General features: G+C 33.5%; 3 protein-coding genes across 3 annotated transcripts in view; 2 read left to right on the plus strand and 1 right to left on the minus strand.

The window, feature by feature from the left end:
* Positions 1-12,575: 12,575 nt before the first annotated feature.
* LOC132735888 (structural maintenance of chromosomes protein 4-like) lies at positions 12,576-42,796 on the plus strand. Its single transcript, XM_060722916.1, has 26 exons — positions 12,576-12,775; positions 14,893-15,035; positions 15,158-15,352; positions 16,117-16,296; positions 18,813-18,977; positions 19,400-19,527; positions 20,150-20,290; positions 20,797-20,947; positions 21,748-21,891; positions 24,126-24,203; positions 24,497-24,618; positions 25,208-25,316; positions 25,860-25,991; positions 27,128-27,330; positions 27,706-27,890; positions 28,989-29,098; positions 29,726-29,848; positions 30,661-30,787; positions 32,085-32,136; positions 32,671-32,808; positions 33,327-33,471; positions 33,653-33,826; positions 34,278-34,457; positions 35,013-35,245; positions 35,922-36,105; positions 40,639-42,796. Exons 1-26 carry the CDS (start codon positions 12,640-12,642, stop codon positions 40,807-40,809), a joined length of 3,849 nt encoding a protein of 1,282 aa, XP_060578899.1. The 5' UTR covers positions 12,576-12,639; the 3' UTR covers positions 40,810-42,796.
* Positions 42,797-49,073: 6,277 nt separating this feature from the next.
* LOC132735872 (NFX1-type zinc finger-containing protein 1-like) lies at positions 49,074-59,137 on the plus strand. Its single transcript, XM_060722890.1, has 3 exons — positions 49,074-49,130; positions 52,416-58,417; positions 58,923-59,137. Exons 2-3 carry the CDS (start codon positions 52,528-52,530, stop codon positions 59,120-59,122), a joined length of 6,090 nt encoding a protein of 2,029 aa, XP_060578873.1. The 5' UTR covers positions 49,074-49,130; positions 52,416-52,527; the 3' UTR covers positions 59,123-59,137.
* Positions 59,138-65,929: 6,792 nt separating this feature from the next.
* Positions 65,930-72,089, minus strand: part of LOC132735884 (NFX1-type zinc finger-containing protein 1-like) — a 9,001-nt gene continuing 2,841 nt past the window's right edge. The window contains 3 exon segments of the mRNA XM_060722902.1: positions 65,930-68,175; positions 68,335-68,563; positions 68,596-72,089. The exon segment at positions 68,596-72,089 is cut by the window's right edge and continues 2,841 nt beyond it. Of these exon segments, the coding sequence (XP_060578885.1) occupies positions 67,976-68,175; positions 68,335-68,563; positions 68,596-72,089 (3,923 nt within the window). The 3' untranslated portion in view covers positions 65,930-67,975.

Consider the following 72,089-nt stretch of genomic DNA (forward strand, 5'->3'; position numbering starts at 1 on the left):
TTTTCACTCCCACAATGCATTGTTTTGCCAGAATAGTCTATTACTATACAAAGTCATTATACAAAATTTGTATGTTTCAGACTTGAAAAGACGTACTAAGTACATGGCTTTAGCCGAAATCCTTTATTTGAAAAATTCACACCAGTCTCTGAAAACCAATCTTATATTTACTTTCAAGTCCATTTTAGATTTCTAAATCAAAGAAAACTGTCAATACAACCATTATATATACATGATAAATCAGCAATACGGTCAATTTTCCCAGTGACTTATGACCGTTTAACTTTAATTCTGTTATACTCCTGGCTTCAGACTTCGCAAAGATCTGAAGATATACCACGGCAAACTGACGATTTTCAATAAGTTTTGATAACTAGACTGTGCATTGATTTTTGATCATGATAAGATGAATAAAATAATTATGACAGCTCAGGTCACCCAACAATAAATCTACCCAAACAATGACCCCTATGGGAGGTCTTATATTAGAACTCTGGTCAGACTTTGTATACCAATCTGACTCGCTTAACTAAATGTATTATACCATTTTAACTATTATTTATAATTCCATGTTGAGATTTATTTGTATATCATTATATATCATGTCGACCTTCATGTCCCCAGGGTCACAACCATGATCTAACCCAAGTTAGGGAATACTTTGACATTCAATTTTAAAAATGCTCAGGTCAAGGCCCAATTTATTTATGGCAGATGAGTCTATACAGAAACAATCTAAGAGTTTATAAGGTCACAGTATAAAATTTTGTTTGACTTACAATTCAATATTAGGTGACAGAAAAAACTTATAATGCATTTTTTTCAAACAAAAACTGAAAATATATGGCAAATGAATGTAGTATCTATGCAGTTTCAAACAATGTCTGACATCAAATCAATTCTAATAATAAATGATTTTGAAAATTGATTAAAAAAAATCAAGTTTCATTTGTAAACCTACTCATATATTCATGCAATTTTACATCTAAAAACATCATTTTAATATTATATGTGCTATTACAGGACAGGCAATCAATTATATGAGTGAAATTTAAAGAAGACCATTAAATATTTAAAGTCCAATCATTGGTCTCTGCAAGTTTCATGAAGTGTATGTACATGTACCGGTATATATAAATAGTAGCCAATCAGAGGAACTTAAGACAATTCCTGAAAAAAGCTTGTTATATAGGAGGCTGTTACAGTATACTATTCATTTATATGGAAGAAAATGTGTAAGTGGTCAGGTACACTGTAGCTCAATCCAAAGAACTGTGGGCAGCATCTCATGGCAGTGGTTTTTCTCACTGAATTGGGAAAGGGCCTTAGTTTCTTGATTTCAGAAAATAACTATCACTGTAATTCCCTGCGGGCCGGAGCCCGCAGGGTATTGGTACGCGTTTAATTTTTGAGGCATGGAGGAGCACGTGACCTGTTTTTGGTACATGGAGGAGCATGTGATCTGTAAACCGTACATGATTGGTTAATTGACATATTCGAAAACCTAGCTAAATACAGTTTCCCGGTACGTTACAGATTTATCTCAAGGGAATCATTGTATACACACCGGTCTCACAAATGAACGGTGTACACAATGCTAGGGAATTAGTCCGAATTAGACGTAATTAAAAACATAACACTTTTGCGTGATATTTCTAATTTTCTATTATTATTTAACCGTTTAAGGTGGAAAAACTTGCATGATGTGTTTGAAAATTATCAATGTTTTTTTAATATCTATCTGAAATTTTACAAACAATAAATTGTTTATAGTGAAAATCCACAGAATTAAAACATTCGTTTGTTGCTAATTTTGGAAGTGAAAAGGTTGGTGTGACTAATTTGTTTGTAAACATGCATGGCCTCCTCATCAGAATGCTGGAAGTTGCATGCAATGCTGCTAAAAAACTGATTTGGTACTATACAAGGTCAATGTGTCCTTGATTTTTGAGTTCTTAGCCCAAAATCAAAGGGGTCATTTAATGCCCAAGACCTAATACTTCTATGAAGTTGTCAAATTATTGGTCCGAAAGTGTTTTGTTATACAAGGCCATTAAAGGATGTTAGAACCAAATGAGAGCAAGCTGAAAATGAATCATTGCACATCATAGTCAATGTTATCTAGAACTTTAACCATGCAACCCCAAAATCAGGGTCATGTACTGGCTATGACCAATGGAGTTTGAGTAAAAAGGGCCCACTGACTGCTGAGTTATTGGTCGGAACTGATTTTTAATGGCATACAAAGTAAATGTGATTGTTACCTTTGATCTTGACCCCAAATTCAATAGGGGTCATCTAGAGGCCAAGACAAATGCATCTATGGGTTGTCAAGTTATTGGCTGGAAATCATTTTTGTGTTCAAGGTCAATGCAACCTTGACCTTTGAGCCTGCTACCCCAAAAGAAGTCATCTACTGCCAAAGACCTATGCTCATATAAATTTTGATGGCTAATGGGTTGTGGCTTAATTGGTCGAAAACTGTTCTGGCATAAAAGGTCAATATTACCTTGACCTTTGAGACGCAACCCCAATATAAAAAGTGGTCATCATGATCTACTGCCCATGACCAAAGCTCCAATTAAGTTTGATAGTCATGGGTCCATGAGTTTTCGAGTTATAAGTTATGGCATAAAAGGTCAAATAATGTGATCTTGACCTTTGAACAGCAACTCCAAAATCAAAATTAAGAGGTCATCTACTGCCCTGGACTACTAGACCAATGCTCCAATGAAGTTTGAACACCAAGGGCCTATTGGTTGTCAAGTTATTGGTCAAAAAAGTTTTGATATTCAAGGTCAATGAGACATTGAACTTTGACCCTGCAATCCACAAAATCAATAGTGGTCATCTACTGGCCAAGACCAATGCATCTGTGAAATTTGAGGGGTTATCAAGTTATTGGTCAGAAACTGTTCTGATATAAAAGGTCAATATGACTTCAACCTTTGAGTCGGAGAGCCGAAGCCACATCAACACTGTTAAGATCAATTGAGACTTTTCATGCATTATTTCAGAGACCAGTAGGCACCTGATTGAGGAGAACCACCAACCTTCAGTCAGCTTTAAAAGACACATGAAAGAATTTATATTCCCTGGTAGGTTACTAACCTACGCAATGCGAGACAAGTTATTTTAAGTCAGCAACCTTAACTACTCAGCCATAGTGTGATTAAAAGCAGAGGAATAATGTTGTTACAATCATGTAATAATTTCAATGTAAACTTCTCATAAATAAAATATTAATACAGTTTACAATTTTCTTTCTTTTTGGTTCTTTTACAACTTACTATATAAGTGACATACAAACACCATTATTTATTATTTTAAATAATTTTACTGTCAAAAACTAGAACTGCCACTATCTTGGCGTGAATACCCCCGCATACCACTTTGTCAGAATCAACAGTGGCCATTTAGAGCTCAAGGACAACCTCCCTGCCAAATCTGAGGTTACTAAGCCAGTGCATTGCTAAGTTATGTATTCTAAAAGCTTCAAATGTGAAAATGTCAAAATCAATACATTGCAGACAGGACATTCTTTAGCAATTGAGAAGAAAAGCTTTTTTTTGTCAAGGTCCCTGTGACCTTGACCTTTGACCCAGTGACCTCAAAGTCAATAGGGGTCACCTTATAGTCATGATCAACATCCATGCCAAATATGAAGACTGTGGGTCAAAGGAATCTGAAGTAAATGGGTGGACAAACTTTTTGAAGTCAAAGTCCCTATGACCTTGACCTTTGATCCAGTGACCTCAAAATCACAAGGGGTCATCTACCTATCATGATCAACATCCATGCCAAATATGAAGACTGTGGGTCAAAGGAATCTAAAGTTATTGGGCAGACAAACTTTTTGAAGTCAAAGTCCCTGTGACCTTGACCTTTGACCTGGTGACCTCAAAATCAATAGGGGTCATCTACTAATCATGACTAACCTCCATTCCAAACATGAAGACTGTGGGTCAAAGGAATTTTAAGTTATTTGGCGGACAAGCTTTTTGAAGTCAAGGCCCCTGTGACCTTTGACCTGGTGACCTCAAAGTCAATAGGGGTCATCTAATAATCATGACTAACCTCAATGCCAAATATGAAGACTGTGGGTCAAAGGAATCTTAAGTTATTGGGCGGACAAGCTTTTTGAAGTCAAGGCCCCTGTGACCTGATGACCTCAAAATCAATATGGGTCATCCACAAATCATGACTAACCTCCATGCCAAATATGAAGACTATGGGTCATAGGAATCTTAAGTTTTTGGGCGGACAAGCTTTTTGAAGTCAATGCCCCTGTGACCTTGACCTTTAACCTGGTGACCTCAAAATCAATAGGGGTCATCTACTAATCATGACTAACCTCCATGCCAAATATGACGACTGTAGGTCAAAGGAATCTTAAGTTATTGGGCGGACAAGCTTTTTGAAGTCAAGGCCCCTGTGACCTTGACCTTTGACCTGGTGACCTCAAAATCAATAGGGGTCATCTAATAATCATGACTAACCTCCATGTCAAATATGACGACTGTAGGTCAAAGGAATCTTAAGTTATTGGGCGGACAAGCTTTTTGAAGTCAAGGCCCCTGTGACCTTGACCTTTGACCTAGTGACCTCAAAATCAATAGGGGTCATCTACTAATCATGACTAACCTCCATGCCAAATATGAAGACTAAGGGTCAAAGATATCTTAAGTTATTGGGCGGACAAGAAAAAACCGACGGACGGCCGGACAGCCGGACGGACAAGCTGATTCCAGTATACCCCCCTTACAACTTTGTTGTGCGGGGGTATAATGATAAGGTCATCATGTTTGGTATATGGGTCAGGTAGACATTAAAATTCTACCCAACAACATTACAATCTATTCATAAGATGAGCATTATATATCACTACACATGTACATGTTTATGAAAACCATGTTTATATCGCGGTTTGAGACCTAGAACCATAACTTGAACATTATAAGAAGGAGCCAGTATACTTATACTCTAAGCCAAAAGAAGATTTAAATGTGTTTTCATCAGACTTGAAACATTAATAAAATTTTAGAAGATCATCCCTGTGAAGTTTGGTAAAAATCTAGCATATGGTTTAAGAAATGTAGTTTGAAGATATCACAGCATGATGGACAATAGTAGGGGTGGCATGGTTAGAAAAAATTGTTAAAACGTTTCAATGGTGATGTTAACCGTGTTCAAAGTTTACTGACCATACTAATAAAATCCTTAAATTTTCAACATTAACTTTGATTTAAATGACAAGATACGCCAATTTGTTAATATTTTGTTATACTCAAAACGATTACAATACATATCTGAATATGGAGTAACTATTTTCCGCTAAGGTCGTACCGTATTCAATCAGATCGGAAAAAATTATTATTGTTGAGTACAACTAAAATACAAACAATTGTCATATCATGTCCTAAAAAAACTTATCAGTTTTCGGCTCCTTTCTCAACTGCTAACCTTGGTTACTCCAGGTTATTGAATTTTCTAACCGGTTTTTACTTAAAAACCTGCCATACCCGTTTAAACCCCTAGACAATACACTACATCACTATCACACATTTGTGCTCAGATGAGCTAAAATAAAAATGCAGACCAAAGTATCTAAAAAATATAAATTATTCATTTTAACATTTGTCACTAAAGACGAAATTTGTTACAATAAAAAAAATAACCATGAAAAGATGATTAAAGAATACTGAGAACAGGGTCTTTCAAATAGAATTTGAAAGACCCTGCTGAGAATAAAAGAAGAAAATTTAAAAATGTTAAAAAACGGTGGCTGTTCAATGTGAGACATTTTGGATGCTAGCTATGACTGCTTTGAACTGCTCTGGGGTAGGGAGCAGGGCAACTGCAAGGGGTAGTGGTTCCATTAATAATCAGTCCTACTCATAGGAAAGAAGGATATATAATATGGGGAAGTCAAAGACAGGGTCCGCAAAGCGGTCTGAGACTTTGACGTCTCCAGCTATAGACTACATATGTATATTTAAAAGGAAATCAAATAAAAACAATTAAAAATATATACAGATCTCTATACATATCAGTGAAATTTTTGGTGTCATATCTAGTTGGGTGCTGTTTTTTTTAATGTAACTCAATGGTTATTGGCAGGGTATTTCAATAACAGAACAATCACAACTTTTTAGATTAAGAATAATCATCAATGTGTTTTGAGTGGAAATGGAAGCATTCATGAAAAACTGAATGACACATTTAAAACGAAAAATGTAAAATAAAGAATGAATCATTGTTGAGGTGTTCCATCTGAAAATGGAAGCAGTGCATGAAATACCAAATGACACATTTAAAACGGAAAAATGTTAAATAAAATGAATGGATATTTTTTTTATCAGTCTTCCCCATTCATTAGTCCAACTAATTAGACTTGTCAAAGAGACATTGACATTATTTTAGACAGTTTGACAATATTAAAAAAGTCTGTAAAAGGGGTCAAACCAGTGTTTTTTTTCACTTTTTGGGGAAGGGGGTTGGTGCCGTTTGGAGGGGGAATTTTATTTCTTCACAAATGAAGAAACAAAAACGAATCCTATGCATATTTTAGTACATCACTAACCACTGTAAACTTTTGTTTGACATTGTTTTCTTTCCAGTGAGTAGAAAAGGGGAGCAACTCTTGCAACAGTTTAAAATACGTCGCTTTTTCTTAATATACGGATCTAAAATATTGACAGCAAAATTTAAAGAGTCGCATGTTAAACTTGTTTGGACGCCAGGAGTAGCTCCCCTTACATACCCGGGAACAATTTGTAAACAACTTTGCTTAACAGTAAGTCTTACAGGCTTAATATAAAACAGTTTTCAGCAGTTATATGCAAAATAAATGGTATCCATTGCAGGCAAATTTTGGCTGCCATATGAGGGGAAAATTTCGACTTTCAGAGGGGAAAAAAACATACTATTTTGAGGGGGAATGGGGCTGAATTTCGCCGAATATTTTGGTGAAAAAAACACTGCAAACCATTCATGGTGAATTAATTAGGCTACCCTGTCCATAGCCTTGTCTATTTTCATATTAGTCTAAAGATGCCGCGAATAACCTACATGTATAACACTGTCACTTATGGCCATGGCGTGATGTTTGAGGGTGGCGTCACATTTTCTTCTATGGCATAGCAAAGTTGAATCTAGACAAGGGGTAAATCATAGGCATTTCAAATAGCCTTTTACATCTGGCCCTTTTCAAATCCAAGCTCTATGCAAAGTTGTCAAATCTAGTATTTGTCAACTGTAAAATCTGTTGTTATTTCTAAATTAATTTTGCAGGAGACTGGACTTTTGGAGAGCTAGATAAATTATGACAGAATTTTGATGAGACAAGTAAATGTTTGAATTAAAGTGCATGATCAATAATGTGCTCCTTGTAGCTAACCTTTAAAGACAGGGCTTTCTCAATAGGTGATGACTGACATATTTCAAACATTTGATCGATCCGCTCAATCACTTGACATGTTTAGACATAAACAAACTTTGAAGTTACCGCTTCCGTTCATGCGCACTAACGACGAAGGTAGGGCTAAATCCCGTTCTACAAAACGGGCTATTGTGTGCAGAGTCTTACTTTCCGATATCTGTAGGCATTTCAAAACAACTATTATAGCTCAAACTAATTTGATGACGTAAACTGTAGCCATAAGATAATGATAACGAAAATCCGAATGAATATATGATATGAAAAACTCTGGAATAAGATTAAATTTGCTCTGGCTTTTAGCTCTTTATGCAGATTCATGCTAATTTTCATGAAAATTTTGATATTCAGTATTTGAATACTAGTGAAGTTATCTAAAGGAAGCAATTTATGCAATATCAATGGCACTTACAAACTACGTAAATTACCAAAAAGTGGTCAAAATATGCATAAATGGCCTTTACTGCATTAGTACTTAACGCAGTAGCTACATGTAGTAATATAGTTGTAAATATTGAACAATCTGTCATTAATCGCACATAATATGTAAAATATTACTTGAAACATGAAACCATTTACTTTCCCTTACATCGTTGTACATTTTTCTCAAGTTGATTTTATTGAAATATTATTTTGACTCATCTGGAGGCATAAATTAAGCTTTGAACAGTAATTTCAGAATTAAAAATTATTAACTTCATTATCTATTTCTTCATGTGATATTTCTAAATTTTCAGCAATATTGTCACCCACTTCATAGGCATTAAGCAGACCCTTTAAAATGTTCAAGCAATTAATTCTTGGGTGGGATATTATAAATTACTGTCAACTTTTTGGATTATGCACTTCTAACGACATGCTTATGTTTGAATATTGCATTTATTCTTTTTTACTTCATTCTTAAAGATATCTTTACAAATTTACATCCAGGACCTACAACATCTTTATTGTCTTGAAAGCTTATAATACGTCGATTTTTTTTTTTAAATTTAAAACTTGTCTTTCTGAGAAAATGTTTACCATCCCGATTATTAGACATGTACTAAAATTTAAAACTATGTAATCGATGCATTTGGTATCCTCAATATATAGATTTGCATAAGTTCAAGATTTCATCTTTCAGTGAACATTTCACTTACTTAATTTCTCTTTGTTAAACAGGATCGTCATTATATAGTTTCCGTAAAAGACATAGTTGTTTTTCTTTTGGTCATTAGAATTATTATTTGGATTATAATATGTATTTTAGTCTCAAATTAAATTATAAGTTATCATTTAAAAGAAAACACAAGAGAAATTTTGATCTTGATATCATATTATTAGGTAATTCGAGATCACATGTTTCACATTCATATTAAATGATTATATTATTCAATACAAATAGAAATTGTTTCATCATGAAACTCAATCAAAATGTCTTTGTCTATCCACATGACAATCCATTAATCATTACAGAAGTAATATTCATAATCCAGCAACTCTTCAAATATAACTTCTACAAAATACAATATTGTACAATAAAATATACAAATAACACACAATAAGGGCGGGCGTGGAGGGTAAAATAGAATTTTCAACATGTGATCTTCTTGTCAAACGAATACAGAATGAACCAAAAAGGCAGAAGCGCAAGAGACAAAAAAGTTTACCGCCAAAAATATAGGCGACCAATAGAAAGTTGTTTACTGCCTACGTAATGCATAAATTAAAATCCACCAATGAAAAAGAGTTTTTAAAAAGGTCAAATTCATTCAACCTTATAATTAAGTTATTTTAGTTCAAAATAAACAAAATTATAAGTTATCATTTAAAAGAAAACACAAGAGAAATTTTGATCTTGATATCATATTATTAGGTAATTCGAGATCACATGTTTCACATTCATATTAAATGATTATATTATTCAATACAAATAGAAATTGTTTCATCATGAAACTCAATCAAAATGTCTTTGTCTATCCACATGACAATCCATTAATCATTACAGAAGTAATATTCATAATCCAGCCACACCCAAAATAGAATTTTCAACATGTGATCTTCTTGTCAAACGAATACAGAATGAACCAAAAAGGCAGAAGCGCAAGAGACAAAAAAGTTTACCGCCAAAAATAGAATGACAGACTATTCTCCGCCTTACCAGTTCCTCTCCCTGACGGTTCTCTCCCTAACCGTTTCCTCCCCTGACGGTTCTCTCCCAAATTTGAAATATGCAGACAGTTCTCCCCCAATTTTATTTTTATAAGTTATCATTTTAGTTTGTCAAGATTATTAAAAGAATGTGTTTGATATTAACTGCATTTTATGTTTATCAGCTGAAAAGTGTTTGTAAATTTAACACCTTTTTTCAGTATTTTAATCCTATCAACACCTTTATCGTGAGAGATATAGATCATTGGACAGTGATTGATATACATCTGTAATTATGTTAAGGTCTAGCTTGTGATGTTCATTCATTTGTTAAATAGTGAATACGGTTGAAACAAGTTTGTTCTACAAAATAAATAAACAACAACTGGTATGCAAACACATTCCACATTTACTTTTTTACAAAATTGATCTAGTCATTAACTTGAAACAATATATAATACCAAATAACTAATATATATTTACTTATTCATCAACACCTTTTCACAGCTATTTTAATCTAATCAACACCTTGATTGTTGAGTAATGAATTAATAAACTCCTCAAGTATCACTGACAGCAAACTTAACGCATACATGTGTGTATTGAACTCCTTTTTTCATTACACAAAAGTTAAGCAATTAAAATTTATTAATCATTTTTTGCCTATAAATTTCATTTTTATTTATTAAAAAAGAAATTTAGAAAATAATAACTTATGATTACTGTACCCTAATCAAGTAAATTATCCAGTAATTATTTTCAATGACTAAACACGTTAAAAAGTATACATTACATCCAATTAAAAAATCAGAATAATTAACTAATATCATCATTGATCATTATTATTATCATATGTTAAAAAAAAGTTTTTCTAATTCAATTTATATCAATTGATAATAAAGTTACAAATTTATTAAACATCTAAATACTTCAATAAAAGTTTTTTTTCTCTAATTTATATTAATTTTTGATAATAAACTTACCGATTTATTGTTTCTGATGATGCTAACAAAATTGAAACTTGAATTAAACATCTGAATACTTCATTAAAGTATTTTTCTCTCTAATTAATATCAATTTATAATAAACCTACCCATTTATTTAACATCTAAACACTTCAATAATTTGAATAAAATCTATTTTTTTCTGATTTATATCAATTGAAAATAAACTTACCCATTTATTTATCAGCTAAATACTTTAATAATAATGTAATTATAAAAATAAGAATGGGGAGGAAATGTCTTCTAATTTGCAAATATGCAGACAGTTCTCCCCCAAAATAGGGAGAGAACCGTCAGGGAGGAAACGTCAGGGGAGGAACTGGTAAGGGAGAGAAAAGTCTGACTACCCCAAAAATATAGGCGACCAATAGAAAGTTGTTTACTGCCTACGTAATGCATAAATAAAATCCACCAATGAAAAAGAGTTTTTAAAAAGGTCAAATTCATTCAACCTTATAATTAAGTTATTTTAGTTCAAAATAAACAAAATTGACAAAGCTTTGAGTCATCCCTGTATTGATATATATATTTAATGCGCAATGAATATCATAGTATTTCAATTATGTTGGCAAATAATCGAGTGATCATGATTTTTTTTTCAAAGAATAAACATATATGTGCGACCGATTGCAAGAATAAAAGTTCAAAACACAAAAATACTAACTTCATCGAGGAAACGAATCACCTGCGGAAACAAGACCCTTTTCCCCAGACACTTAATTCACCCCTCACATTTTGAAGACACTTCACCGCATAAGACAATTCATCCCCCAAAATCAGTAAGGCACTTCACCCCTCGTCCAATTTTTTATTAAGTAGTTATTGCTTTTAGAATATGAAATATGCTTCACAAACGAAAACTTAATGGTGTGTGTCTCTATGGGCTTTGCGGTGTGCAATTTTTGTTATACAATTGAAATTATATTTAAAACACAACATTTGTTAATTCATGGTATACAGTTTATAAATTTCAATACCTTAATATTTATACCATGCTTACAATTTTTAAGGACATTCTGACTTTTCATTTATGAATTTACATCTTTAAAGAATATAATATTAACATATAATCCATTTCTCATTTATCCTTATTAGTTTAAAGCTAAATATAAGGTTTATTGATTTTATTGCCATTGTAAAAAAAAATAATAATAAAAAACACTTTCATCCATTATGTGTTTATTGCGTGCAGGGTCTTTCAAATGGAATTTGAAAGACCCTGTTGCGTGTCACCTTGTTTATTCAACATGTTTATTTGTTGTTTATTCAACAGTTATCTCATAATTGATTAGTTAATTGGATTAAAGTGGTATGAATGAATCACATAAGAATTAGTTGTGTTTCTATTATATAACACCAAGATCTTTAAACTAACAGGATTGGATTTAATACAAAGATCACCCACACGACCATAATATAATAAAACAATAAAGCAAGAAATATCACGAGTTACGTAAATTAATCATAAATTTAAAGCACTAATTAATCTGTCATTAAATGAATGAACCTGATTATTGAAATATTATTCTACTATCGGTTAAATCACTATAACTGAAATCTACATAAGATATACTGAGTATATTTTTAATAGGAATTTATTATTTAAAAAATTCTGTGATATGGGCCTTTTTTATAGGGCAAAACAACAATTTATCCATTACTTTGGTCAATAACATGAGGAAAAAATAACAAATTATGTTAAAACAATAAATAGACTCAATCACTATTGTTGAATACATTTAACGTTTTACACATTATTTATTGTTGAACACAAAATAAAAAATAGGGGGGGGAAGGTGAAGTGTCTAAAAAGAAGGTTGAATTGTCTGAGAGGTGAGGTGTCAGTTAATCCTTCAATATTTACAGTTAATAATAAGGTACATATATTTGAAGTATGAAGTTGATCCGTCTTTTGAAACCCTTTTGAAGCGAAAAGGAGTACGGTATGTACCGTGAAAAGGTTTTAGCAATTAAAAAATAAGCCAATCACATTTCTCAATTTTCATAATTTCCGGTTTCATTTTTAAGCGCCAGTTTTTAACAACAACTAATTCAAATCAAAACAAAATGCCACCAAGAAAAAAGATCAGAGAAAGTCCTAAGCAAAATCCAACTCCAATGGAAGTTGAGAATGATAATGAAGAGAACGCAAATGTTGAACAAGCCCAGGTGTCGGTGGCAAGTCGTGGTTTTCATGCGGAAGGTGCGAAAAATAATGTTTTTAGTATGTGGAAGTGGGTGGGGATATGTAATATATAATTTTTTTTGAAATACAAAATGTCACAAGCATTTTAGATACTTTAGAAATTATAGGAAATTCTTCCAAAGCGAATAATTGTTTACAGTGCGTGTGTTATTGATGATTCTTCTTCTTCCAGTATACCGCTGCTGCAGCATTTTCTCACTTTCACGCCTGATCTATGATTGACATACTGTAAAATCTAGGGGTGTAACAATACAGCAAAAACCGTATTGCAATATATTGCCATTTTGCTGAAGCGTATTGCGATATATTGCAATACGTATTGTCGTGTATATGTTTTGATGTAAAGATGGAGTAACATTTATATATTATCATTATATGTATATATTTTTAGTAGAAACTTGATAAAAATGTAAGGAATAAATAGAAAGTAGTGTCACACAATTTGATAAACAAAACTAGTCGCGTGTGACCTTTCACATATGGGCCGCTTATGTAAATTATGCGGCCGCTTATTGACTTTTAAGTGTACTAGTTGTCGGATACTTTTATCTTACGTTGGCGCCAACAAACTTTGCCAATTAAAGATTTTATGTGAAATTTGTACAAAATTAGAAGGCAATTAATTGAAAATGATGATTTTTATAAAATACCGGTTTTCCAAAAATCGTACCGCGGTTCGAAATTTATTTTTTCATATTGCAATATATCGGTATACCGGTAAACCGTTACACCCTTAGTAAAATCCTCTTCTTCCAGTACTGTACATAATCCACTCTTCTTCTTCCAGTATAACATCTGGGGCATTAACATACAAGGTGTGGTTACAAAGTGTTTGTGGCGAATAAGTGCACTTTTTTTAGTTTAAAAGAAGGAAGTGGCTTAGTAGCCGTACGGCTAGCCAAAAGTTATAGCCGTACGTGAGTCACGTACGACTAGCCGTACGGCACTTTTCAACAATATATGGAAGGCGAAAGTGCATATGTTAATTATGACTTTAAGCGAGGATTTTAGTCAAGAATGTTTACTTTTTAGAGATTAATCGACGTGTTGGCTACAGTAAAGAATTTACTTAACATCTTAAGACGTCAAGAAAAAATAGCGTTTGGTTGCAGTTAAATAACATCAATTGAAATAGTTTACAAAATTTTGATAATAATCCTTTTTTGTTTCATTTTTAAATTGAAAAAAAAAACAAAAGCCAAAAAAACATCGAAAATAATTGTTGTTGGGCTCTGATAATTGCGTCAATTACCGACAGTATAGAGGTTTGTCCATCGTCCATCATTAAGAAAAGTTTGCATTATTAAATTATTTTTCCTTTTCAACGTTTTTTTTTTTTTTTTAATATTCTTTTTTTTATTTATTTATTTATTCCCCTCCGATCATTATTTATTCAATCCATGTGCTTAATTAACAGATTTAACAATTCATCTTTCATACAAATCATAAGCATGAAAATTAAGGACGTTATAACATGCAACTTTGACACTTAATTTTATTAAGATAGACATGGGTCTTGTAGGGCTTTGATATCTTGTGGGCAGCTTGTGATAACTTCTTATGAATGAAGAGTTAATTGGTGGACCTTGTAGGCATGACTGATGGGGTTTCTTTTCTTGGTGATGTGTATTATTTCACATTTGCTGGGATTGAAGGACATCATCCACTTGCGCTTTCATTCCTGGAGTCAATCGAGGTCTTCTTGGAGAGCTAATGTGTCGACTTTTGATCAGGCTGTCATCAGCAAATAGGCAGCTGGTGGAAGTCACGCACCTTGGTAGGTCGTTGATGTTCTAAATTGCTACTGGTTGCAATACTAGACAAACGATTTTACAAACTGATATTACACAGATGTCAGAAGCAGGTCATTTAACCAGTACCATTAGTAAATCACATCATGATTCAAAGTGCCACAAGCTATTAAACTCCAGATAGATTGTCTCTTAACAATTTTGAGTGGAACAGAAGACTGATGTAACAACATGGTATAGTTAGGTTTGAGAGCCCTAGCATGTCAAAAAATTGCTCATTTAGGAAATTCAGCCCGTTAAGTGTTATTAAAACACCTGTAATAATTCATGAACATGTTATAAAGATTTGTTTGTCTATTTCAGATTATGGTGAAATAGAGGTACCTCCAGCACCAGAAACTGTGGCTTCCTATGATATCAATGGACCAAGGTTAATGATTTCCAAGATTGTCAATGAAAATTTCAAGTCTTATGCAGGAATTCGAGCTCTTGGTCCATTCCACAAGGTATATATTGATATTATATGTTTTTTTTTTGTTTTTTTTTTTTCAAATATTCTAACATTCTTTTCATTCATTCTTTTGTAGGCTATTATTAATGGCATTATATTGACTTAAAATATTTTCAGAGTTTCACCTCAATTGTTGGACCAAATGGTAGTGGAAAGTCTAATGTCATTGACTCCATGTTGTTTGTATTTGGATACCGTGCTGCAAAAGTACGTTTGAAGAAACTGAGTGGACTTATACACAACAGTGAGAATCATCTTAACATTGGCAGCTGTACTGTGACAGTGTACTTTCAGAAAATCATTGATACTGGGGTAAGACAAATTTCTTTATTTGCTTTTATTGTCTGGTAATTGATTTCTCAGATGTTTTAAGATTGTTATATATAGATAACCATGTACCTGTGGTTGGTCCATAGAACGAAAGCAAGAATGTTTTTTGTTAGTTTTAAAGCTAAAAGTCAATGACATTATATAAATAACACATGGGTTTGTGGGCTACGTGGTACACTTGCATTAACAGTAAAAATAACTCCCAGAGGCCTATGGAAAATTAGCATTACGAAAAAAGTGAGGGGTAATAATCCCCAATGTATTCAAAATATATGTACTAACTTTTTATCCCTACTCTGAAAGTAAAATATTCATTTTGAAAAAAAATAAAAAGATAAGGCCTATTCTTATATCAGAGAGGCAAGTTTTATCAAAACAAACCTACCATATATATGCTTATGATTATGTAAATGAAAATATATTAGAGTTGATCATTGCAAAATTGTAAACTTTATTTATATTTTTAGTATTTTGTATGGAAGAATGAAATACTATTTATTATAATTTACATTTTTCTACTTTTATTGCAATTTATTCCACATTCAGTGCTGTTTTTGTTCATGTGATAAAATTTAATGTCAATCATGCTCTAAATCCACGAATAAAACATTATGAGATATAGGTTTGCTTTGTCTTCAGAGGAAAAATCATATTCATTTGGAGGCTTTATTTGCCTTTTACTGAAGAGTTATGTTTAGTTAAAGAAAGAATTTGATATTATTTATTGTAATTTCATTCAAACACAGGCAGGGGAAGATGATTACACAGTTGTGCCAAATTCAGAATTCAATGTTGCTCGAACAGCATTTAAGGACAATTCTTCTGTGTACAGTATCAATGGAAAGAGATCTACATACAAGGAAGTGGGAGTTCTGTTAAGAGCCAGTGGCATAGATCTGGATCATAACAGATTTTTGATTCTGCAGGTAAAATGCTTTTAGAGTACTTTGATTTAAAGTATACTTAAGGTGTTATGGATTCCCAATTCTGCATCTGGAGGGCCTTGATTTATAATAAACAGATTATACTTGAAGCTTTGAAACTTTTTTTCATGAAAAAGAAATGTGTTACACTGGATGTGAAATAAACAAGGCAGTATTGGTGATGGAATTGCCAAGTGGTTAATGCATCAGACAAGTTATTTAGGGATTGCTGGCCGTATGGGTTTGAACCCCATCAGGGGCAAGTCATTGTTATCTTAAGCAAGAAACTTTACACTTGTTGCTTAGTACTTGTTCGTTCCAGGAATGAATTCAAGTGTGTCAATTAGCTTACAGCTTCCAACACAGTAAAACTGAAATAAATTCTGTATAAACTTAGGCAGTATTACTATAAACAATTTCCTATGTCATAAGTATACAGGCACCACAAGTTTTACTTTGGTGTCTTGTGAGCAATCGTCAAGGCTCGATTGTGAGCACGGCATTTATTTAATTGTAGTGCTTGTTAATATGAGTGTATTTGAGTGTTTTAAATGGTTATAGGGTGGGGTTAATTAACAGATACATGATGATGCTATTTAATGGTAATGAGATGAGGTGAAGGTATTGTCATGGTTACAGGATGACAGTAAGTTGTTGATATGGTAACAGGGTGGAGTTAACTTGTTTGATATGGTTATATGGAGTTGCGTTGCTGATATGGCTTAAGGATATAGTTAAACTATGTAAGCAGTAATAGGGCGGAGCTATGTTGTTATACCCCCAAAAACAAAGTTTGGGGGGGGGGGTATATAGGAGTCACCCGGTGGTTGGTCGGTCGGTCGGTCCAGACGTCCGTTGCATTTTCCTTGTCCGGAGCATAACTTGAAGACTAATGGTTGGAATTCAATATAACTACATACAATGGTCAAGCACATTGAGAGGAAGTGCAGTGCACAAGAACCATAACTCTATCTTGACTAATTACAGAGTTATTGCCCTTTGTTACTTTTCTTTGTCCAGGGCATAACTTGAAAACTACTGGTTGGAATTCAAAACAACTTCATACAAATGTCAAACACAATAAGAGGAAGTGCAGTGCACAAGAACCATAACTCTATCTAAAGTAATTACAGAGTTATTGCCCTTTGTTACTTTCCATTGCTTTCTTTTGTCTGGAGCATAACTTGAAGACTAATTGTTGGAATTCATTATAACTTCATGCAATGATCAAGCACATTGAGAGGAAGTGCAGTGCACAAGAACCATAACTCCAACTTGACTTATTACAGAGTTACTGCCCTTTGTTACTTTTCCTTGTCCAGAGCATGACTTGAAAACTACTGGTTGAAATTCAAAACAACTTCATACAATGGTCATGCACAATAAGGGGAAGTGCAGTGCACAAGAACCATAACTCCATCTTGACTAATTACAGAGTTATTGCCCTTTGTTACTTTTCCATTGCTTTTTTTGTCCGGAGCACAACTTGAAGACTAATGGTTGGAGTTCATTATAACTTCATACAATGGTCAAGCACATTGAGAGGAAGTGCAGTGCACAAGAACCATAACTCCATCTTGACTTATTACAGAGTTATTGCCCTTTGTTACTTTTCCTTGTCCAGAGCATGATTTGAAAACTACTGTTTGGAATTCAAAACAACTTCATACAGTTGTCAAGGACATTAAAAGGAAGTGCAGTGAACAAGAGCCATAACTCCATTTTGACAAAATACAGAGTTACTGCCCTTTGATACTTTTCCTTGTCCGGAGCATAACTTAAAGCGTACTGGTTGGAATTCAAAACAACTTCAGACAATGGTCAAGCACAATAAGAGGAAGTGCAGTGCATAAGAACTATAACTTCATCTTCAGTATTTATAGAGTTATTGCCCTTTGTTCCTTTTCTTTGTCTTTCTGGACTTATTACAGAGTAATTCAATAAAACTTCATCAATGGCCAACCACATTGAAAGGAAATGCAACATTCAAGAACCACTACTATCTTTAATTGCCCACAACCATAACTCTATATTTCAATTCTTTTTCAAGGTATTCTGTTACTAGTAACATCCTCATTTCTGAAGCAGTCTTGTGGGGGTATAAATCACATTTAGTGATAGTTCTAGTTATTATTGTTATAAGATGGAGGTAAACTATTTATATGGTGTTTGGGTGGCATCATGGGGTTGATATGGTTATAGTGTTATGTTGTTGATGTGGTTATAGGGTGGAGTAAAGTTATTGTTTATAAAGCAATGGGGTGGAGTTAAGTTATTGATATGGTTATAGGGTTGTGTTATGTTGTTGATATTCTTAGAAATGTGGAGTTAAGTTGTTAATACAAAAATAAGGTGGAGTTATGTTATTGGTATGGTTAGGGGCTGGTGTTATTTATAAACTGTAGCTAATGGTTATTTACACAATAAAAGGTGGAGTTATGTTATTGGTTTTATTAAAGAGTATGATTATGTTGTTGATATGGCTATAATTTATGCTGGAAATATTTAAATGGTTATAGGGTGAAGTTGAACAAATTGCTATGATGAAGCCAAAAGGTCAGTCAGAACATGATGATGGTATGCTGGAGTTTCTAGAAGACATTATTGGTAGTAACAGATTCAAGGAACCAATAGAAATACTCGCCAAACGTGTGGAAACACTTAATGAGCTGAGAGGCGAAAAGGTAAGAGGCACTCTGGCAGGGACAGGATCTGGGGATTTTTATTATATTTTTGTACTAAATATAAATTTTATTTTGGAACTATAACAGTTTGAAGATCAAAACATTCCTTTTGAAATATTGATTTTGGTTGACTTAATGATGTTTTATAGAATAAGAAATTTCTGTTGTATTGGTTCTACCATTATATGTAATATGACATTACTCTTTGCACTACCTGTATTATTTGTTTGAGTATCATACGACATTTCTCAATGCACTACCTGTATTGCTTGTTTCTTTTCCATAAGAAATTTCTATATGCACTACCTGTATTATTTGTTTTAATATCATGACATTTCTTTATATAGTACCTGTATTGCTTGTTTCTCTTCCATAAAACATTTCTTTATGCACTACCTATATTGTTTGTTTTACTATCTCAGATGAACAGAGTAAAAGCTGTAGAAAAAGACAAAGATGAGCTGGAAGAGGCTAAGAATGAGGCAGTGGAGTTCCTGACAATAGAAAATAACATTGCTAAAATGCAAAACACAATCTACCAGAAACACATGTATGTAAATGTTGATAATCTTATCATATAAATTAAAGAAAAATAAATCAAATAATGAGCTATGACTATTTATAGCATGTACATGCCTAGTTGGCTTAAAATGTGTGCAGTCAGTTTTAAAGAGGAATGCTAATTTTATCATTTTGATGAAAATATTTCTTCTTCTTTGTTAACTTTGTTTTCATCTTGAAAGCAGTATTTTAAATAATGCACCATTCACTTCTTGCCTCCTTTTCCGCACACACATGGGGAATAATTGGCAATTCATCTTGGAGAAAGCAAATTACCAATAGCCCTGTCAAAATTTAACTATGCTAAATATTCAGGCACTATAAGTTAGAAATATTCCACGCTGTTTAGCACCAAATTAAAAGCTCCGCACTGACCACTGTGACCAGACACAGCTGTGATGGACAGATTAGCTTGTTCTTCCTTCTAACCACAGCACTGCTCTGTGGTTGTGGGATTGGTACATTCAAGCCGTGCATTATGGTGATAAGTTTGTTGAAATTGGAATACACAGAATTAATCTTTTAAAGGAAAAAATAACCAACAAAATAACAACTAATGTTGAACTTGAATTTTATACATGTATTGCACATAAAATTTATTTATGTTTCAGATCGGAATGTATAAAAGGTGGGGAGAAATTTAAGGCAGAGTTTGACAAGATCAATTCAGGTATGGAAGAGTTTAACACAAAAATGAAGGAAATATCTGATGCAAGACAAGAGAAAGCGAAGAAACAGAAAAAAATCTACAAGTAAATTTTGTTTTTATCTGTGGAATACTTTTAATTGGATTTATAATTGAGATGATATTTCTCTGAAACCCTTTGTGTTGTATATCTAAGGTGTAAATACCTACTAGCAAATCTTACTCCTTAGGTAATAAAACCAGGTAGGTTTGCTCTGATGTGATCAGTTATTTTACACAAAATTAGCTATAAAACAGGGGTATGTTTAAAGGAACTCCACTGAGGTCCAAAAGACAAAAAGCATAACATTTAAATTTCCTGCATAGATCAACTGGGGTACTTTAATTAGATAAATATGCAAAAGATAACAAAGTTATATCCTCAGAAATAATTTCACTTTTCACCATTAGAATAAATAGTCAGGAAAAATAGAGTGAGCAGATGATCTATAATTTTGCATTGGTCTTGACCTACATCAACTGGAATATTTCTCTTGAAATAGTATTTTATGTCCAATCATGTTAAAAACCCACAGTGAAGTCCCTTTAAAGTTATTCTAAATTTGATTCCAGGGTAAATGATGACTTGAAGAAACAATGTGAGGAAAATAAAGAAAAATTCTCAGACTTTGAAAAAGCAGATGTTAAGCTGCGAGAGGATCTGAAACATGCAAAAGCCAAAGGAAAGAAATTGGAGAAAAGTACTGAACAGGAAATGAAAAAGGTAATGATTGAAATATAGATAAAAATTGTCATTTGGTGGAAGTATACGGCTATATAAAGAGGTTTACGGGATTTAAAGAAAATGTCATACTTATTATTGATATATCATGTTTAGTTGGGTTTGAAGTAATGTGGCAAGTCTATAACTTAATTGGACAAGAAAGACCTCAGGTACTCAACATTATCTAAGGTAAGAAGTCATTCTGTGATGCGACATAGTGACATTAACTCGCTAAAGCAGAAACGTTTTTCAACTGTGGTCAATCCAGATATCCTTCCAGGTTAGTTATAAATCGGGACCTTCTCCACATCGTTGGACCAGTGTTTGATTTTCAAACAATTTGAAATTATCATCTGCCTCCGACATTTTCCCGAAATGACGAGAAACAATTATGCAGCGGTAATGTAAAATCATAATTAATTAAATACAGTGCTTGAATATTTTATATATATAACAGAAGAGTCGTTTTCGACATTAGTCGATCAACGCTATGTTAGTCAACTTATAAAGACGGCTTGACTTTTTACAAACATAATCATTCCTTATGTCACACGCTTTTGAGCGATAGCTGCCTGCTTTGTGTTTTTCACACCTAGCGATAGTTGTCTGTAATAAAAAAGTAAAAGTTTGTATTATAGGGTTGGGTATAAGTTCCAATATGCTTAATTATAATATAAATGAAATGTTTCATATGAAATGTCCTTAGTAAACTTTTTGAACTTTGTAATAAAAGAAACCTTCTGTGCAATAGAAGTATATTTGAAGCTACTTCATTTTGCAATTTTTAACTTGTATTTCAGATAGAGGAGTTGAAAGAGGTACCAGAACAAGCTCAGAAGACTATAGATGATTTAAACAAGAAACAAGAGAAGTTAGAAAAGGAGAAGCAGAAAGAAGAAGTCAAACTGAAGGAAGTTATGGACAGCTTGAAGACGGAAACACAAGTAAGTGTAACTAAAAGAGGTAATGAATAGCTTAAAGACTGAAACACAGGTTAAGTCAAACTAACAGAGGTTATGGACAGCTTGAATACTGCAACTCAATTAAGTCAAAGAGTTAATTCATGAGTTTTGAATTACAATTCACTGTCACTTTGGAAGACCCATAACTCTAGCATAGATTTTTAGCTCACCTGTCACAAAGTGACAGGGTGAGCTTATGTGATCGCTTTTCGTCTGGCGTCCGTCCGTCCGGCGTCCGTCAGTCTGTCCGTCCGTAAACTTTTACTTTAAATGACATCTCCTCATAAACCACTAAGCCAATTTCATTCAAACTTCAGAGGAATGTTCCTTTTGTGGTCACCTTTAAAAATTGTTCAAAGAATTTAATTCCATGCAGAACTCTGGTTGCCATGGCAACCGTTAGAAAAAACTTAAAATATCTTCTTTTAAAAAACCCAAAGAGGTAGAGCTTAGCTATTTGGCATGAAACATCTTCTAGTGAGTGTCTATCAAATTTGTTCAAATAAAAGCCCTGGGGTCAAAATTGGCCCCGCCCCAGGGGGTCATTGATTTTCCCTATATGCATATAGTAAAAGCTTAAAAAAATCTTCTTTTAATGAACCCAAAGAGCTAGAGCTAAGATACTTAGCATGAAACATTTTCTAATGGGTGTTTACCAAGCCTGTTCAAATAAAAACCGTAGGGTCAAAATTGGGCCCGCCCCAGGGGTCATTGATTTTCCCTATATGCATATAGTAAAAACTTAAAAAATCTTGTTGTAAAGAACCCAAAAAGCTAGAGCTACGATATTTAGCATATAACATGTTCTAATGTGTGTCTACCAGATTTGTTCAAATAAGAGCCCTGGGGTCAAAATTGGCCCCGTCACAAGTGTCATTGATTCTCCTTATATGTGTATAGCAAAAACTTAAAAATTCTTCTTTGAAAAACCCAAATAGCTAGAGTTTAGATATTTAGCATGAAACATTTTCTAGTGAGTGTCTACAAAGTTTGTTCAGATAAAAGCCCTGGGGTCAAAATTGGCCCCGTCACAAGTGTCGTTGATTCTCCTTATATGTGTATAGCAAAAACTTAAAAATTCTTCTTTGAAAAAACCCAAATAGCTAGAGTTTAGATATTTAGCATGAAACATCTTCTAGTGAGTGTCTACAAAGTTTGTTCAGATAAAAGCCCTGGGGTCAAAATTGGCCCCACCCAAGGGGTCATTGATTCTCCTTATATGTGTATAGCAAAAACTTAAAAATTCTTCTTTGAAAAAACCCAAATAGCTAGAGTTTAGATATTTAGCATGAAACATCTTCTAGTGAGTGTCTACAAAGTTTGTTCAGATAAAAGCCCTGGGGTCAAAATTGGCCCCGCCCAAGGGGTCATTGATTTTCCTTATATGTGTATAGCAAAAACTTAAAAATTCTTTTTTGAAAAAAACCCAAATAGCTAGAGTTTAGATATTAAGCATGAAAAATTTTCTATTGAGTGTCTACAAAGATTGTTCAGATAAAAGCCCTGGGGTTAAGATTGGCCCCGCCACAAGTGTCATTGATTCTCCTTATATGTGTAAAGCAAAAACTTAAAAATTCTTCTTTGAAAAAACCCAAATAGTTAGAGTATGAAACATCTTCTAGTGAGTGTCTACAATGTTTGTTCAAATAAAAGCCCTGGGGTCAAAACTGGCTCCGCCCCAGGGGTGTCATTGCTTTTAAATATAGGTGTAAAGTATAAAATTAAAAATCATTTTTTAAAAAACTCAACGAGCTAGACCTTAGATATTTAGCATGAAACATCTTCTAATGGGTGTCTACCAAGTTTGTTCAAATAAAAGCCCTTGGGTTTAAACTGGCCCCGCTCTGGGGGCCTATATATACAGGTGAGCGACTTCAGGGCCATCATGGCCCTCTTGTTAATAAAATAAGGCCCTAACTCTAGCACAGATTTTGAGTTAAATAAGGCCCATTAAAAAACTTAAAATTCTTTGGTCAATATCCCAGACCCATAACTATGTCATGTACATAAATTGTAATTTTGTGAATGAAATCTTCCTTCTTGTAAATTCTAACATTATCCAGGCTCTGATTTTACTATCAACAGTTGACAATAGTTGAGCATGCTGTCCTGAGGACACTCTTGTTTTATATACTAATGAGAACAATTTATAAATTTTCATAAGAATAGTCAGTTAAGATTTACATAGCTACATGTTATAACTTGTGGTGTTTCAGGGTCTACAAGTGGAGAAAGACAAGAAAGAGGAGAAGTTGTTAGGACTTCAGAAATCTGTCAATGAAAGTAAATCTAAAGTATGAATCCTATTGTGTTATAGATATATTTTTTTGTGTGTGTGTTTTTTTTTTTAAACACTTGTCCTTTATATTGATATAAAATTGAACTTTCTATGATACAAAAGAATTGGGAAAATTTTCAGATCATACCTGTACACTATTGAAAGAGAATATTTAGTTTGTTTTCCTCTTTTATATTGTGAACAAAAAAATCCCATCATCCAGCTAAGACCGGTGTCCTCCCTGCTTTTATATTGTTTATGTGGCTTAAAAAAAATAGAATAACAATCTGTGTTTTCAATAATTTACAGTTGGAGGTATCTCAGTCTGAGTTGGACTTGTATCTTAGCAACCAGAAACAGGAGACAAACAAGCTGAATGATATGACCCGTAAACTCGAGAAACTGAAAGAAACTGTTGAAGAAAAGACAAAGTAATACTTGATGACATTTCTTATTATTGTAAAATAGAACTATATTTTTGGACCTTGGTGATCAGGTTGTTAAGGTTGCTCACGTTGCTCACTTCTAATCACTGGTCTGTTGTTGGTATGAATCCTGTCCAAGAAGTTGTATTCTTACATGTTTGGAAGCTATCTGGCTGGACTATGGAAGGTCAGTGATTAGCCTCTGGGTACTGTGGCTGAAATAAAGCATAGAAGGGCATCGGGGGTTTTCTTAATAGTGAAACTGGAAAGTCAACACACCATGCTTGCAATGTCAGTGTGATTTGTATTTCAGCACAAAAAAGTTATATGAAATAGTCTTTTATGATTTAAGTTGAAGTCATTGACGATCAAATATATTCATATATATATAGATTTGTTTTGGTCACTTACATTACGCTGTTTATGATTGTAACAATAATAAGAGCAAGCAGCTTATTCAAAGAGAAATCCTCAAGACTAAAACATGTAATAGGAAATTTGTTTTGCAACATAAATTATATTTGTGTGAAGCAAATATTTAATTTTTATTTTATTTTTAATTTTATTTTATTTTTTATTTTTTTTTTTTTAATAGATCAGCTGCAGAGATGGAGAGTAAGCTTCCAGACTTAGAGAATTCTTTGGAGAAATCCAATACAGACCTACAAAACACGTGTAAACGTGAAGCTGAATTAGTTGAGGAGGTGGGTACTTTAACTTATTATTAATTCAGTACTCATTGATATGTTTTTGTTCACAAGAGATGAAATTTGTTGAAAATTCCCAATTTTATCTTGAAAATTTTCAATTTTATCTTGAAAATTACTAATTTTATCTTGAAAATTCCAAAACATTTTGGACTTTTCCCAACTAGCATTATCATTTTAGATACATATATATCCTTCTGAATATGAGATAGATGACACTAATGACAATCAACCTTGAAACTTTTATTTTTACTGGAGAAAAGTACAAATTCTGTTCAAAGCCTTGTGACTTTCAAGCTTTTTTTTCTTTAAAATTATCCATTGTACAAGGCAAGGCCTTTTGTGAAATAGAAGAGAACAATTTTCTCCATATCATTTGGTATAGAAATTAAGGTTACAGTTATAACTAATATGTTAGTAAATGTATTAATATCAAGAAATACAAGTTCAAAATTCTTTATAAGGAACATTTTCAGTACATAATTGTTTTATCCAAATGTTTCACTTCAGATGAAATTATTCTGTGATTTATTGTTTTAGATTCGTGGAGTAAGGAGAAAAGTGGAAGAAGCTCGTAGTGCTTTAGAGGCAAATAAAAGCCGCGGAAAAGTAATCGATTTTGTGATGAACCTGAAAAATGCTGGAACTTTGCCAGGAGTACATGGCCGACTTGTATGCTTTTTGTTTAGTTTCCTTGTTTGTTTCCTTTATGAAGATTCCATTACAAATAGACATTCCTAATATGCTGAAAATAAAAAAAACATACATCTTATGTTTCATCCTTGCTAAAAAAAATACTTTAACTGTCCTCGATTTTATCCCTTTATAACCTTTTCAATTTCTTAGATTTGTCCAACTTGATTTTCAGAACTGTCCATTATCAATGTTGTAGTGCTGTCATTGATTGGGACAATATTGATGTATTCTTGATATAATCAATACACATTTTAAAGTCATTTATTTTGATACATTATTTAAATGACTATAGAGTATATGAAAAAGCATAAATAAACAACAAAAAAACCAATAAAACAAAGCAGATGGCCATGTCTAACACTAGTCTGGTGTTATGTAATGGGCACGTTTCATGGCAGTGATGACAAAATATGGTCAGAAAAAAAATCATGCAAAGGTCATTTAGAAACGGGCCACAACATATTTGCATGAACAGAACATTTATTTTTTCTTAAATTATTTAAAACAGTATATCGTCAATATGCTTTGCTTTGAATCAATGACAGCTCTACAATTTTAGAGCGACTAAGATGAAAATTTAAATTAAACCAGCCAACAAAATAGAGCCGGGTCAGTCTGCAAAGATATACTGGTAGCATAAGGATTATTACAGTTTGGAAGTTATATGGAAGTTATATTGAAAGAAGACACCTCACAGAGGTGCCCATCCATGTAATGTTTCACACACTAGCAAAACTGTCAACAAATTTGTAAATGAATACAATTGTTCTTTTTCCATATGAGACTTAAATTTTGCAGTATCAGTGGACATACAGTAGTTACAATCTCTTAAAAGTTTATTTATTACACTCTGAATTTATTTGGGAGATATTTTATATCTTCAGTTCAAGCACTGATAATGACATGTCTATGCCCATGTTACAGTCAGACCTCCTATGCATCCAGTCTGACCTAAACAATCTGCTTAGTTTAATAAATTAATGTTATTTTTCCAAAAATGGCAATACACATGTATGTAATGTCCATACTTGAGTAAAAACTGGACTATTTTACTTTATACAAAATCAAAAGTGTAAATATCGTAAAAAAAAGAATAACCTCTTTATGTGTAGGGAGATCTTGGCGGCATAGATGAGAAGTTTGATGTTGCCATATCAACAGCCTGTGGTGCCCTTGACAACATAGTTGTAGACACTATGGAAACAGCCCAGAAATGTGTAGAGTTCTTGAAGAAGAACAATGTTGGAAGTGCTACTTTTATTGGTCTTGACAAAATGGCTCGATGGAAGGACCATGCCTCTAGAAAAATAAATACGTAAGTGAAAAGTTAGGTTATTATTAACTTACGGCAGTGTTATTGCAAAGAGAAATATTGTGTTATGGTGTATGTTTTTTACAAATGGCTACTTGCTTAGTTTGGAGAATCGTAGATAACAGTGAATACCAATTAATGTACAAGAATATACCTATTATAGGATTACGGGCATGACACATGTCTTGATAGATTTATTCTTAAAAAAGCATAGGGTCGTCTTTATATTTTACTAATATTTGTTTAATTTTAAATGAAATATTATTATATTTCAAATGTACCAAAACTGTATGAAACAACTTGGAAGAAAGTTTTTGTGACAGCTGATATTCTGATCTAGTGACATCAAATGATAAAAACATCACTGATAAATTTCAGACCAGAAAAAGTCCACCGTTTATTTGACCTCGTGCAAGTGAAGAATCCGGCAATCAAGCCAGCATTTTATTTTGCTCTTCGTGACACGTTAGTTGCTGATAATCTAGATCAGGCTACAAGGATAGCATATGGTGCTAACAGATTCCGGGTAGTTACCCTACAAGGACAGCTCATAGATACATCAGGTTTGTCATTGATATTTTTATTATCATTCATCTTATATTTTGTTAGGAACCTCTTGAAGGTATTGTAAATAGTGTAAATAGTAAATAAGTAACATAACTCATGTTTGAGGGAGTTGTTCTCCTGCCCCATTTTACTTATGTCTTTATTTATTAAATCAGTGCAAAAAAGCGAACAAACAAAATGAAATAATGCCCATATGAGAAAGCTATTCACCCAGTGAAAGGCTGTATACAAGTGCTTGCTTACCATATGATTAATTGAAAGGTCAGCTACTCTGTGTCTTCCTCCACTAATAGGCTTAGAATTTGCCATTAGACCTCTACAGAACATATACCTGAAGTTACAGTTTCTTTTCCCATTGAGCTTTCACTTTTTCCAAATACATAGGTGCTCATATTTAAAACTGCTTCTGAAATGATAACACTGGGAAATAATATTTCTAATTCTAGACGGAAAAAAAGTGGTTACTTAATGCTTACAAAATTTAGACATTTTGTTTTATTTATTAAGAAAAATTATTCTTTGAGATTGAAAGTCAAATTTTATTCAGGCAGTTTAAAGACATGGGTACAAGTTTTCAGGCATTTGCATGAAGTTCAGGTTTTTTATATCCCTGAAAGCACTCTTTTTCTATATAAAATAAAACCAATTAGAATAATGCTTAATTCATGGTTTTCAAGTTTTCTGATATTTTTAACTGGCACCCATGTAAACATAGGCACTCTAAAATTAGCCAAAATTTCTTGTCTGAATCTTTTGCATGTTGCAATACAAAGTTTGTTTTTCATCATAATTAGTTGATTTTGACGTTGACCTGTGAACAATGATTTCAGGGGGCGTCTGTGGCCTCAAACCACTTGCCCCTCACCGCTGTGGGTTCGAACCCCAACAGGGACTTTGGATTCTTTCATGTGAGGAAGCTATCCAGCTAGCCTACGGAACGCCGGTGGTTCTACTCAGGTGCCCGTTCGTGCCTGAAATAATGCACAGAAGGGCACCTGAGGTCTTCCTCCACCAGTAAAGCTGGAACGTCGCCAAATGACCTATACTGTGTCGGTGTGACGTAAAACCCAATCAAACAACAACAATTATTTCAGGAACAATGTCCGGTGGAGGTAAAAGTGTATGTAAGGGAAGGATGGGATCAAGTGTCGTCTCTGATGTTGATACCAAAGATCTTGCTAACAATGAAACTAAAATGAAAAAGGTAAACAGAGCAGAGTTGATAAAATATATAATAACGCTAGAAAAGATTTGGTTATGAAAACTTGCATTTTTAGCTCACCTGAGCTCAAAGTGGTGATGATGATATGAGTTTTGGTGATATAAACTTGAGATAGGAAGAATTACATATAGATTTTGGTTATACAAATGTTTGTAATTAAAACATTGGTGATTATTAAAACTGTTTAATTATGAAATTTAACAAGGTATATCATTCCTTCCATTGTTTTTTTTTATTCGTGACATTTTTAGAAAAATATTTTCAAAGATGTGATATATCTCAAATTAGACACTTGTCTTAGTTAACACCAAGACAAAATTCTTTTGTGCATTAGTTTTAAGTTACATATTTTTATGAAAATAACTCACACAGTTTACAACAGCAATAACCACCATTGACATTTGTATGGATTGGGATATTTGGAATAAGGTACTTTCTAAAGTTAGTAATATGACCAAATTTGGGTTATAAATGCATCTTTTGTATTTGTTAGTTCACAGGACTAGAGACAAAATAAAGGAAGAAACACTTTTTTGTCTTGCTCATTGCTTCAAGTTATTGATCAGAACACCAACAGAGATATATAGATGTATGATTTTATGTTTGTAGTTGGCAGAGGAGGGCCAGCAGTGTAGAGCTAATAAAGAAAGACTTGAAGACTTTGTTAAACAACAAAAGAAGGATATTACACATGTTAAACATTCACTACAGAAGCTGGGGATTGAGATCAAAGTATGAACTTTTTTTCTTTGTGCATTTTTAGATCAACTATTGAAGAATAGGGATAGCTGTTTTACTCACCCAGGCTTTGGTTACGCCCCTTGGTTAAGTTTTTTTTTGTGTGCAAGTTGGTATCTCTAAAACTACAGGGAGAATGGGATGAGAGTTCGCAAACATATTTCAGAGCATGATAGGAAGTCACTTAAAAGCCTATAATTTTAACATGAGTTTTTGACAGAATTATGAAGTTAAAACATTCTATATAATTGAGGCTCTTCAAGCACTGAGAATAGTCGAGCATTCTGTCCTAATGACAGCTCCTCTTACTTTCCTCTGCACAACAACCTGATGAGCTATCTACTCTGAGTTTAAGGATCAGTTGATATTAAACATATTTTTTTTTCATCGCTTTTCATTGTACAGCCATCAGTTATTTTGCCTTGAGTTTAAGGAGTTTGGATTAGTGATGTGGTACCATGTTCTTATCTAGGAGCTACATTTTCCCAAGTTATAACAGCTGCTGAATGTTGCTTTGGTTATTAGTTGTGTGAGGAAGCTATCCAGCTAGCTTACAGAACATCAGTGGTTTTACACAGGTACCCGTTTGTGCCTTAAATAATGCAGGGAGGTGCACCAGAGGTCTTCCTCTACAAGTAAAGCTAAAACATCATTGTATGACCTATACTGTGTCAATGTGACGTAAAACTCAATCAAACAAACAAATACAGAGTTTCATTGTGCTGATTTCTGTAAGATTTATTGACTAAATACTAATTGTTAATTGATTATACTTTCAAATAATTGACCCACCACTGTAATTACAGGCGTTGACAGAACAGGCACAGGCATTAGAGTCACAGATAGTTGAACAGAAGGAGAAAGTGAAAGCTGCAGCACCAGATGAGAAACAGTTAAAACAACTTGAAAAAATGGTCGAGGAATATCGTAAAGGTCAGACTCTCACTGGTGTTTAAAAAACACCTATTTCATGTGTTGAGAAGAAAGTAAACACTTGCTTTGCTGAATTTGTTAAAATGAAGTTGTATCGTTAAATTTGGATGTGTCCATTAGAAGAAGGGGTGCAATATTAAAAAAAAATGAAAATATTCAAGTAACCAACAGAATTGAGCTTGATCAGACTGCCAGGAGGTAAATTGTTATTAAATGGTTAGTCTGTGCCACCGTTATGGAACCAGTCTGACTCGGGTCTTTACTATTGGTTGACCAATTTCAAATTTTTATATGGATATCCCCAAAATTGGTAATGGACAATTCCAAAAAATGGAAGCTTAACAAGTCCATTTCAGAAATGTGGCAGGTTAGGGGTTAATGTTGAATTCTTATGTTATACCATAGACATTATTTTGCTAAGTTACCTGAAAATAATTTGTGTGCCCGTTGATAATTATATATTGTAAGAAAATATTCAATGTTATTAAGTTGATTATTGAAAGTTTGTCAAAAGGTATAAATATTAGGTGAAATCTTATAAGAATGAAATCTTCAGTCCATGAAGACTGAAATACATACATAGAGGATAATCAAGTTTTTTCTATAAATACATGATTTATTTTCATAGAGTGGTATGAAAATAAATATTTCATGAGTGGCGGTAGCCACGAGTGAAATATGATAATTTTCATGCCACAAGATGAAAATAAATCGTGTATTTATAGAAAAAACTTGAATTTTCTGTTTATTATATACATTTTTCTCTTTCTGGACATAAAAATTTGAAAGACTTTCCCTTAAATTTTGAGTACTGGCAGAATTTAAAAGAAAGTAGTCCGGCAAGACACCAGTGAAAATACGGAAAATATGTTTCACTGCAGTGAAAAATAAATTTTTACAGTGAAAATACGGAAAATGAATATACGCATTTTATTTCATCAATATTTCTTAATATTTCATTTAAAAGTATAAAATAAATATGTATATACATTTGCTGATTATATGCTGATGCTGATTCTGGTTGAGATGTTTATTTTTACGAGGATCAAATATATAATTAGTTATAACATTTATATCACACTAAGTCAAAGCATCATTGAGTAGAAGTAAAAGAAACGTCAGTGGTTCTACTCAGTTGCCTGTTCATGCCTGAAATAATGCACGGAAAGGCACCTGAGGACTTCCTTGACCAGTAAAGCTGGAACGTCGCCATATGACCTATAACATGCCGGTGTGACATAAAAACCCAATTAAACAAACAAGTAAGTTAAAGAAATGATATTTTTAACTATGACAGATTACCAAAAAGTAGCCGATGTTGCTAACAAGCTTGAAGCAGAAGTTCAGGAGTAAGTTATTTTGAAATTTAATATTCAGTAATTATAAGCATTTGTGAAAATTGTCAATAAATAGTTGGTTCATTTATTTTCCTTAAATGGGGAAAACCTGTATTCTTAGATTTTGCGTCTTTGTATATCCATTTGTTATGACATCTGGAATGTCCTCCTTCAACATTTTTTAAACAGCATTTTCACCCAGTGTTGTGGGGAAAACTTCCATTGCAACTTGGCTCACCTACCTACTTTACCAGATTTTCATCTACCCATCCATGTTAAGAAATAAATATGCTTTGTTCAGACCCAATGAAACCCCTGTCTTTAGAAGTGTAGGGCTAATAATTGCTATATTGAACTTACATGGTGCAAATTGTCTGCATTTACCCAGTAAGAAATGGAGGTGCTTTTTTTTTTGCAATTTTAAAAACTTTGTTATTCTTGTCATAAATAGAAAAAGGTAGTAGACCTTCCTCTAAATTCGAAGTTGATGATATTTATACTTTAAGAAAATAATATTTAAACCAATCTAAACCTGTCATTTTTCAGACTACACAACCAAATCATGGATATAGGAGGATCCAAGATGAATGCTGCTCAGTCACGTGTCAATGCTATACAGTCTCAGATAGACCAAGTTGTGGGTCAGATCACCAAGGCCAGTGTCGGTGTCAAAACCTCGGAAAGGTAATCTACAGATTTTTTCCTACCATTCATAGTAAATATAAAATCAATTTTCATTTAAGCAAATTTGTTGTTGCCGATACAGCAGAAAAAGAAATTATATGAACAGATTCAGAGCAGTATACCTCTTATTAAATAACATGGTGTTCATTAGGAGATTACTTTTATATTATATAGTTATGATGATATTCAAGGATTCTTTTTTAATGCTTTTAATGGTGTCTGTAGCTTCTTGCTACACTATAAGAGAATTATTGTTAATTTAATGACATATGTTTTGTATTCTGTTAGCTTTTAGCCTTTGCTGCTGTTGAAATTGTTTGATTAAACTGAAAAGTTGTCATTTATAAATTTTAGTGATTTTAATTGCAAAATGATAAGATCATGCGACCAATAATATGATTCTGAGTCTAATCAAATTACACAAATCTGCTTGTAAACCTGGCTCTGTTCACATGATACAAGCAAATTATCTGTGGTGCCAAGGTTTCACAGTTAAAACAAATATTTTCCTATATCAGGAACTTGAAGAAAGCTGAGGACAAGTTGGCCAGTCTGTATGATGAGATAGAAGAGAATAAAGAGGATGTGAAAAACCTGGAGGCTAAACTTGGAGAACTGGAGGTTGAGGCAACCAAAGTTATGGAGGCTTACCAGGAATCACAGGTAAAAATGAACATGTCTAAGTTCTTAATGAAAGTTAATGAATTTTGTTTTAAGCATGACATACAGACCAATCTTATCCTGCTAGCTAATTGTCATACCATAATAAAGTTTACTTTTTTCCATCCCAATATTAACAGTTGTTTGGAAAATGAACAAAAAAACTGTGCTTGTTTACTCTCAGGACACAATGCGTGAAGCAGTAAAAGCCCTTGATGAGGTTAACAAAGAACTTGCAGAGTTAGAAGAGGAAGAGAACAAGATACAGAAAGAAGTTGTAGATGTGAAAGCAGATTTGGACAGGTGTCAGAATCTAATGAAAGAAAACCAGGCTAAACTTAAACATTGGAAGAAAGAGGTAAGTTTGTAAATGTGATGTTATTTGCAGTTTCTGTCAAAACTGTGTTTACATAAAGAAAAGAGCCTTATTGATTGTAATTTACAGAGCTGCAGATAGCATGCATATAAGCCTGAAATACGCATAGAAAATATAAAATACGCATCACTTTCAAAGTTACACACAACAAAATAGATATACTCTTTTATGTCAAAACACAAGGGTGAAGAATTAAAGTGTAAACATTTGATGTTTAAAAAGGGGATGTTTTGAGCATAAAAATACAATATGTTTCTATTTTATTTCATTAAAAACTAAAATTCTGGAGAGGCTGTCTATAGGTCTTTAATATATATCTTTAAAAACAAATATTGTTTCCATTTACCTAAATCAGTTTACATGTATATATGACCTTTAAAATCCAACTTCAAAAACAATAACTACATGTAGTATTCTATCAATTATATTTTAGCTGTCACATTTGACATTGACACCTATAGACAGGCAGGAGGTTGAAGAGTTACAGACATTATCAGAGGAGGATTTAGATGGCATTAAAGTAGACGAGTTAAAGTTCCAAATCACTACGCAGGAAGAAAAACTCCAGCATATGAAGCCCAACATGGCTGCCATTGCTGAATATAGAAAGAAGGTAAGAAGAGCAGCCGAGTCATATACTAGATTTATCCTCACCTCCCTGAATCAGTATAAATGGACTTTTCTTGCTTTGAATTCAGATCTGTCCATTTTACATTTTAGGGATTTAAGTATCACATTATCAAATAAAATTTAGTATTGGTTATACTATATAATGGTGACACAGGTCTGTTGTTACTACCTCAAATCTGCTATGACAAATTTGGTAACAAGTACATTCAATTTTGAATTTTATTTTATGCACCCAACAGAACGGGTCTGATAATATGCACAGAATGTGTTCGTAACAGGATCTACATCTGAATTGTATTAAATTTTTTGTTGATAATATGATAGATAACCTTTACCATAAAATCACTCCTACTTGACTAGCAAAAAGATAAGTTAAATTGTTTTCACTGCCATTACTATGATGAATATTTGAAAATAGTTTATTGATAGGTTTGCCATTTTTTTTCTTCCTTTTTACATGCGACAACTCTACTGCATTTTTGTTGGTTTGAGTCAGTATTATAACATAGGGATACTATCTTTTGTGATATGTTATTAGGAAGAATTATACCTTCAACGAGTGGCCGAGCTCGATCAGATCACAGAGTTTCGTGACAAGCAGCGTAAATACCATGAGGATCTACGTAAACAAAGGCTTGATGAGTTTATGTCGGGTTTCAGCGTGATAACGTATAAACTGAAGGAAATGTACCAGATGATCACTCTAGGAGGAGATGCCGAACTTGAACTTGTCGACTCACTCGATCCGTTCTCTGAAGGAATTGTATTCAGGTTTGTGTAACAAATAATTTACTTAATTGATTACGTTATAAATGATATCTATATCACTATTTGGTACTGGGTGGTTCTTGTGAAAGGTATCGCATTTACTGTAAACACTGATTAAGAGAACTGTCTGCAAGCGTATGACAATAAACTGTTTGAAAAAAAAGAACTAGCCCTAAGTTTATTAAGATGGCAAAATAAACTCAGGAACCAGTGCTGATTTCCTTGTAAATTGACAATAACCTGCTGCAATTTATGATTTAGAATTTTCTTATTTCTCTTTTATGTTATGTGAAAAGGTCAGTTAAAGATTTTTTTTTATGGTTTTATATCATAAATCTGATGCTCAAATGAAGATTTATCAATGTTGTAAGTTTAAAGAAGTATTATTAGTAAAGATATTTTACCAAATTTAACATTTCATGTAAATAAAGGGAGGTATTTAAAAATTTATTTTCGATAAAGTCTAGGCCAGTTATTTCAATAAAAAAATGAATGCATTTATTATAATGTTTAATAACATGTATATAAGCATTTGCTGCTCATATTTAACTTATTCTTGGATAATTGGAAATTGTTTTAGAAGAATAACTATATACATATATAAAATTTCACTTTACTGTTGTCACATCCTTAAATTACAACATACAGGATCTTTAACATTTATGCTACTTCATTACAGTGTGCGTCCGCCAAAGAAGTCATGGAAAAATATATCAAACTTGTCTGGCGGTGAGAAAACCCTCAGTTCCCTGGCTCTAGTATTTGCTCTACATCATTTTAAACCTACACCTCTATATGTGATGGACGAGATAGATGCCGCCCTTGACTTTAAGAACGTCTCTATTGTGGCTAACTATATAAAGGTTAGAGTAATTTACTGTTATCATGCTATATTTGTTAAATGGACTTCTTATGCTTTAATATTTGCAAAGTCATTTGTTAATGGGAGGACTTTAATAATATCGTAAATACTTTAATTAAGGTGCCATTAATATACTGCTCGCAAAGACTCTAGTGATTGCAGGAAGTTATATATTTATGGATTTTATTTGATTTCTTGAGGTAATATAATAAAGTTATATATTTATGGATTTTATTTGATTTCTTGAGGTAATATAATAATGTATACTATAATATATCAGGAGGTTGTATCTTTGTACATGTTATGTGATTTCATTAGGTTTTACATGTATATTTATGTACATGATTTCAGGAGGTTATATTTTTATATGTATTATATGATGTCAGGTTATATATTTATATATATTATATGATTTGAGGAGGTTATATGTTTATGTATATTATATTATTTTAGGAGGTTATATATTTATTTATATTTTATGATTTCAGGAGGTTATATGTTTATGTATATTATATTATTTTAGGAGGTTATATATTAATGTATATTATATGATTTCAGAAGGTTTTATATTATACATGTATTATATGTTTTCAGGAGGTTATATATTTATGTATATAATATGGTTTTAAGTGGTTATATAAGTATGTATATTACATGATTTTAGGAGGTTATATGTTTATGTATATTATATGATTTCTGCAGCCAATTGTATAAACAATTTAACCGCGCGGTTACCACACAGTTACGGTAACCAGCCCGGTAACCTCGCGGTAAGCGATTGTATAAAAAACATCAAAAGCAGTAACCGCGCTTTAACCACGGTTAAATTTAACCCAGGTAGTGAAGCTTGGTAACTGCACGGTAACCAAAACAAAAATGGCGGACATTTTACGTGTAAGCACAGACAACCCCACAATTCGGACGAATTGACAGATAATTGACTGATTTGACAGACGAGGAGTTACAGAAAAGATGTAGATTTCCTGCAGACAACATTTAAAAAACTTGTTAGACTTCTTTGACCGTTCTTTTGGAAAGAAATACACGACGGAACCAAGCGCTGATACCACGACTATTTTTAATCATTGTGGATTTAATTACACAATACGCGGTTTTTCATCTGCATAGATGACACACATGTAAAAATACAATCGCAAGGACAACCAGACAAAGCAGCTATTGTTAAACACAGCATTAATTTTCGGGCAGCTTGTGATCACAGTGCATTTCAAGTTTTCAACAACTGCATATTTATGATCTATGTACATGTATTTAGAAAGGTCTTACCTGTCTCTGCAAAAGTTTATTTTATCTACAGTACATGTATAGATTAATAATATCCCTCGGATTCACTCCTTTATGACACAAGCCACAAATAAATGTAATATATCAAAACATTATCCACAATCTCTTTTTTATATTTATATTATTAGTCAATGTATAAACTACATTGTAAACTTGAATGAAGTTTCTACGTCATAGTGTACTGTACACGATGACATCAATAATATTGATTACATCACAGCTTTGTGTATGGAAGACAGGTTTCGCCATAATTATTGTTCAACAAGCACACGATCTCTGCAGAGCATACTTACATATAATTATTACATACAAGTATTGAATAATTATGTAACTTGTTCAGTAGATCTAGATCTACAGCATATTTTTTATTAATTTTATAGACAACATTTAAAAAATGTAGGCCTACAGTATGGCTAAATTGTTTGTTTTTTTAATTTCCCGCTGTATATCTTTTCACATTTTATGATAAAATAAATTAGAATTTAATCATTTTTGTTCCATCTCATCATTATCTAGCAGTAAATGCAGCAAAAGAATTTAATTCATAATATCAAAGTCAAGCATTGGACATATAAAAGAGCACTATTCAACAAGACAAACGATGTCTGAAGTTTGTCCGCGAAAATTACGTCACATCCTGGTGCATCATTGGTAATATTACCATGGTTAAATTTTCAGTTTTGCGTGGTTAGGTAACCTTGTGGTTAATTTGTTTATACAAATGGAATAACCGCGCGGTTACCTAACCACAATATATACCGCGGTAATTAACTTACCGTGGTAAATTTTAACCATCGTTTATACAATTGGCTGCAGGAGGTTTTATATTTACTTATACATGTATTATATGATTTCAGGAGGTTATATATTTATGTATATTGTATGATTTTAGGAGGTTATATATTTATTAGCTCACCTGTCACAAAGTGACAGGGTGAGCTTTTGTGATCGCTTTTCGTCCGGCGTCCGTCCGTCCGTCGTCCGTCCGTCCGTCCGTAAACTTTTACTTTAAATGACATCTCCTCATAAACCACTGAGCCAATTTCATCCAAACTTCACAGGAATGTTCCTTTGGTGGTCACCTTTAAAAATTGTTCAAAGAATTTAATTCCATGCAGAACTCTGGTTGCCATGGCAACCGAAAGAAAAAACTTTAAATATCTTCTTTTAAAAAACCATAAGAGCTGGAGCTTAGATATTTGGCATGAAACATCTTCTAGTGAGTGTCTACCAAGTTTGTTCAAATAAAAGCCCTAGGGTCAAAATTGGCCCCGCCCCGGGGGGTCATTGATTTTCCCTATATGCATATAGTAAAAACTTAAAAAATCTTCTTTTAAAGAACCCAAAGAGCTAGAGCTAAGATATTTAGCATGAAACATGTTCTAATGGGTGCCTACCAAGTTTGTTCAAATAAAAGCCCTGGGGTCAAAATTCGCCCCGCCCCGGGGGTCATTGATTTTCCCTATATGCATATAGTAAAAACTTAAAAAATCTTCTTTTAAAGAACCCAAAGAGCTAGAGCTAAGATATTTAGCATGAAACATGTTCTAATGGGTGTCTACCAAGTTTGTTCGAATAAAAGCCCTGGGGTCAAAATTGGCCCCGCCCCGGGGGTCATTGATTTTGCCTATATGCATATAGTAAAAACTTAAAAAATCTTCTTTTAAAGAACTCAAAGAGCTATGGCTAAGATATTTAGCATCAAACATGTTCTAATAGGTGTCTACCAAGTTTGTTCAATTAAAGGCCCTGGGGTCAAAATTGGCCCCGCCCCAGGGGGTCATTGATTTTCCCTATATGCATATAGTAAAAACTTAAAAAAATCTTCTTTTAAAGAACCAAAAGAGTTAGAGCTAAGATATTTAGCATGAAACATGTTCTAATAAGTGTCTACCAAGTTTGTTCAAATAAAAGCCCTGGGGTCAAAATTGGCCCAGCCCCGGGGGTCATTGATTTTCCCTATATGCATATAGTAAAAACTTAAAAAATCTTCTTTTAAAGAACTCAAAGAGCTATGGCTAAGATATTTAGCATCAAACATGTTCTAATGGGTGTCTACCAAGTTTGTTCAAATAAAAGCCTTTGGGTCAAAATTGGCACCGCCCCAGGGGTCATTGATTTTCCTTATATGTGTTATAGCAAAAACTTAAAAAATCTTTTTTTTAAAGAACTCAAAGAGCTATGGCTAAGATATTGAGCATCAAAACATGTTCTAATAGGTGTCTACCAAGTTTGTTCAATTAAAAGCCCTGGGGTCAAAATTGGCCCCTGCCCCGGGGGTCATTGATTTTCTTTTATATGTGTATATAGCAAAAACTTAAAATCTTCTTTGAAAAAAAACCCAAATAGCTAGAGTTTAGATATTAAGCATGAAACATCTTCTAGTAAGTGTCTACAAAGTTTGTTTCAAATAAAAGCCCTGGGGTAAAAACTGGCCTGGCCCTCGGGGTTTCATTGTTTTAAACTATATGTGTATAGTAAAAACTTTAAAAAAATCTTCTTTTAAAAAACCCAATGAGCTAGAGCTTAGATGTTTAGCATGAAACATCTTCTTATGGGTGTCTACCAAGTTTGTGCAAATAAAAGCCCTTGGGTTAAATTGGCCCTGCAACGTTGGGGGGGGGGGGGGTTGTAGGGGGGGGCTATATACAGGTGAGCGATCTCAGGGCCATCATGGCCCTCTTGTTTTATTATATGATTTCAGGAGGTTATATATTTATGTATATTATATGGTTTTAGGAGGTGATATAAGTATGTATATTACATGATTTTAGGAGGTTATATGTTTATGTATATTGTATGATTTTAGGAGGTTATATATTTATTTATATTATATGATTTCAGGAGGTTATATGTTTATGTATATTGTATGATTTTAGGAGGTTATATAAGTATGTATATTACATGATTTTAGGAGGTTATATGTTTATGTATATTGTATGATTTTAGGAGGTTATATATTTATTTATATTATATGATTTCAGGAGGTTATATATTTATGTATAATATATGGTTTCAGGAGGTTATATATTTATTTATATTATATGATTTCAGGAGGTTATATATTTATGTATAATATATGGTTTCAGGAGGTTATATATTTATTTATATTATATGATTTCAGGAGGTTATATATTTATGTATATTATATGGTTTCAGGAGGTTATATATTTATGTATATTATATGATTTCAGGAGGTTATATATTTATGTATGTTATATGATTACAGGAGAGGACAAAGAATGCTCAGTTCATTATTATATCTCTACGTAACAATATGTTTGAGCTGGCAGACAGATTAGTGGGTATTTATAAGACTGACAATTGTACAAAATCAGTGACAATAAACCCTAATAAACTAGCAATACCTCTTCAAGAAGTGGACACAAATGCTGCATAAATCAGGGAATGAACTTTGACACTGCATTAAGCAAGATGTGGACCTGGACACTGCATAAATCAACACAAGAGTCTGACCTGAACTTTGTTCTACACAAGTTGGACCTGAACTCTGCATAGGAAATTTGTTAAAATATTGTACCATCGTAGTGTGTAGATAACAAACATTGTGTTTGTAATATTTTTAAAGTTCATTATAATGGTTATTGTGATTTACGAATGTATAATGTGTGCAGAATCTTTTAAAATATGAAGTGAGACAGTTGAGAAATTGCCAAACAAGACCAAATTATACTTGCCGTTGGAAATAAGAGACATTCAAATATGTAAAACTTTCTTTTGTATTGAATCTGTAGATTTGCCTATTTTAATGAAACTTTTCTTGAAAAGTGATTTTGCTGACAGAAATTTAGAAAGTTTTGAAAATGTAGTATCTAATACTGTGTGTATCTGTACAAATTTGTATGTATTGAATTATTGTAGCATTAGCTTATTTTGCATGTCTCTAATTTTGGAAAATCAATTTTTTTAAGTTAATAAAGATTAAATGTTTGAAATTCAAAACATAGTTAATCAAAAGAAAAACTATCTTTTCGGGCAATTTTGAGAGTACTTTACATAATGTATGTTAGGTTTTTAACTTGGTTGGGTTTTAATTGCACCAACCAACAATGTAAAGCCTTAAGGTCTTAATCATGGCAACTTCTTATGTTGATAATTGATTATACACTTAACCTACTGGTACCTGAACTTTAGTCAAATAGAATTACAACCATAAGGCAACACTTTGGATGGGATTTCATAGATGAAATAGAATTTCATATTATGTAATGCATACAATACAGATCTTTTGTTTTATGATTAAGTTATAGAACATTAAATACAGGGCAGTTAATTAGATGAGATGTTCTTAATCTTGATTTACTGGGTTCGTGCAAATGACCTTTTGATTTCTTTTCACGTACATGTATATAAATCATTGTGTATATAATTATTTAATCATGTGTGTGGCCTTCTTTTCTTAATATCTGACTGGCTACTTTACTCTGTAAACCCTTTTTCTCTGACTTCTTACCCTCTATATTTGACTTCTGTGTAGAAATGTATTCAAATAACTTAAACTTTATTTTGAAGTTCTGATTATTGCACATGCTCTGAATTTTTATTCTTTGGCAGAAAGGTTGTACATAGTTTTCCACTATATATTTGAGTATCCACAAAATGTGTTCATTTGGAAGAAGTTCTTCAGTGCCAGTGCATGGTGTTTATATGTAATTTACATAGGGTTTTATGAAATACAGTGTGGTATTTATAGTTCTACAATCAGTATAAGCTTACTTTATAAATATATAGCAAAGGTTTTGTTAAATTCAGAGCTGATGTATAAGATATAGCTTAAGTTCAATGATACTGTCAATAAATGCATTTTTTTCATACTAACAGCTTAGTTTATAGATGGTATATAAATTTATTAATACTGATCGGATAAATTTCAGTTTCTAGTTGTGGTCAAATGGTTAATGTTGCAGGTTTTACTACAGTATATACCTGGCAAGTTGGCATTCATTTCTTTGCTTTGCATTTGGCTTCAGGGACTGCAATCACCCGTTGTGGTTGAGACATCAAGTTTCACTATGGATTATGATTTCACTCAAGTGCCCCCTGTTTCTGTTGCAATGCATTGTAGGAAGTCAATTGATGCCCTCTTTCATGCATTATTTCATGCTAGAGTGGGCACAGTGTTAGAATGACAGATGATTTGTTAAATTGTTGGACAGTTTTCTTGGATGCATATGTTCATCTCAAACAGATTTAAACCCACATTGCCAAGGGATTCAGATTGTCTGTCTGCAATTTTAAATATTATGTCACAGTGTTTGCAACAAACTAAAGAAAATAGTAATAAACAATGTTTATAGCTTATACAACAAATGTATTTCATTAAATGATAAATATTTAATTAAAAACAAAATTTCATAACAGCTAAATTGTGTTTTCCTTTATTCTTTTCAAATTTGTGCAAAATGTTTGATATTTCATTATATCATTGTTAGCTTTTTAGCTCACCTGAGCATGCTCAGGGTGAGCTTTTAGGATCGATGATTGTCCGTCGTCCGTTCACATTTAGTTGTTAACACTCTAGCGGTCACATTTTTGCCTCAATCATCATCAAACTTGGTCAGGATGATTATCTAGTTGATAGCTTGGATGAGTTCGAACATGGGTCATCTCGGATGAAAAAGTAGGTCACAAGAGCTAAAAATAGAAAAACCTTGTTAACACTCTAGAGGTCACATTTTTGCCTCAATCATCATCAAACTTGGTCAGGATGTTTGTCTAGGTGATAGCTCAGATGAGTTCGAACATGGGTCATCTCGGATGAAAAAGTAGGACACCGGAGCTAAAAATAGAAAAACCTTGTTAACACTCTAGCGGTAACATTTTTTGCATCAATCATCATCAAACTTGGTCAGGATGCTTATCTAGTTGATAGCTCGGATGAGTTCGAACATGGGTCATCTCGGATGAAAAAGTAGGTCACCGGAGATTAAAATAGAAAAACCTTGTTAACACTCTAGCTGTCACATTTTTGCATCAATCATCATCAAACTTGGTCAGGATGCTTATCCAGTTGATAGCTTGGATGAGTTCGAACATGGGTCATCTCGGATGAAAAAGTAGGTCACCGGAGCTAAAAATAGAAAAACCTTGTTAACACTCTAGCGGTCACATTTTTGCATCAGTCATCATCAAACTTGGTCAAGATGCTTGTCTAGGTGAAAGCTCGGATGAGTTCGAATATGGATCATCTCTGATGAAAAAGTAGGTCACTGGAGCTAAAAATAGAAAAACCATGTTAACACTCTAGAGGTCACAATTTTGCCTCAATCATCATCAAACTTGGTCAGGATGTTTGTCTAGGTGATAGCTCGGATGAGTTTGAACATGGGTCATCTCGGATGAAAAAGTAGGTCACCAGAGCTAAAAATAGAAAAACCTTGTTAACACTCTAGCGGTCACATTTTTGCATCAATCATCATCAAACTTGATCAAGATGCTTGTCTAGGTGATAGCTCGGATGAGTTCGAACATGGGTCATCTCGGATGAAAAAGTAGGTCACTGGAGCTAGAAATAGAAAAACCTTGTTAACACTCTAGTGGTCACAATTTTGACTCAATTGTCATCAAACTTGGTCAGGAAACTTGTCTAGGTCATTGCTGGGAATAAATCGAACATGGGTCATCTCGGATGAAAAACTAGGTCACAGGAGCTAAAAATAGATAAATCTTGTTAACACTCTAGTGGCTACTGTTGTGATCCAAATATTCTGTTAATTGGTCTGAAAGGTTGTTATGATGATTTCTAAGTCAAGAACGAACATGGGTCATCTTGGATGAAAAACTAGGTCACACCGCCCAAATATGGAAAAACCTTGTTAACATTCTAGTGGTCACATTTTCGACTCAATTATCATCAAACTTGGTCAGGATGCTTGTCTAGGTAATTGCTTGGATGAGTTCGAAATCGCATGTGAAACTAGGTCACCGGAGCTAAAAATAGAAAAATCTTGTTAACACTCTAGTTGCTACTGTTTTGATCCAAGTATCCTGGAAATTGGTCTGAAAGTTTGTTTTGATGATTTCTAGGTCAAGTTTGAATATGTGTCACCTGGGTAAAAAACTAGGTCAAACTGCTCAAATATGGATAATCCTTGTTAACACTGTAGTGGTCACATTTTTGACTCACCTGTCATGAGACTTGGTCAGAATGCTTGTCTAGGTAATTGTTTGGATGAGTTTGATAAGTCAGGTGAGCGATCTAGGGCCATCATGGCCCTCTTGTTAAGATATTCAGATATGTTTGCACTTAAACATCGCAGTAAGCAGTTATCTTATTAGCAGTTATTAAACCAGAGACATAGATAACAGAGATAGGCAACTTCCTAGTCAGTTAAGATATAACGCATGCCTGCTAAACTTAAAATTTTTAGCAAGTAAATCTTATTAACCAAATATCAAAATCAGTAAAATAATACATTTTCTGAAAGCTTATGCAGGTAAAAATATTTACAGTTCCAATTTAAATAAATGAAACATCAATTTTTAAAGAGAACTACTTATTAATTTTTGTTACAGAACTATTCATATGACGAAAAAACTGGCTCAGTGGGTATGTTCTGCTATGTTTTTCTAAGTTAAAGGCAAGGAAAGTTACCAATATTTTAACATGCAGCGATAGATAAAATATTTAACTTTCAAATGGTATATGATATAAAAGGATCAAATTTACATCAATTAAGTTTTAATTGCTACAAAACCCCTTTTTTTAACGAGTGATATTTCAATGGTGTATATACGAGTAGGAGCTGCTTATCTCTGTTATCTACATCTCTGATTAAACAAATATCGGGCATACATGTATATGGTCTTTGCATGGACTCACTTATGATGGAAATATTTTGTATAATAATGCATGAATTTACTACAAAAATAACCTTTACATCGGCTTTGATTCAATACACCGAATATACAACGAAATGATCTCCTAAAAGGATGTATGTATGTAGTCTATGCTTTATGAGTAAAGGCACGAGTCGAGTACCGACCAGTCCTGTCCTTACAGAATTAATTTTGAAATAATTTACCTCTGTGCAATTTCCAGGGTATAAGCTAAAGAAGAGCACATAAACGTACTGTTAGCGGAGACACTACGAAAAACTTAGTTAACCTTGATAAGGCAAATAAAACTAAAACAAAGGACGCCTTCACTCAAGCCATCACCTCACAAACATCCTTGTACCCGTACTAGTTTGTAACACCCGAGATTAGCCAAAATTATCTTTCTAGTTTCGGCGCCATATTACCTAAAGTGTGTTAGTGCGCCGTAAAACAAAACAAAAACTGTAGGGCCACTCCTCTCGATTTCAGTCGGAACATAGGCAGCTGGTTATCGTCTTTGTTTAATTTTTGGCGATGCCAAGTTCTTTTACCACATTGAGGTATCATAGTCCATCATCTACACCATACTGCTTTAAAATCGTTTACGATTACACTAAGCAGGCGCGTTGTCTGTGTATAGCCGTTAAAAATGTGTAATGTATAGGATAAAAGCTAGTTAAAAAGAAGACTACAGTACTGAGATAAAAAAAAAGATGAACACAAAACTGACTAAAAATTGGTAGAAAGGATGCAGCTGACCGAACTGGAACTTGCTTGTAAGGATTGGCCATTCCACAGACAAATACTTCTGGGGAAAATGAATAGGAGTGATGTTGTGTCCTTGAGTATAGTATTAGGTAGGTAGTTCAGGTTTCTAGTGGGTGTCAGATGGTGATGGTCGACCCTCACAAGATTGTGTTGGATTTTGTAGAGAAGGGTAACAGAGCTTATGTTGCGCCTCTGCTCTAGTTTGCAATTAAGATCATTGTTCAATTTAGATACATTTGTACACTAAATTGTATGGTGTTATTGTAGTCATTATATAACATATCTGGCAGCTGACATTTGAACTTGTTCTAATTTTTAAACCGGACATTTTTGTCAAGGATGCCAAACCGTAGAACAGTATTATAACTGGGACCTTACATATGTTTTATAGGCAGTTTCTTTGACCTTTTCGTTGGAAGTTTTAACATTTCTTTTTACAGTAAGGTAGTTAAAGTTTGATATAAGTGGTAAATACGTATAGGATATCGACCGAGTACGAGGTCTTTCTGTTTAGGAAAGACTTGGTCACGAATTTCATGTGACACCGAGAGCGCGTAGCGCTCGAGGTGTTTCATGAAATTCGTGACCAGGTCTTTCCTATACAGAAAGATCGATGTACGAGGCCGATATCCAACTTACACACCGTAAAACCATATTGGCTTGATTAATGGCTGATCCGAAGAATTTGATGTTATGCACAAATATTATTTTTAACACAATGCAGATACAGGTAAGCTTTTATCAAAGTTCTGCTTAAATATAATATATATATATATTTGCATTTAACTTTGCTTTTCCCTTTAAAATAATAATAATAAAAAACTTAGTGTGCAATTTGTCAATCATAAAGTGAATAGGTATGTAATGGTAGGTATGTTAAAGAATGAATAATTATGTTGATAGTATTTCGTATCAGGCAATGTAGAGTCTAGGACATTTGCCCCGGGTCCGTACAGTTGCCCCTTTCCCCCGGACGTTTTGTCCCATTTTTTTGCTTTTTTGATCTCGTGCATAGATTTTTGTATGCCAATGGAAACAGTATAGTTCATTTACTTATGGATGCTATTTTGACTTTCACAAATTTGCGCGAGAGTAGCAAACAATTCAACAATAAAGTAGTCTAACATTTTTAAAACAGGGAGGGCCAAATGTCCGCCCTTCCAAAGATATTACGGGGCAAATTACCGCCACTGCAAAAAGGAGGCAAACTTCCGAGGGGACAACTGTTCGAAGGGCAATGTCCGGATACCCAGCACACCACGAAAGACTTAATATATATGTATATTGTTGGCAAGTGTGAGATACATGAACCGAAACTATATTTTATAAAGCAGATTATAAAGTGTTCTAGAAAATATGATCGTTTATACTAAATCACTTATAACTTGATTAACATTTTAAAATCGTAATAAGTATGCTGTGATTACTGCTTTATAGTTTCATAGATATGAACTTGAAGTGTCAATTTTGTTATATTGTGATTTTAATGACAGAAGATAACTATTTCTTTGAAAAATGACGCGATTCAATAAATGTTAAATGTGTCCTTACTTTTATATGCTATCCATTATTTTTATTCAAAGATTTAATATAGGGATGCTGTAATGATTGCTTTGTGCATTCAATAAACATTATCTTGTTAAAAAAATGTATCCCGAGTTTGTAAGACAGGAACATTATGACAATCATTTACATCTTATTTCAATTTTTAATTTTTGATTGCATTTCATGTTTTCTTTGTCTGTGTATTGGCAGGTCTATTTTTTCACGTGTATTTCATGACCGAGTCTGTCTGACTGGAACAGACCTGTGCACGTGCAAAAGATAGACCTCATAACGGACGTTCCTTTGTTTAAACAGGTCTATCCGAAAAATATAGACCTGTCACAAACAATAGAGGAGGTGTGTAATAATATTACTATTTGTCGAAGACTTCAATTCTTAACGCGAGTGACACATATAGTTTTACATTAGACAAACTAGTATAATTGATTTTTAAGAATGGTATATATCAAGCACTATGTTTCTTTAAATGATGGAAATAAACCTTGACACTTGTTTGTCTGATTTGGTTTTACGTCACACCGACACAGTATAGGTCATTTGGTGACGTTCCAGCTTTACTGGTGGAGGAAGACCTCAGGTGCTTTTCCGTGCATTATTTCAGGCACAAACGGGCACCTGAGTAGAAACCTTGACACAACTACCCGATACTGAATATGAACGATCTTTATCTTTTCCCCTTGTGATATAATCTACTCTTCGTGTTAAACAATCGTAAAACTTATTTAAATGTTTTGAGATGTCCCCGTTCATTGAAGAAGATATCATTTTCGAAAAATAACTGTATAAATAGACTATTTTGTCTTGAACGTCGACTTTCATTAAAAGCGTGACATATAAATTGAGGCCCCGACAGCTGTTTTTATTATTTTTTAATTCCCTTTTAAGTTTGAATGAAGCACATGGATGGAGCACCTCGTGTGACATGTACTGGAAACTGCATCGGGCTACCATCTATACTGATTATTCCACATCTTAATGGATAAGATGTATGACTTCCAAGAAAATACATTATTTCACTGATATTTTATTTTTCTGGTCATTTTTGATAATTGATATTTCAATACTTATGACACATTTTCAAAGGTTAAAAAATGAAATGAAAATTTATAGATAGCCTATACTTACAAAGATACGTCATTTTTTTCAACAGCAAAAGTTAAAAACAACACGCACGTGCACGCGCCCGCATCAATGCACACACATTCACACTTTGAAGTTGTTTTTTTAATGAATTGCATCAATTAACTCTACCAAACTTTTCCATAAAACAGCCTTTGTCAAATCATATCGTCTTTGAGTAAGCATAAGAACGAACTTTTCAGCTTTCATATTTTACTTGGGAGTTATTTTTTTTATCACACTTCTACTGAATGATCAACAACGCATTAACGATATACTGTCATCTAAATATGCGATACGAGCCTCCTATTGCGTATTTCCGTTGATCGGTACAAAACCTTGAAATGCTTCATAAACAAGTCATTCGATATCGGATTGTTGAACTGTCACTTGATCATATAAATCTGGGAATACGAATGCAAAAATGCTGTAAGTTATTTTAAATTGCATCTAGCGGGTCTATACTTAAAATTTCAGACAAAGTGCGTATCATTTACACAGTTAAAATGTTTTATATTTCAAAAATAATTTAATTTTTAATGCATTTGATAGTGGTTGGAATCGGTTAAAACATTGAGGTGATAATGCGAAAATTAAGCGAACGGTTAATTAATCATGTACGAGTAACAGCAATAATAAAAAAGTCAGAAATGTTGTTTAATAAATCGTGCCATGTACAAAGAATGTATCTTTCAAAAAATATTTACATGGTAGTCTTTGTACACATGTTATGATACAATCTACAATAATCACAATAATTGAGGTCTTCAGGAGCTACGCACTTAAATATTTGTTCATTTTTCTCTTTTTAGGATTTCGATTCAAATTTCATTCTTTTTTAATATCGTTATGACCAGCTTCGACATCGATAGTAGTGTATCCGAAATGAGTACCTAGTTTCAATTACGATTCAATGATTAAATAACTAATCTATTTACCACTTCCTATTTGCAGAAATAAATAAAAAAATAATTGATTGAAATATTGTTAAGAAGAGGGGTAAGTAAAGATAATAGAAGGGGAATGGACACCTTTTTAGCTCACCTGTCACAAAGTGACATGGTGAGCTTTTGTGATCGCTTTTCGTCCGGTGTCCGTGCGTCGTCCGTCCGTAAACTTTTACTTTAAACGACATCTCCTCATGAACCGCTAAGTCAATTTCAACCAAACTTCACAGAAATGTTCCTTTTGTAGTCAACTTTAAAATTGTTCAAAGAACTTAATTCCAAGCAGAACTCTGGTTGCCATGGCAACCGAAAGGAAAAACTTAAAATATCTTCTTTTATAAAACCGAAAGAGCTAGAGCTTAAATATTTGGCATGAAACATCATCTATACCAAGTTTGTTCAAATAAATGCCCTGGGGTCAAAATTGCCCCGCCCCGGGGGTCATTAATTTTTCTTATTTGTACATAGTAAAAACTTAAAAAATATTCCTTTAAAAACCCAAATAGCTAGAGCTTAGATATAAAGCGTGATACATCTTCTAATGGGTGTCTGCCAAGTTTGTTCAAATAAAAGCCCTTGGGTTAAAATTAGCCCCACCGCAGGGGTCATTGATTTTCCTTATATGTCTATAGTTAAAACTTAAAAAATCTTCTTATAAAAAGCCTAAAGAGCTAAAGTTTAGATACTAAGCATGAAACATCGTCTAGCGAGTGTCTACCAAGTTTGTTCAAATAAAGCCCTGGGGTCAAAATTGGGGTGGGGTATTGTTTTTTCCCTATATGTATATCTTCTTATAAAAACCCAAAAAGAACCAGAGCTTAGATATTTATCATGAAACTTCTTCTTATGGGTGTCTACCAAGTTTGTTCAAATAAAAGCCCCTTGTTTAAAATTGACCTTGGCCCAGGGGTCTATAAACAGGTGAGCGATTTCAAGGCCGTCATGGCCCTCTTGTTTGAAATTTTGTAGTGTTGTGAGATAAGCTTGTATGAAATTCTAGTACAGTCTACACGTATATGACCGTTTAAGGCTTACAACACTTACGGTCAATAGACAATATGAGTTCTAACTTAGCCACTGGTAATGCAATGAACTGATATATATTATTTTATGTCAAAAATGGTCAATGGAAATCCAGTGATCTTTAAAGAGAAAAATAATTGTTCGTTTTCAAACTGTTATTTAAAAATCTTCTATTTATAATTTATTTATGTATCTAGGGAGTCTATTGATATCCCTTCATGCTTTATTGCTGGCATGAGATGAGGCAATGGTGATATTGCTTTTTAACCCAAGATGACTCGTATTCAAACCTGAGCTAGAAATCATCTTAATAACCTTTCTAACCAATATTCAGGAAATTTGGACTGAAAATGTTACCTGAAGAATTTTAACAATGTTTTACCATTTTTGGGCCATGTAACCTAATTTTTCACCCCAGACAACTCGTAATTAAACTTGAGCTTGCAATCGTAAAAACAACCTTTCTGACAAATTTGCAGGATATATGGACAGACAATATTTTCTATAGATTGTTTACACTGTTTTTTTTTCCATTTGTGTGCTGTGTAACCTTTTTTTAAGCAAGATAACCGATATTCAAACCTGAGCTAGAAATCATTCGGCCAATTGCCAGGATATTTGGACCGAAGCAGTAGCTTCTTGAGAATTTTTTCCAGATTTGTGTTGTATGACCTAGTTTTTTTTTACCACAGGTGACAATATTCGCACGTTAGCTAGAAATCATTTAGATAACCGTTTGGAATAATAGGACCGAAACAGTAGCTACCAAAGTGTTAACAAATTTTTCCTACTTTTGGTTTATGTTACCCAGCTTTTCCTCCGAGATGACCTATGTACTAACTCGTCCGAGCAATTACTTGGACAAACATCCTGACCAATTTTGCTGACATTGAGACAAAAGTGTGACCACTGGGATGTTAACGAAATAAAATGTTGGTGGGCGACAGACGACGGACATTCAGCGGGCCTAAAAGCTCACCTGGAACCAGCACAGGTGAGCCTTAAAAAATTGGACATGGTCAGTAGATGGCTCCTGTAGATATTTTTATGTCAGTTGGTTAAAGGTTAATGTATCTGTTTGTCCGTTCAATATATAGTGATTGCATCAAACGAGTCGTAGTTTTTAAGAAGTAAATATCATTTTTTAATCTTTTGGTCATTTGGTTAAAGATCAAGATCAATATTGACCACTCGAAACTAGTCCGACCAGTTTAAAAGGAACGCTTAAGTGGTCTTTAGTTTTCTTTGAGGTGTTAGTCATGAAAAGTGTATTTTAATGTCGGCAAGTTAAAGGATAAGGTAACCAAAACAAAATAAGACTTGTTCGTTCAATAACAAGGTCAAGGTGATCAATCAGATGAGTTTGACCAAAGCGCATGTTCGATAAGGTGTTGCTACAAACTTTGATTGAAAGTAAATTGGCCAAGACAGATAGATGATGTTTAATATTTAGAGGTCAGTAGGTCAAGGGCATAGGTTACAATCCTTATCTTAACAAGTTAACATAAGAGCTTAGACGTCTTTGTTACTTGACTAAGGTTTTGTTTTTATGAGGCATACGTGTTGCGTAAATAATTAACGAAAAAGTAAATTTCACAAAAGCATGGTCGATACTGGTCGAATAGGGTCAATGCAAAGCTTGTAATTTTTGTTAGAAAAAGAAAAAACCTTCTGCTGATATAAACCTTTATTAGCCGCAAAAAAATGACGAGACACAGGCATTTCTTGATTGTTTTGTTTTCAGGTTAAACTCAACACGTATGAATAATGATACATCTATCTGGGATGAATAAAATGCTAGTAAAACTAAATTAAGTTATAGAGATATAACTATACTATGGTCCGATTTATCAAGCATGTCAACAAGTATCTCAAACAAAGGGGATGCAAGCAAAAATGATATTGATAATGTAGCAGCAGACCAAATAGAACAAGCAGAGATGATTTCTAATCCTGAGGAATCGTTGGATGATAAAAATGACTGTGTCGCGCCATATGTAATTAAACAGCAAAGAGTACAATTGTCTCTTCACGAAAAAAGAAATTTAGGAATGAAAGCTTGCGAAGGAAAAAGCTCGCCTTCTTCGGATACCGCAACTTTGAGTGGAATACAAGATGAAAAACAAACACATAAAGAGTCATTTGGAAATTCTTTGCAGGAACACAAAGTTCAGCCAGAACCACTGTCCTCAGTTGAATTATCAGTCAATTCTAGAGCTGAATGTTTGAGAAGCAGTTCATACCGGACATATACGAATACAAGCAACGGTCGTTCATGGAATACTCGCTGGCAGAAACTAAAGCCCTCTGATCAACGTGAAAGGCGTGGAAACCCAAAACACAGTCTTGGTGATATTCAAACTGAACATGATTTACCACATTTTTCAAATAAAGACACCATATTAAGAACAGCTGTGTCAGACATAGAAACTGTTCGTGTTCGTAACAGTAGCAATTCAAGTGAAGTACAATCTGAGACCATTAGGCAACTTCCAAAAATGAAAACGAAAACTAATTTTGGAATCCCACAGGAAAAAGAATTAAAGATGAAACGTGTTGCAAGGTCAAAGTTGTCGAAACCATTAACATTTCAAATGTTTACAGATAAAGATTCGAAATCAGTTCTTAATGACTTAACGAAATCAGAAATTGCTTTGAAAGAATTCATTGAAAAGACAAAGGAAAATAATCATTTCCTTGAACAGTTTTTAGACATCCTTGAAAACGCCTTTACTTGTGATACATCCCCACATGCAATGATCCTCCTTTTTGAAACTTTGAAAGAAAATAAGTTCTTTGACACTTTAGCTTTGTTCCTCTTTGACATGCAAGACGACATTCAAGATAAAGAGAACGCTGTCAAACACGAAAAAGTTTTAAAAGCTGTACTCCAAATAATTGTATCACAGATGTCAAGGAATCCATCGTCAGTTACTGTTTTTTCGAGAGTGTATAAAGTTATTGGACAAATTATTAACTGTTTAAAGGATGTAGATGAATATGTTCTTCATGAAGACATAGATAAAAAGTTTGCTTTCATAACAGAACGAAAAAAAGAAGTAGAACAATCTTTAAAATCATCTTTGACTACAGTAAAATTCCAACCACCAGAAAATTTTAGGGAAATTCAAATAACACCAGGTTCAAACGAAATTAAAGGATGCGTGAAACCATTTCTTAGGGCTAACAAAAAAGAAGGAAAATATGATGACTTAGACCATTATTTAGATGTCCAGTTCCGACTTTTACGGGAAGACTTTGTAGGGCCTCTCCGCGAAGGAATATCTGATTACCTTAAAACAAAAGTAACAAACAAAGATACTACTAGACCAAGAGACCAAAAAACTGGAGGTGATTTAAAGATTTACAATGCTAGTGTCCACTCACCAGTTGTTACAGAACATGGATTTTGCATAAAAATGAAGCTAAAAATGACAAAAGGCCTCCGAAAAATAAATTGGTCTGTCAGTAAGCGATTAATTTATGGTTCCTTGGTGTGTTTAACTGATGATGATTTCGAAACCTTTTCACTAGCTTCAGTTGTTGGACGAGATGAATCAGATATAAATCAGGGACTGTTTACTATCCACTTAGAAAGTAGCATGAAAAACATGGACATGCTGCATAAAGTATTTAAGATCGCAGAAACACCAGCATATTTTGAATCTTATAAACATGTCCTGAATGGTCTCCAGAAAATAAGAGCAGGCGATATACCATTTGAAAAATATATAGTGCATTGTGAAAGCATTGTGGACAAACCCGCCTATCTCACAACCGAGTCTACATATGATCTTCGGCCTTTAATGGAGCAAGGAATCAAGATTGTTGCGGAACGAAGATTGCCCGATATTGACGTAACGAGAAAAATGCCGCAAGACTATGAAGAAATTTATGACATGCCGGTACCTTCACCAGTTTTTAGCACATCATCTAATAATGCAAAGTGTGTGAATATTTTTGACAACGATAGTTGGCCAGATAAGGAGGCTCTTCATTTTGACGAATCCCAATACGAAGCTGTAAAGAATGCTTTGACTAAGGAGTTTTCTCTCATTCAAGGTCCACCAGGAACAGGGAAGACTTATATAGGCCTTCAAATAACTCGGGCACTATTGCACAATAGAAGTCAATGGCAAATTTCGGAATTACCTGACGGACAAGAGAATATCAGTCCAATGTTAATCGTGTGTTACACTAATCATGCCCTGGATCAGTTTCTTGAAGGTGTTCATTCCTTCTTTAAAGGCGATATTTTACGAGTTGGAGGAAGGAGCAAAAGCAATGTCCTTCATCGATATAATCTTAGAAATTTTCGTCATTGCTTTTCACACAGTAGTACGCCACTAGGTCAGATCAAGAGTGAGCGCTTACAGACAAAATCAAATCTTGATGAACTGTCAAAAGATGTGTCCCGTTCTTCCAAATCGCTTGAATTATATCAATATGAAATAATTCATGAACATTTTCTATTCAGAGTAATGGCAAAACGTTTCTATCATAGTTTAACATTTGACCAATATAGCAGAAAAGTATATGGACAAACTACGTCGAGGATTGTAGAATGGCTTAGAATAACATCCTTAGAAGTTGATGTAAGAAGAAAGTTACAGAATAATAGACGTTCATGGCGGTCAGAACAGGTGTTCGTTTCTGTGGATGATGAGCTGTCAGAAAGAAGGCAATGCGGTAGAATGGAAAGTTTATATGAAGGGATGGGTTTTGTTAGGGAGGTCAGGGATTTGTCGATAGCATACTTTGTTCAAGATACCATAAATCCAAATATGATGGATAGTAAGGCAGACCGGCGAAGACTTGCTGCTGAAAATGATTTTAAAATACTTTTAAAAAGTACCTTACATGAGTTTATAACCTCTACAGATATAATGAGCTACGATGAGTCAAACCGTATCTCGAGTATATGGCGTCTTAGTCAAAATGATAGATGGCGATTGTATCGGATGTGGTTAAGTGACATTTGTAGGGACATCTACAACAACATTGAAAGGAAAAGGCTATTATATGAGTCAGTATCTGAACAATATCGTGAATGTTTACAGAAAGAAGACATGGAAATAATGAGGAATGCAACTGTTATTGGAATGACAACATCTGGTGCTGCGAAATATCAATCCGTTTTGAGAGAAATAGGGCCAAAAATAATTATTGTTGAGGAAGCTGCTGAAGTTCTTGAAGCACATATCATAACAACATTAAGTAAAAGCTGCCAGCATTTAATTTTGATAGGAGACCATAAACAACTTCGACCAAATCCAACTGTTCATAGATTGGCCGTACAGTATAATTTGAATATATCGTTATTTGAAAGAATGATCGCAAATGAAATCAAATTCAATAGTTTAACACTACAACACAGAATGCGACCTGAAATTGCAGGAATAATGAGACACATTTATCCAGAGCTTGTAGACAATGACAATGTTAAGGACTATCCAAACGTGAAAGGTGTCTCTTCCAATCTCTTTTTAATACATCACGATCATCTGGAGGATAGCAATAACGAAATGAAGAGTTATTCCAATCTACACGAAGCATTATTTGTCGTCGGCCTTTGTCGATACCTCCTTTTACAAGAGTACAGAAAGGAACAAATAACAGTTTTGACAACTTATACAGGCCAGTTAATGTGTATACGTAACGTTATGCCTTTTGAAGAGTTTGTTGGAGTTAGGGTAACAGTTGTTGACAATTATCAGGGAGAGGAAAATGATATTGTTATTCTTTCACTTGTGCGAAGTAATCAAGAAAACAGGATAGGTTTTCTGAAAACAAATAATCGCATATGTGTTGCATTATCAAGAGCTAAGATTGGTATGTATCTCATTGGTAATTTTATTCAATTTTCCGCAAACTCAAGCCTATGGAAAACAATTATCGACGACATGAAAGTACAAAAGAAATTTGGAGATTCACTGAAATTGTACTGCCAAAACCACCCAACCGGCGACGCAATAGTTGCCAGAGAAGGAAAAGACTTTCAAAAGGCTCCTAATGGTGGATGTTCTAAACGATGTGACGCAAGACTGCAATGTGGGCACGTGTGTCAACAATTTTGTCATGTTTCAGATACACATCATGTTTTATATCGGTGCAGAAAACCATGCCAAAGAGTTATTTGTGATATCCACAAGTGTCCCGACGAATGTTTTAAAGAGTGTAGACCTTGCCAAGTCCTTGTTGCTAAGATCATACCAGCGTGTGGACACGAGCAGAAGGTAAAATGCTATTTAAATCCAAAAGAATTTGTTTGCCAGATGCCATGCACAGTCACGTTACCATGCGGTCATCAATGCAAAGCAGTTTGTGGTGCGCCTCATACAAGCACATGTCTGGAATCTATACAACGCGAATTGCTATGTGGCCATACAGTCTCGATCAAGTGCTTTCAAAAAACTTTAGAAATTGAATGCCCTACTTCTTGTCAGGCGTTACTTAAATGTGAACATTTATGCGGGGGAACATGTGGACAGTGCTTAAGAGGACGAGTGCATCCTGCATGCAAAAATAAATGTAAACAAATATTAGTTTGTGGACATGAATGTTCCGCCTTTTGCAACAACTGTCCACCTTGTAAAGAAAAATGTGAAAATCGATGTGTACATAGTCTGTGCCAAAGCAGTTGTGGTGAGTTGTGTGTGCAATGTAAAGAGCCATGCGAATGGAATTGCAAACATTTCCAGTGCAGCAAGCTATGTTGCGAACCTTGTGATAGACCAAGATGTAATGAACCGTGTGATAAATTATTACTATGTAAGCATCCATGCATGGGACTTTGTGGTGAACCATGTGCAGAATACTTTTGCAGAGAATGCAAGTTTGAAGATGTTACAGATATTTTTTTTGGTGACGAAGACGATCCAGATGCTAGATTTGTTTATCTGGAGGATTGCGGTCACAACATTGAATCAAAAGCTATGGATACATATATGGATATGAAAGAAGAGACCGAGGCTGTTCAAATAAAAGGGTGTCCCAGGTGTAAAACTCCAATACGCAACTGTTTACGTTACGGGGCTGTTATTAAAGAAAATCTCCGGCAAATTGAAAGAGTAAAACAGGTAGTTAAAGACAAATCAAATATTGACAGTCTAGAAGCCTCTTTATGCAAAATGCTTAAATCTGATCAGGTCTACGTTGCAATAGAACACAGCAAGTCAATATTTGAATCAACAAAAAGTTATATGAAATGGCAGTGTATAAAAACAATTCTTTCGAGAATAGAACAGTATAAACGAACGATATGCACAGAAAATCAAACTGTTACGTTACAAAATCAGCATGTGTTCTTTGAAGCATTTATTGATGTAGTTTGGAAGATGAAATATAGATTGATGAAAACAGAAGGGACACTGCAAGGAAATGACATTTGGTCGTTTTTCTCTAAACTACCTGAGCATGTTTTGAAAGAAAGGGATATACTTTCAGAGCAAGAGATTGATGATTACAAGAACGAGCTCCGAAGAGGGAATGATTACGTCAGATTATTGACAATCAAAGATGCAATAAAAGTGGTCGGAAAATCTGAAGACGCATCAGAACAGATTTCAAGGATAGAGAAGATATTGAAAGAGCCTAAAAGATACGAAGATGAGAACGCATGCCAAGTTAAACAGGAATTAGACAACTTAAAAGACTTCACTGAATTTGCAATAAGTGAAGAAGAACGATTGGAAATTGTTCGAGCAATGGGACTATCGAAGGGACACTGGTTTAAGTGTCAAAACAGTAAGTTCAAAAAAAGTAATCAAATGACATGTTAAAATATTTCAATGAAATATCAAACGTGTATTGTTCGCACGTTAAACTCACAAGTGGGTGCACCGGATTGATAATCCAAGAATCGCTGGTTCGACCCTGTGGTTAGGCGAAACTTTTCCGTGAAAATTGATCCTAATGGTCTTTAGTCAGAATTCAATCATTTCATGTTGGATAAGCAGGTAGTCATTTGTGAGTAATTGGTAATTACTGGTAAGATTTCCAGGAAAACCTGTTAGAAAGACCGGCCGCTGAGATGACCAAATGTGTTGAAATAGGCGTTAAAACGAAAATTTAAAATTTATTAATCATCATCAATGATATTGATGATATAACTTTATGAATAGATGGATAAGGATAAGAGTTCTTTCAATTTGCATATTAAACTACGAAAACAAGTAAATCGACAAACGTCCGCATTAATTGTTTGCAATTTGTAATTCAACAGCTTCTTATACAAATGTATATCTTTTAGATCATATTTATGCTATCGGTGAATGTGGTGGGGCTATGGAACAAGGAAAATGTCCAGAATGTAATGCAAACATTGGAGGGGAACGTCATCGCCTGACGGAGGGGAACAAATTGGCACCGGAGATGGATGGAGCGTCTTTTGCAGCATATTCGGAAGAAGCAAATAACATGGCAAACTTTGACATGCACGATTTACAGTGAGAAAGCAATGATGCTGCAATATAAAGTTGTTTTAGACTGCATTTCAGAAATATTGAGCAATGTACAGCTTAATTCTTATACTAATTTATGTAATGAATTTATGATCATAAATTGAAGTAAAACACTGTCCTGCCATTCAATGGCAAACTTATTTAGTGTGATTTTTGCAAATCGCCAAATCTATATTTACAGTAGGTGAATTGCAGTAGTTTAGTTACTCTCGTTTATTTTGATCATTGGATGTAAACTAATTACAAATGTTTGTTGTGTTGTTGCGGCGTAATAAAACAAACATTTGTATATACTTTCGGATCGAATTTGTTAATTCCGCAAGATCCGGTACAACAGGGTTCACATGGTGTTGCTTTTTTCTTTCACTTTTAATCTACAGGCTTCATTTTTATCACTTACGTTTTAGAAATATGCACTTAAAATATGCTATAATTTGTTGATTATTAATCATATACGTTACTCTATATAATAATGATAATAATGTCATAATAATGAGACACTATTCTTCGCTATGTTTTATAATTTCAATAATGACGTATTATTGACTGAGATATTTTTCATGTAAGCCTATAAACAATATTTCATGTTGTTAACATTTTACTGAGTCGATAAGTACTGGAATTATTCCTTTGAGAGATTGTTAATCATATGTTAGTATTTTTGCGATGTTAAGATATAGTATCTGTATTTGAAAAGCTTATAAGGAAGAAATTGATTCTAATAAATGAAGGGGGAACCTAAACAGAAAATATACAAAACCCGTTGAAAAATATACTTTGAAAAAATTCAAAATCGCTTTTTTATGCCTTTTTAGCCCGATTTCAGCAAAAATATTTAAACGCTTTTAAATTTTGGGTCTTTTTTTACAATTTGAATAATTATCTGGAAAAACGAAGCGCGCGAATGTTTAAAAATTTTGCCACAGAGATTAGAGTCAAAAACCTACATCAAATGGTACATTTATCGGGAAAAAATATTTTCGTCCCACATGTAAAAAAAATTTAGTGGAGCCCTTTTAAGAAAAAGATCTGATATTTTTGAATGTCTTTTAAGGAGAAATTGTATTATCGTTGTTGAATCCAGGATGTAAAATTCTTCTTTTAAAGTCAGTAGTAAACTTCCGTTTTGCTACTGTAACATATAGACATACAGGCAGAAAGACAGCTGTTGAAATTTTGCAAAAACATTCTAAAGGAAGAAAAAAGATTAGGCCTTGCTCGAAAGCAGTTCTCTCGAACACGATCTCAATGCATCCCATTTTATTTGTCCAATTAACATGTTGTGAAATCAAATCATGTTTGAATATTAAAGTCAATTACATGTATTGGTTTCCATTCTGTCTGTATGTCTTTATATTAATGTGGCTAATGTCCTGAAAATCCTTTTAGACAACGTATATCTCATCTCAGTAATTTTGATTACGCATTTGACTTGTTTTGTTACATAGATTTACATCGCAAATGTGTACAAATGGCCCAGAATTATTGAAATTTGATGTTTCATTTCATTTTTCAGAATTCATATCGGCTGATTAAGGCGTATTATTGACTTACTAGAAATATGATTACGCTCTTAATGATCCTGTAACACATTTTTATCATGGTTTTATTTCATAAATATGATGCTCAAATTAAGATTTGTCAATATAGTAAGTTCTAATAAGCATTATTTATAAAGATATTACCGAATTTAACATTTCATGTAAATAAAGGGAGGTAATTAGAAATGTATTTTCTGTAAATTCTTAGTCAAATATTTCAATAAGAAATGAATGCATACAATTTATTGATTAAATATAATGTGCACAAATATTTGCAGTACACATTTTACACATTCTTTGATGTTTTATTTGCATAATTATATACATATATAATTTTTGCAAGTGTGGTATACACACAGTAACAATATCAATCACAAAACATACAGGATCTTTAATGGTTTTTTTCACTATGATTTGTATATTAATTTAAAATTAAAACGAGAGGAACAAGCAATGTTGTACCTAAAAATTGCAATGTCAACATACGTACAACAAACTCCAGTATTGAACGTATGCTATGAAACTGACATGATGTTTGTTCAAGGTATTTAATAATATTTTTCAAAAAGAAATTAAATAAATATTTTTTAGAACAATATTTCTTGTTTCTTTTTCTACAAATGTTCTCTGTTTAAAAAAGATATTTTGCCGAAGTGGATCTGCTTTAACTTGCAAAATTATTTCGTATTTTTGTATTCATAAAGAAATGCTAGCAGTACCTGTTTAATGATTTAATAATGGCAGTAATTATGTGTGCAAATTCAAAGTTGTAATTGAAAACAGTTCAGTTTTGACTGAATCACTAGAGTCAATAACTCTTCCAATAAAGTTTGCATTTTTCATGGATGCATTACATGTATCTCAATTGTCATCTATCTGTTATATTTTTGATTTGCTTTTGAAAGTGATATATAATACTTAAGAATGATACTTATAAAAGATACTATTAATTGTATTTTAACCCGTATTAACATATCCAAAATTCAACAATTAAATCATCAGCAAAGATCGACGACACTACCACATACACTACAACCACTGATTCTAATAATTTTATTCGTACTTATAATAATTCTTTTGCTTCAATTCATTTCACCCTTTCTTTAGGGATTCTGTTTTCACTATTTTATTTGGATGGAAACAGAGATTATTTGTCAATTTTTATAGGTCTGAATGTCTTTTAAGATTTAAAAAGAATAACTAAAGAAATTGAAGTTTAATAAAGCAAAATAGATCTAGGAAGTTTATAAAGCCGTGCTGATACTAAATAACACCGGCAGAAAAAACAAAAAATATGATAAACAAGATCAACACGAAAAGGCGGCGTTCAATGAACGTAACCCCCGTAAGACCTAGCAACAATAACCAGTGGTAAGGAGCCCAGGAGGACCCCCAAACAAAAACAGGGCAGGGCGCAAGGCAGAGCACGGACCGGCTAATCACTTAAATGATACTTTAAAAAAGTAGTAACCGATAAGAAAATTAAAGAAAACAGTGATCGTAGAGTCTGCAGTAGGGTAAGATTAATGAAAATTTGGGTATGAAAATTATGATAATGAAGTGGAAATAAAAAAAAAACTTTAGTATTTGCAGACTGGACGCGGAGGGAGACACCAACACTGAACGCCAAACAATCCCTTGAGGATGGAATATAACAACATGGATTGCATGTAATCGGAGACTTTTAACGGCCGCCACACGAAGACACTTAGAATCCGAAAACAACAAAACGTTAGTTAATTAATTGTGTAATCTAAACCAGTTACAACTGACAAACCGTTTTACCGGATTAATTCGTTTTTGTATTTTTTTTTATATTTTCGTTCGCATGAGTGTACGGATAGGTGGTCTCATCATTTTGGACAAAATTCATTATACAATATTGAATTTTAAAAAAAAAACAATGTAAAATAATTAGTTGGATGGTAATTTGAACGTGTTGTAATTTAAATGTTTGCAAAACCTAACTTGAAATTGAAAGAACTTAACAATCTGAGAAACTTTAGAAAAAAGTCGTTTCCGGTACTCAATTAGATTAATTAAGAATTAGACGAGAAAACCATTTTAGAAAGATCTTTTAAATTGTTTTACTCAACAAAGAATGGGCAAATGAGATTCAAAGATTTCAATTTGTAATTTTAAAATGACCAGTAATATTCTACTTATACTCAGTTCTTTCCTGTAAATTTATTCTGTGCTTAAAATATATGAATATTTGAACAGAATATTTAATTGCTATCATATTGAACCACTGTCATGTGTTTATAAAATTAATAGGAGAGGTATTTGCTATTCTGTTACAATCGATATTTGAACTGATATTGATCTAGATTAATATCAATGCTGTTGAATTGAACTTTTTCATATCTTCATTTTCTGAAAACGATGTTATCGATTTAATTTCTTATTTTCTGTAAATATGTTTGCATATTTTACATGAAACGTCTGTTATTTTCTTGAAATGATCGTTCAAACAAAGCCGTTTAATTTTCGGTAAATAATAAAGTGGGTTATGGTTTAAAGAAGTCAGACTGTACCAAACACACAAGATAATTCATTATATACATGTTATGTACATTTTGCGTCAATTACGTCTTGCTGGAATGAAATACAACCTACAATTGTTTTTCGAAAAGCATAATTTGTAGACTGGTTGTATTTATGATTTAAAAATAACACGACTGCCACAATATCGTCTCAGATTTATAAGTCAGTATATTGGCAGTTATATAATGCCTCTTTCATTGTGCACCGGGTCTCCACTGCGTTTGGTATCACGCCCAGAGCCGCCGTAGGATCATATGAAAAAGTTTAGGATTTTGTTGGCAATAGCCTGCGTGCAATGCTCTTTCATTGTGCTCACAATGCACTGACGACGATGCGAAAGTATGCGCCGTCGCTTGACGTTCTTTGTGATAATAACGATGCAGTTGTGCAGCGCACACCTTGGCGTTCTAATTTTTCTTTGGACTTTTGGGCACCGGAGGCCACCATATGATCTTTACAGTATTGTTGCGACGAAAAACCCTACCCAACCAAACAAAACTGACATTGCATATCTTTATAATGACATGCTTTAATAAACGTTTGCCTATAAATCTTTTACATGCATTTCTATTCATATTTAATAGGGCCAATTGTTTTATGTTTGCTTGACTTAATTTGAGACTATAAAAACACTGGTATCATCTGCTCGGGCTGTCGGGTTTATTGTCACTCATTCAAACTTCATATGTCGAGACACCTTGATGATTTCTACCCACCACACACATTTTCAGGACAAAATGTCAAGGTCACTGAGACCTGATATAACAAAACAAATTAACTGGCCATAAAGTGTGTGCATTTTATCGAGGGTTGATCGCATAACTCCAGTATCTTATGTCACGGTTCAGAACTGTCCACGATTTAGGGGAGAAGATATGTAAGCGGCCGGATAGCTCAGTAGGTAGAGCCGCGGTACGGTATTCCGAGGGTCCCGGGTTCGAGTCCCGGTTAGGCTGCACATTTTTCTCACCCTGTGACATTTGGCGCCCAACGTGGGGTCGTGACTGGATATAGCTCAGAGTTTAATTCACATTGCTCTGTAACTCTGTGAAATTCGAGGACGAATATAGCAGGGGAGTATGTCACGGTTCAGAACTGTTCACTTTTTAGGGGAAAAGATGTGTAAGCGGCCGGATAGCTCAGTCGGTAGAGCCGCGGTACGGTATTCCGAGGGTCCCAGGTTCGAGTACCGGTCAGGCTGCACATTTTTCTCACCCTGTGACACTTGAATGAAATTAAGAAGAACTTACAGCAGTTTTGCGATCAACCCTTTATATACAAAGGGATTTCATTCTTTCTTTGTGGATTAATCTTGATAGTTCTAATCCTCAGGTGCTTTGTGACAAATGGAATGGAATATTTTAAACAAATAAACAAACAAGTTCTATCATATTTATGTATTTATTTATTTACTTTTCACATTTAAATCCTAGGAGATAACATTACCCCTTTCATTAGAAAATAAAATTAGGGTTTTGCATTGTATGCCATCTTCAGATATATATGGACATGCATTGTATTCATGTTTAGAAAACAATCTTGATTTTTCAGATCTTCATCATAATCATGTACTGTATAGAAATGTCATAAAAATTGTAAATGATTTATTTATCATTATAAATATACATTTATAATTTCTTTGGGGCCTATTAGTGTAATTTCCCCGATGATTTCAACTGAAACTGTCGGAAAAATGGTTACACGAAAAAGTCTTCTTAATTAGCTGAATTTTACAACTAGCAAAACATATAATTATTTCGCTTATTTATTAATAAGGAAAAACGCACCGCTTTTCAATACTTTATTTTTGTCCAAAAAGGATTGAAATTTTCAAAATTAATCGCAAAAACATTTACTTTAGGAAATTGGCTGCTAACTAATCAGTCTAAGTTATTTTGGGTTGTTAAGCTAATGCAAAACGCTTAAATGCTCTTTGCAAATGCTTACTTTTAATTGAATAAAACAAACAAAAAAGAATTGACGTATATTTTAAATATCGTGTACAACATGTACAATAAGTCTTTGTGACTTTTAAATGTTATCATACAAAAATCAAAAAAAATTCTATAATAAAATGTTAATAAAGCATGAAATCTCTACAATCACACGCATTCAAATACTGCACAAATTTCATAAACTGAAATTTTGATAGTTCTTTATTACAAATAACTTTAACAAGTTTTATTCAAATGAAAAATCATTACTGCAGCTCCTGAAAAATAATCTCCTTTTACAAGCATTTATTCATAAATACTTTAATTTTATTTTCATGAAGTAGATAGAATAGAAATCTTCAAGGTTACAGAAATTACTAAACGGTGTAGATGTAAAATACTATACAAATGAATACTATGTATGTGCTATCTGAAAACATAAAAAAACAACTCAATTCTGGACAAATGCACGAATATTTACTGACATGAACATATAACTCCACTGAGATAAAAATCCCAAAAATATAACAGTAAAAATTCTTACATAAATCAAGTGATACACTTAAATTGAAAAAAAATCTACAAAGGATAATAAAGAAATATTGAAATTAAAATGAAAATCAACTGCAACGATTGCAAAGCTTTCCATTTTCATTTTTGGGTTATTATGCACAATAAAAAGTTGATTCTGGAAAATAATGTACAAAGGTTATTGGTCTAGACAAACATCAAGTGGTATACAAATATTGGAAAAATAATTCTTCCAGTCCAGTCCATGTAAAAAGAAAACGAGACTCTGTAGAGTCCCTTTAAAAAAACAAACAAACAAATAACCCAAACAACAACAACAAAAACCCCGTACAAACCCCAAAAAATAAGACCTGTCAAAGAAAAACGGCCTCCATTTTTCTCAGTGCTGGATAGTTAAAGAAAATCGACATAGAAAAGGGGAATAATTCTGGAAATGCGATAAGCAGACTAACCTGCTCTTGATAGTCCTAAAATATTTCAAGTTTGAAAAAGGCACTTTTTAATATTAAAGCAATAAAAGGCTTTCATGATTATCTGCCCCTTAGAAATGCATTTCAAATTTCAAAGGGAACAAGTCCTCCAAATTTAAAATGAATGTCTTATTTATTTTTTTTTTGAGAATTATACCTAAACAAAAGGTTTCACAAAGAAATACAAAGTCAAAACGGGGGCATAACTTAGAAAAATAAAGAAATTGAAGTTACCCTAAAAAATGTATTCCAATTAAAAATGTAACTAGTGTTCCAAGTTTAAATTGATAAACTTTTAAAATGTACGGGATTTTTTTTTCGAAGATAACAGAAATAAATAAAAAAGGGACAAAGCCTTGGATTATCTTTTGAAAGTTGTCATATTTTCATAGTGAATATGTATAATTATCAAGTTTGAAGTGAAAAGCTTTTATAGTTAGAAAATAGACTTTAACACATAGGTTAACCAGGGCTAAAATCTAAGTTGAAAAAGGGCATTACTCGCCCATTCTCAATAAAATGAAGCATTTAAGGTTGGAAAATATTAAAAATCTAATGTTGTCATCGTGTCATTTTTTATCGCTGAAGTAAAAGTTAAGGGTTTTTTGCAAGTTTGCCAGAATTTGAAATATTTTCAACAAGAAATTATAATATAACATGATGGCTTTATTTCGGTAATGACACTGTATTTGCTCGGTAACGTAGATTTCAGATCTAATAATGTAGCATATTGGCTGAATATAAATAACAAATGTCTGTAAAACATATGCAAATCTGTAAATTCTATATCTCGAGGGACTTCCTAACCCAGGAAAATTAAAAAAAGTTGGGTACCTCGCTAATTTTTCAGTTAATTTCTTCAAAGTTAATATTCGTAAAAGGCAAAAAGAGTCAATATTTGAAAATGATTATTTTATGTCTTCATTCAAAGGATATATATCATATATTATATGTAAGAGGTCGAATGCATACACAAATGTTATTTATTTCGCAACCTTTTTTCAAAATATTCAGTTTTCCACTTTCTTCATATTTGGAAAATTTATTGCAAAACAGTTCTATATTTATCCCCATACAACATGTCACGCATGTTTCATTTTATTCAAATACAGGTAAAGGTAAAAAAAAAACAACAACAAAAAACATTTTTTGTAAAATAATTTAAGCATGCATTTTTTTCAGTTATGTAATTTCTGTCACGATCAAATATATTTTCCACTTTTTATTAAAGTGCGTATGCATGCAGCAATGACTAATTGCACATGTTTCGTTTATTCTGGAACTTATTTTTCAAAGTTGAAAATTCTAGGTGGCGACAGTAACATATGTTACATTTTAGGGCATTAATTGTACTTGTTAAAGAAAAATACCAGATAAAAATGTAAAACTGAGAGAGTCCCTGTTAGACAAAATTGCAGCCACCTTTCTTAAGACATTTTGACCTTAAGAAAACCCTTCGTATAAGAGCTACCCAGTTGAACACCAAATGCTGTGTTTTATTGAGAATGAGCAAACTTTGCATTAAATCATTAATATTTAGGATTTTCCGCCATTTTGATAAGGCGACTTTGCATTAATGTAAACACGAATACCAAACTTGAAGGAATAGCTTTTATAATTTACTCGCTCCTGGAGGCAAACAACTTTAACGTTTACATGCTTCGTTATGTAAAAGAGCCATGTCGTAAGTCATTAATATAAAATATGCTTCGTGGACTAAGTAATTACGACATAGAAATGCAGAAATTGTTGAATACCACCGACCGATCATTCGTGCTGTCCTTCCGAAATATGTCATATTTACATCCATTTCATGTTATTACTGTAAATCATTCAAATCAAAGTTTGCCATATTATTTGCCTCCTCTGAATATGCAGCAAACGTAGCACCGTCCATTTCAGGAGCCAGTGAGTTTCCATCTGTCAGACGATGCTGATTTCCTCCTATCTCTTCTTTGCATTCAGGACATGTCCCTCGTTCCATAGCTCCACCACATTCTCCGATTGCATATATGTGATCTGAAATAAATCTTGATAGTAAATCACCAATACTGCATAGTTAAATGTATTTGTTTATTTCTAAGTCTAGTTACACATTATCAATCTGAAATATTGATGATATAAATCTTTATTTACACCAGAAACATCAAGTAAAATATATATATACATTGTACTTACTATTAGGACATTTGAACCAATGGCCTTTAGATAATCCCAAAGCTTTGACAATCTCTAATCGCTCTTCACCGCTGATTTCAAGTCCATCTATCTTTGTAAGGTCTTTGATTATATCAAATTCTTGTCTCACGCACTTTTGTAAATCTTCGGTATATCTTTCGTGCTTAAGCAAAATGTTTTCTATTTTCCTAATGCTTTCTAAAACTCTGTCTGAATTATCAAGGTCAATGACTGTTTTCATTTAATTTTAGAGGCCCTATTGTAATCATGACCTCTCTCTATCTCTCTTTGAAAATCATCAATTTCTTGCTCTGTTAGAGAATTTCTTTCATTTAATATATCTAACTTTAGCATTGAGTAAAACGATAGAAGGGCTTTCTCACTTTCGAGGCTGTGCGATTTCATTCCCTTCATTTTTCTGCTGATATCATCAAGTGCATCGAAAATTGCACGTTGATTCCTTATGGTAGCAATCTGAACTTCTGTCCACAATTTGCTGTTATCTTTTGACACTCTTGATTTGAGTATATATAAGCCACTGATTTTTGTTATATTATCATCATTAAGGTTTTTCTCATTTCTACCAAATCCGAAACCTGACAACCTAAGATGTGATAAACGACCCTCTCGAAGTGGTGAACTTTGAATTGCTTTTTTAAGCTCATTTTGAAGTTCGTCGAGGGAAGTTTTCTTAACGTTAGCCTGCTTTACCATTTCGATTTGATGTAGATTTTCTTTTATCACGGACCCATATCTTAAGCATTTCCGTATTGGAGTTTTACATTTTGGACACCCTTTTAGCTGTATAGCTTCCTCATCTTGTTGAGCGTCCATATATGTATCCATAGCACTTGATTCAATGTTATGTCCGCAGTCCTCAAGATAAACAAATCTTGCACCTGGTTTCGTCTTCATTGCCAAACAGTATCTCTGTAACAATTTTCAAAATCACATACTCTGCAAAAAGAATTCTGCACAAGGTTCACCACAGAAACCCATGCACGGATGACCGCATTGTAATAATTTATCACATGGTTCGTCGCACCTTGGTCTGTCACAAGGTTCGCTACACAGCTGAGAACATCTGAAATGCTGACATCTCCACTCACATGGCTCCAGGCACGGAACACATAATTCCCCGCAACTATTTTGGCATATACTGTGAACACACCTATTTTCACATTTTGCTGTACATGGTTGACAGTTGTTACAAACATCACTGCACTCATGACCACAGACAAGAATGCGCTTACAAGCTTTATTACATCGCATATGAAAACGGCCACAATTACAGTATCCACATGTTCCTTTGCATAGATGACCGCATTTTAAAAGTGTTTGACATGATTCAGGACACTCTATAGCATCGATAGGTTGGTAACAATCAGTTGAGATGGTATGACCACATCGCAACTCTCGATCTACCTTTTCTTTGCAATATTTTGTGTGCTTCTCACCGCACAGCTTTGTGCATTTGTGACCACATGCTAAAATTGCTTCACATAGCATTTGACAAATGAACTTTTCTGATGGTAATGAACATTCGATCATTTGTTCGTGTCCACAATTTGGAACAACTTTACTGACAAGCACTCGACAAGGTCTACAAACTTCAAAACAGTAGTCGGGACATCTGTGATCTACACATATTGTATTTTGGCATGGCTTCATGCATTCATACTGAATATGATCTTTGTCTTCGACATGACAAAACTTTGGACAAACATGACCGCAATTCAACCTAGTTTCACATTTTTTTGAACATCCCCCGTTAGGAGCTTTGTTGAAGTCCTTTCCTTCTTTTGCAACAATTGCGTCATCATTTGGATGGTTTTGGCAATACAACTTTAACTGATCACCGAACTTGCCTTGTGATCTCATATCACTAACAATAGATTTCCACAAATTTGAATTCAATGCTAGCTGAGTGAAATTTCCGATTAAATAAAATCCAATTTTGGCTCTTGACAAGGCTACGCATATACGGTTATCTATTTTAAGAAACCCTATTTTACTATCCTGATTGCTTCGAACCAACGACAGAAGCACAATATCATTTTCCTCACCTTGATAGTTATCTACAACAGTCACCCTTACTCCCTCAAACTCATCACGAGGCATTTGTTTCCGCAAACACATCAATTGACCAGTATAGGTAGTCAGCACTGTTATTTGGTGTCTTTTGTAGCCCTGTAACAGCAGGTAACGACACAATGCTGTGATATATAATGCTTCATGCAAATTTGAATAGCTTCTTAAGTCTTCGTTGCTTTCTTCTGAATGCCTATGATCTATGAGGTATAGGTTAGACGAAATACCCTTTACATTAGGGTAGGACTTCACAATATCATGGTCTTTTAATTCGGGATAGATGTGCCTTATTATTTCAGCTATTTCCGGACGCATTCTATGTTGCAATTTAAGGGTGTTGAATTGAATTCCGTTACTTACTATTCGTTCGAAAAGGGAAATATTAAGTTTGTATTTCACAGCAAGTTTGTAGACAGTTGGATTTGGTTTTAATTGTTTATGGTCTCCAATCAATATGAGATGCTGACATCCTTTACTTAACGTTGTTACTACGTGCGCTTCGAGAACTTCAGCAGCTTCTTCTACAATAACTATTTTTGGCTCTATTTCACACAAGGTAGCTTGGTATTTTGCTGCGCACGACGTCGTCATTCCAATAACTGTAGCATTTTGCATAATTTCCTTTTCCTGTTCAAGGATAAAGTCTCGATATCGTTCTGAGGCAGCCTCGAATTCCATTTTTTTACTTTCAATTTTACTATAGATATTGTTACAAAGCTGTCGTAACCACATTCGGTAGAGTCGCCATCGATCTTTAAAAGTCATGTTCCAAATATTTCCTATACGGTCTGCTTCTTCTCGACTCATTACCTCAGGTGCCATAATCATTACTTGAAGCCTCTCTTTTAAGCTTCTTCTGAAGTCTAATTCTGCTAGCAGCTCCGGGTTCATGTTAGTATCTTCTGGAATTATAATGTCTTCAACATAAAATGCAATGGTACTCATGCGTATTTTATTTATCAGTTTAGTTTCACATCCAGATATTTTATAATTGTCATCTATTCCTTCAAGTAGACTTTTATTTCTTCTTTCAGATTTTTCATCATCTACACTTACAAACATCTTTTCATTTTCCCTTATTTTCGTTTGTCGTTTGGTTTCTTCTACTATGTGAGCAATGCCTAACCAATTCGCAATACTTGCCAAGTTACCTTTTTTCCTTCTTTTTCGGGTGCGGTTTACGAGATTGTTATAGAAACGCCTACTCATTTCATGAAATAGATATTTTTCATGTACTATTTCACTATGATACAATTCAAGTGACTTTGCCCACAGAGAAACATTACTGGAATTTTGTTCAAGTTCAGCCTTCAATTGCAACTGTACTGCTCTGTTGGTTTCAGCATAAGATTTACGGTAGGCCTTCAGACTGCAACGCTCTAGAATAGTGCTTTTACTTCGTCCTCCGACACGAACAATATCCCCTTCAAAAAAATTGTAAACTCCTTCAAGGAATTGATCCAATGCATGATTCGTGTAGCACACAATCAACATAGGCCTAACGGTTTTGTCAACTTTTGGTTCCCCCCATAAGTGTATGTTATGTAGCAGAGCTTTTGTTATTTTCAGTCCAATATACGTTTTTCCTGTCCCCGGGGGTCCTTGAATGATTGAAAATTCTTTCGTCAGAGCTGTTTGTATTGCAGCATACTGAGACTCGTCTA

The sequence above is a fragment of the Ruditapes philippinarum genome, unplaced genomic scaffold (genome assembly GCF_026571515.1).
Source record: "Ruditapes philippinarum isolate M1 unplaced genomic scaffold, ASM2657151v2 ctg500_1_1_1_1, whole genome shotgun sequence".
Taxonomy (NCBI): Eukaryota; Metazoa; Mollusca; class Bivalvia; order Venerida; family Veneridae; genus Ruditapes; species Ruditapes philippinarum.

What these genes read in the sequence shown, in the direction of transcription:
- LOC132735872 (XM_060722890.1), top strand. Translation starts at nt 52,528, where the DNA reads ATGTCAACAAGTATCTCAAACAAAGGGGATGCAAGCAAAAATGATATT. An exon ending in CTGGTTTAAGTGTCAAAACA is followed by an intron (nt 58,418 to 58,922) that starts GTAAGTTCAAAA and finishes TATATCTTTTAG; the next exon opens with ATCATATTTATGCTATCGGT.
- LOC132735888 (XM_060722916.1), top strand. Translation starts at nt 12,640, where the DNA reads ATGCCACCAAGAAAAAAGATCAGAGAAAGTCCTAAGCAAAATCCAACT. An exon ending in GGTCGAGGAATATCGTAAAG is followed by an intron (nt 30,788 to 32,084) that starts GTCAGACTCTCA and finishes TAACTATGACAG; the next exon opens with ATTACCAAAAAGTAGCCGAT. An exon ending in CTTGAAGCAGAAGTTCAGGA is followed by an intron (nt 32,137 to 32,670) that starts GTAAGTTATTTT and finishes GTCATTTTTCAG; the next exon opens with ACTACACAACCAAATCATGG.